The sequence below is a fragment of the Apium graveolens genome, chromosome 9, assembly GCF_009905375.1.
Source record: "Apium graveolens cultivar Ventura chromosome 9, ASM990537v1, whole genome shotgun sequence".
In the NCBI taxonomy this organism is placed as follows: domain Eukaryota; kingdom Viridiplantae; phylum Streptophyta; class Magnoliopsida; order Apiales; family Apiaceae; genus Apium; species Apium graveolens.
The window spans coordinates 992,257-1,064,345 of NC_133655.1; the positions used below are offsets into that span (position 1 = coordinate 992,257).

The 72,089-nt window shown below is 34.7% G+C and overlaps 2 non-coding genes across 2 annotated transcripts; both read left to right on the plus strand.

Annotated features, from left to right (window-relative positions):
- The first annotated feature begins 29,936 nt into the window (after positions 1-29,936).
- LOC141688412 (small nucleolar RNA R71) lies at positions 29,937-30,043 on the plus strand. Its single transcript, XR_012561856.1, has one exon. It is a non-coding gene; the product is annotated as a small nucleolar RNA R71 (small nucleolar RNA).
- Positions 30,044-41,838: 11,795 nt separating this feature from the next.
- Positions 41,839-41,945, plus strand: LOC141688378 (small nucleolar RNA R71). Its single transcript, XR_012561823.1, has one exon. It is a non-coding gene; the product is annotated as a small nucleolar RNA R71 (small nucleolar RNA).
- The last annotated feature ends 30,144 nt before the right edge of the window (positions 41,946-72,089 follow it).

Below are 72,089 nucleotides of genomic sequence, written 5' to 3' on the forward strand. Positions count from 1 at the left end.
ATGGAATTAGTGATTGATTTCACATGTGAAGTATGTTTGTTTACTTTTTTCATGTGGTTTTCACAGTGAGGAGTTCAGAAAGACATTTAAAAAGGAAAATCCTAATGTGAACGATGTGTCAGATGTAAGTTGATCTTAGCAATCTGTTATAGGATATGCTTTCTGTGTTATAATCTAGTTGTAATATCGGATATTATAATATTTAATAGGTGCATAAAGCTATAATGATAGCCATCTTCTTCAATTGAAGGTTGGGAAAGCCGGTGGAGAGAAGTGAAAGTCACTAAGTGCGCCTTTAAGTAATCAAGATTAATTTTTATTTTATGAATTTAAGTGCATATCTGCTTAGCTGAGTAGAATGATTAGACAATACAAATATGTATACTTTGATGAAAAAACTTACGAAACCTCTCTTCAAGTTTAAATTGGATGGATTTGAGTATGGCATATAGTTAGGAGGTTCCTAAAGCTATATTGATGAACGAACATAGAATTTATTGTTAATCTTTGAAAGGGTGCATTGGGAGGTGTACTTAGTCAGGGAAGCTGAGAGTAGATAATAATTAAACAATTAGAAATTGTGTTCAATAACTTTAAAAAAATAGTAAAGTACAACAAACTAATGTAAGAGAAACTTATGTATCAACCATCAAACAATAAAATCAGATGCATTATTTGGGCATTGAGGTTGGGAAAGTGACTTTCTAATCAGGATGGAATGGTATAAGAAAATTTTTTGTTATGTTCTTCTGGTAGCAAGCCGACTGGTGGAAGAAGCTTAAGTTTGATTCTGTCAAATCTTATATGACTATGTTTCTTGCAGGAAAAAGTACCATACGAAACGAAAGCCATAAGAAGGAAGGGAGAGTATCAAAAGCTTATAACTGCTTACAATAAGAAGCAGGTAAACCACTTTATCTATATATTAAACTCTGCTGATGTTTCATTCAAGTACTTTCGGTTGCTACTTGCTCATTATAATTTGAAACAGGAAAGCCGCTAATATTACACCATGCAAGGTGATTGGGATTCTTTTGTATATCTTTAAAAAGTTTTATCTTTTATAATTTACATATGATCTTGTTGTAGGATACATTTTGTGGACGGGTATGTTAATGCCCAATCGTGAAGGGAGTAAAATTTTTGACAGTCTGGATGTTGTAAAATTATCAAGGCCATTTCATGAATATTAAGAATATTAAGTGCAGTGCTGGTGAGTTAGGCAACCCCTGCCTGGTGTTGCCTATTACCTTATGCAATACCATTTAGGCTTTATGCAACTGTATAGTAGGGGTTGCCTATGTGCACTTATGGCGTAGTGCTCTGTAGTTAGTAATATCTACTGATGAACCAGTATCTTTATCTAACTTGGTTACAGTGGCCAAAGGAGTGGATGTTGTTGAACTATCTTGCATTCCAAATTTCTTCAGTAAATTTCTGGTGTACATGGATTGACTGATAAAAGTACCTTCTTCATTTTGCTTGACTTGAAATCCCAGAAAATAGCTGAGTTCTCCCATCATACTCATTTGATATCTTGACTGCATTAGCTTTGCAAACCTTTCACAGAGTTTGGCATTTGTAGAACCAAATATGATATCATCAACATATATTTGTACCAAAAGTAAGTCCTTTCCATGGTTGAGGTAGAAAAGTGTTTTATCAATTGTACCTCTGTGAAATCCACTTTTCAGAAGGAATTGAGCTAAAGTCTCATACCATGCTCTAGGAGCTTGTTGAAGGCCATAAAGTGCTTTGTCAAGCATGTAGACATGATTTGGAAATTTTGAATCTACAAAGCCTGGAGGTTGTTCAACATTGACCTCCTCTTCCAATTCTCCATTAAGAAAAGCACTTTTCACATCCATTTGAAAGACTTTAAACTTTTTGTGAGCAGCATAAGCCAAAAAGATCCTTATGGCTTCTAATCTGGCAACTGGTGCAAATGTTTTATCATAATTAATACCCTCCTGTTGAGAGTAGCCTTTAGCATCCAACCTTACTTTATTCCTTGTAATTATGTTATCACTGTCAGTTTTATTTCTGAACACCCATTTTATGCCAACAACTGATCTGTTCTATGGTCTTGGCACTAGGGTCCAAACTTTATTTCTTTCAAATTCATTTAATTCTTCCTGCATTGCTTGCACTCAGTCAGTATCTTGAAGAGCTTCTTCCACTTTCTTTGGTTCAGTCTGAGATAGAAAAGAATGATAGAGACATTCATTTGATGTTGCAGTTCTAGTTCTGGCACCTGCTTCAAGATCTCCAATAATTAAGTCAGGTGTATGTGATTTGGTCCACTACCTTGCAGATTGAAGTTGACTTCTACAACTGGATCCTCCCCCATGATCTATGTTATCTCCATCTGCATTTTCTGATGCTCCCTCTGTAGTTATGCTCTCTGAGACTTCAGAATTTGACTTGGATCCTTCAGGATTTGAAGTATCAGAGCTTCCGGAATTATCAGAATTTGGCTCATCAGTACTAGGTGAATCAGAGCTTCCTGATGCTTCTTAAGAGTCTTGAGATATGGTAGGATCTCTAGCTTGCTCCCCCTGGATAGGTGCATTTTTCTTTGGAGTTGTTACCATAGATTCAATGACATCAATACTTACAGGTTCTGAGTTTAAGTCACCAGAATTTACAGAATTAGAATTTAAGTCTTCATTTTCAAATCTTAGCTGATTGTGATCATTGAAATCTTCAAGTCCAGTAATCTTCTTATCATCAAAAGATACATTAATAGATTCCATGACAATCCTTGTTCTTAAATTGTAGACTCTGAAGGCTTTTGTGGAAAGTGAATATCCAATAAAAATTCTTTCATCAGCTTTTTGATCAAATTTTGACAGCTGTTCAGGATGAGTCTTAAGAACAAAACACTTACATCCAAATATATAAAAGTATTTCAGATTTGGTTTCTTTTTCTTCACCATCTCATATGGTGTTTTTCCATGCTTGTTTATGAGTGTTGCATTCTGTATAAAACAAGCAGTCTGCACAGCTTCAGCCCAAAAGTAGGTTGGCAGCTTTCCTTCATCAAGCATAGTTTGTGCAGCTTCAATGACAGTCTTGTTCTTTCTTTCTACAACTCCATTTTTCTGTGGAGTTCCAGGTGCAGAAAATTCCTGTTTGATTCCATGCTCTTTACAGAACTCTTCCATGACAGAATTCTTGAACTCAGTGCCATTATCACTTCTTATAATTTTAACAGAATCTTTGACCAACTTATCCAGCTGTCTGACATGATCAGTTAGAGTAAATGCAGTTTTATTCTTCTTGTGCAAGAAGTACACCCAAGTGTACCTTGTGAACTCATCCACTATAACCATAACATATTTCTTCTTTGCAATAGACATGACATTGACTGGACCAAATAGATCAATATGCAATAGGTGATAAGGCTCAAGAATTGATGACTCAGTTTTGCTCTTGAAAGAAGATTTTCTTTGTTTTGCCTTTTGACATGAATCACAAAGGCCATCAGGAGCAAATACTGATTTTTGCAATCCTCTCACAAGATCTTTCTTTACAAGCTTATTTATGTTGTTGAAGTTTAAATGAGAGAGTCTTTTGTGCCAATTCCGGCTTTCTTCAATTGATGTTCTACTCAACGGACACATTGCAAAACCATCAGAAGTTGTTGAAAGTCTGGCTTCATAAATGTTACCATGCCTGTAACCTTTCAGAACCATTTTTCCTATAGAATTACTTACAACTTCACAGTGTTCTTCAAAGAAATCCACATGATAACCTCTGTCACAGATTTGACTCACACTCAGCAGATTGTGTTTAAGTCCTGAGACAAGAGCTACTGTTACAGTGATGACATTCCCAAGATTAATAATGCCATATCCCAGAGTTTTTCCCATGTTTCCATCTCCATAAGAAACTCTTGGGCTAGATTTCTCCACAAAGTCTGAGAGCAGGGCTTTATTTCCAGTCATATTTCCTGAACATCCACTATCCAGTACTAGGATGTTTTTCCTGTTGCCCTGAAATCACAAAGACCACTAATGGTTAGTTTTAATGACCCAGACTTGCTTGGATCCTTTGGCCTTTTTAAGTTTGTTAGCATTTGCAGCGGATTTAATATTAGAGTTTATGCTAACATGCTGTTTATCAGAACTTATATCAGACTTTTTATCAGACTTTACACTAAAAGGAATTAAAGCAACTTTTTTGAAAGAAGTTTTTATTTGATAATAATCATAGTATAAACTATAATATTCCTTACAAGTATAAATGGAATGCCATAAACTTCCACAATGAAAACAAGGATTTTTTGGCTTAAACCTAACAGGCTGACTCTTAACTCCTCACTTAGGAGGTAAAGAGTTTATATTCTTTTTCTTCCTGTAAAAAGAAGCAAGATGGTTAAAGTTTCCACAGTTCTAACATTTCTTTCTAGGAGCATTAGGAACAGGCATATAATTATTACTTTTATTCACACCTTCCTTTCCATTCCAATTTTTCCTAGCTACCTTGACCTTGTTGACAATTCTTATTTCTTTCTGCTTATGCTTAAGCTGCTAATTTGTCATTAAGCCTATGTTGACTTCAGCTGGTTTATCATGTTCTAATTTTTCAGAAGTTGACTTCTCCTTAACTTCTGTCACAGATTCTTTCATCTTTTCTGAATCAGACTTTACAGTTTTAGCTACAAACTTAACAGGATTTACCTTTGGCTTAACAGTTTGTTTAACAATAATTGCATCAATTTGTTCAGTTCCTTTTTCACTTTTATCATCTCCATAACCTAAGCCCTCATTCCAGTTTCCACTACTTAACAAATTCTGAGTTGTTCTGCCAGAGTTAGTCCAAGTCCTGATAATCTCTTTTTCTTTTTCTAACTCAGTTTTGAGAGATTTATTCAATTTTAGCAATTTATCTCTAACATAAAATGCATCATCTCTCTCTTTATGAGTTTGATGGAACATAACTAACTCTTTTTCTAAATAATCATTCTTTTTTTTATAAGCAAGATTTTCATAAGTTAATCTTTCACATGTTAAAGTTTGATCTCTGTAGCTAATAAACATGGTTTTAAGATATAATCTCAATTCAGTAATATCATCAGTATGAAAAGCATAAGTTGTTTGAAGTACCTTCAATTCATCAGTTTCAGGGTTGCCATCAACATTTGCCATTAAAGCATAATACATCTTATCTTCAAAATCTGAAGAGTCTGTCCAGCTTTTCTTATTTGTGACAAGTGTCTTGCCTTTGTCACTCTTTCCTTTCTTGCAGTTAGGAGATATATCGCCTCTTTCACCATAATTGTAGCATTTGACTTGTGAGTTATCTCCTATGTCAGACTTTGCACTTTTGCCTTCATACTTTCTGAACCCTTTCTTATCAGTACTTCCACCTTTCTTGAAAAACTTCTTCTCCCTTCTAAATTTCCTGTAGGATATCTTTGTGATACCATTCACCATAAGAGCACACAATTTCATCGTCTCTTCATCAGCATCTATTTCAAGTAAACTTTCAGTTTCTGAATCATCATCATCAGAACTTGATGATTCTGAATCAGACTTTATGATGAGAGCCTTTCCTTTGCCTTTCTTTAAGGCAGCCACTTTGGGGGATTCCTCCTCAGCCTTAAGCACAACTGTCCTTGATTTTCTCCCATATCTCTTACTTTTTTGATCCATCTCAAGTTCATAAGTCTTGAGCATACCATAAATTTCATCAAGAGTAGTTCATCAAGAGCATAGTTGTCTCTTATAATAGTAGCCTTCAAATCCCAACTTTCAGGAAGAGCTAAAAGGAATTTTAGATTTGAATCTTCAAGATCATATTCCATGTCCACCAGTGACAGATCATTCAAGAGTTTGACAAACCTGTCATATAAGTCAGTTAATGACTCATCACTTTTTGAGTCAAAGTACTCATACTCTTGAGTGAGTATAGTCCCCATGTTCTTCTTGATTGCATCAGTTCCCTGACATCTTGTCTCCAAAGCATCCCATATCTCCTTTGCAGTCTTGCAATGAATTACACTGTTTGACATGACATTATTAATGGCACTATGTAGCAAATGCCTTACCTTTGCATCCTTGGCAATGGAAGAGATATCTTCAGCTGTATACTAACTTTTCTCCTTTGGTATGGTCTTTGCTGACTGATCTGCAACTACAACATAGAGCTTGGTTGGCTTATGCGGTCCTTCATTAATTCTGTCAAGGTATTTTGGATCTGTAGCTTCCAGAAACATAGCCATCTTCACTTTTCATATGGGGTACTTAGAAGCTCTCAGTATGGGAACCCTAATAGTCTCATATCGACTGTGGATTTGAGTCTTTTGATTTTCTTCAGTTTTGGCCGACTTGGTTGGATTTTCTGCTTCTTCAGACATGATTATTTTGGATCTTTACTGTATGTGTGTTAACAGATAGGCTCTGATACCACTTGTTAGGTCACACAACACTGTAGAAGGGGGTTGAATACAGTGTAAAATACAATCAAATCGATTTCGAACACAAGTAATAGTAAACATATATATTCAATATAATACATTCTGTTACAATGGAACTTTTCTCTCTCAGTGATGAACAAATATCACGAGAGCTGCTAGGTTACAATGTATGATCTTCTCGATAATGATAACACATATAGTGTAAATGTATGTCTGTGTTTATATAGTACACAGTTACAAGATAACTTCTAATTGATATGAAATATAATTATGTCTCCTAAAATATATCAATCAGATATCTTATACAAGTCATCAAGTCCTCTAACTCTTTCCATCATTCCATGCATATCTTCTTTTGTATTAGTCGCGATCTTCTTTCCTGTAAATCAGCTTCCTTCCTTAACTATTAGTCCTCTCGTACTTAAGTTCTCATATCCATCTTCTGATATTTATCTTCTGATAAAAAAAAGTTCTGATATCCTTAAGTTCTGACTTCCACTACGTACTGATTCCAGTAAGTACTGATATTTCCTGTTTGTTAAAATCTGAAAACTAAACATGAAACACATTAGACATGACATCTCAAATATATCTAACATAAATAGTATAAAGTTGCGCACTAAAGTTTTATATAATTGATTCTGAATTCATATGAAGCCCAAATGGGATATTGTTATTATTATTTTTAATAATAATTATTACTTTATGGGCTACATATAAATATATCATTTATATTTATTATTAATGATATTGGGTTAAATTAAGTGATCAAATAAGAAACCCAATTAGATTTTAATTTATTGTATGGACCTAATAAGTGGATACCTAATACCAGGCCCAATTAAATTTTAATAGGAGATTTAATTAGGTGGTATATAAAAAGGGTTATAGTCCCCAATATATCAAGTACACGTAACGGCTTATCTTCTATCCATCAGAGAGAGCTATTTGAGAAACCCTAAGGAGTACTTGGTTGAGGAAGACAATAATCAAGGACACTATATAGATTCAGATACCGTTACGATAATTAGATATGATGATTACGGTCCTTGTCTCTATTTTGGAGAATTATGTGTTTATAGAATTATTAAATTCTATCATTCAATTCTAAAGCTAGTGATTTTCCAAGACCTCTGCCTACTCCCGTTAGTAGCCCCATTTCCAACATAATCTTATACTCCCTACATCTCATATTATGTGTCACATTTGCTTTTATATAAGTCAAATTTACCAAATTTTGACTAACGATTAAACATTACTCGTATATTATTTCAAAAAACTAAAAATTATATATTAAAGTAGATTAAATCTACTTTTCGGTGATGTAATTTTTTTTATTTTGTTCAATTATAAATTATTAATAAATTTCAGTCAAATTTAAGTCAATTTGACCGACACAAATCCAAAGAAGACACATAATATGAGATGGAGGGAATATTATTTTTCAAACGCTTTCCTAGGAAGCTAATTTTTGAGTCAAGGAGGGAATGGAAGGCGCATTTTAAGATAATACTCATTTCACCCATTTTTTTACACTTTCCTTTTTTGGATATTCAATCCAATTGTTTATATTTCAATCTAATTTACCAAAAATAGTAAATGAGTCTCATCATTTTCCCACTTTCTTTTCCCTTTTCACATTACTCCATTATCTTCTTTTTATACAGGTTAAAAATCAATGGGTTCCTACTATTTCACTAACTTTTTTTTCACTATTATATATATATCTTAACTCCCGTATCTAAATCAAATATAGAAAATTAACCGGGATGCAGGGAGTAATATATTTTCGTGTCTAGTATAAAATGTTAGAGAAAAACGCAATTAAAACACTCAATTAAAACTTATACTATATTCTAACAAATTTTTTATGTTGTTCATATGACACTTGGTGCTAAAATTGTATTCCATTTAATTATCTTCTTGATGTGATACTTAGAGCTAAAATTGTATTTGTATTCCTTTGATCATCATATGTAGCTTATCTCTGACCATTAATATATATTGAAAAGAACGTACTAAAATTAACATAAAATTTTGGACGGTTTCTTGAGTTGTAAACGTTCAATTTTAGAAAGAGCAGGATTTTTATCAAAGAATCATATAATTAGATTTTATCATGAGGATTTTTTTTAAAACTTTTAAGGTATTAGGGAGATAAAGAGAGACGTACTTTTGTTTTTTGGAACTTATACGGCTTTGGGAAAATTAATTAAGTGCAGTGAAGTGAGGTAAGTGCTTTAAACCCTCTCTATTGGACCCGTATGTAACCCTCTCCAATTATTCTATCTCATATTTATTTTTTAAAATATGAAATGTGATTAATTTTTTCTAATACTTGATTGGGCAAGGTATGATTTAATCTCATTTAACAAAACATTTTTTTTTAAAATTATATTTAAGCAAACAATTGAAAAATATAAAGAATAATAGTTCAATCTCGTGATTATCCCTCAAAATAAATTTAAGATAAAATATTGAAAGTTTATTTATCATTCCTAAATTTTAATTTCCAAGCGAACATAGAATAGTATAATTAATTTAAAATATAATAATTAATGTATCTAAAATCTGGGATTAAAATACGGGTTACTACTTCTGAAATTGCAAACAGAATGTCAACAATCTATTCTATGAAGTCTTAAGCTTACAAGCAGAGCGGTGCATGAGATTCAAGGCTTTATATGTCCTTTACAAAGTTAAAAAAATATGCCCCAAGTACTAATAATAAAAAATAATAGTAAATATATGCAATACTAAAATTTAATTATTTCTAACATAAATAAAATTAATTATAAATTTTTTGTTGAATATGTAAATATTACTCTAATTTAAAATAAACTAATTATCTAAAAATTATATTATTTAAAAAATAATATAATTTACAAGTTGTTTAAGAAAATCTATTATTCCCCTTATATTTTATCATCAAAACTAGTAGTCTATAGTACTATCAAAAAAAAAATATTCCTATTTCCCATGTAATATTTTCCTAATTTTTTTTGTAACTTATTTAATATTTATAATTAAAATATTTTTTATAAATTTTGCCAGGAATAATAATTTATAATTATTTAATATTTACTATTTACTCCGTCCTTTTGATTTGTTATCAAAAAGATTGGGTAGGAAGATTAAGAAATATAAATAAAATAGTGAAAGAGAGAAAAAAAAAGTGGGTGAAGTGGTGATACAAATGTGCGGAAGAAATGCTAGTGAACTTGAAACGGAAAGGTTCACGCTTTTGCTGTTTTAGGCCTGACTTCCTAGTTTTTTAAAAGGAAGGAAGTAAGTGGTATGGAGGTAAAATACTTTTTTCCCATTTTTGGAGTGAAAGTTTTGGAATGAAAGTTTGTTAAATTTACATTTATTATCACTTGCTTTTGCTTCTTTTAAAAACTTGAGAGCACAATATAAATGCATGTGAAACTACTTTACTTAACCACTGCTTTACTTCCTAATTAAAACTCGGGAGTAAGAGCTTAATGAAAGTTAATTAATTGATATGTTACCATGAATCACACTACTTATTTGAAGGTGATTGTGAATGTTTTTTTAGATACTATCCATATATGGATAACCAGATGATGAACCAAATAGGCCAAAGCCACATATTGTTCAAGGCCAAGAAAGTGAAAAAAGCCTTTTAATCTAAAATCTCTCACATTAATCTACATTATATTAAAAGAAAGTATAAATTTTCATTAGAACTCTCTCACATTAATCTACATTATATTAAAAGAAAGTAGAGCTGACATCATTATAGCTTACATGTCAAACTCTCTAACAGCTTAAAATTAAGTGCGTAAAAATCTCATCAATTTGATAATGTTACCTTCTACTAATAATTTTTTCTTTATTTAATTTACTTTTATTCAAATATCTCTCTCTTTTCATTTATTACCTCCATTAATTCTCTCTCTTACCCATTTCGTATTTCTCATTCTTCCTCATTTTTATATTCATAAATTAATAATTTCCAATAATTCATTTTTCTTTACTAATTTATCATATTCAAAATTAATTTTATTTACACAAATATTTATTTTTATATTTTTATATTTTAAAAAAAATGGATAATCGATATTTGTTATTTGGATAATATTATTTTTTAAATTTCTATAATTATAATTTTATTCTCTTCTCATTATTATGTATAAAAATATTACATTAATATATATATTTAAATTAAATTATTTAAAAAAAACTTTTTAAAAAATAATTATAATGTAACCGAGCATTTGCCGGGAAATTAATCTAGTTAGCTAAAAAAGATCAATCACGCACAAGAAGAAAAAGTATTTCGGTGAAAAAGTTTCCTTTATCAAAAATCCAAATTAAACATTTATCACCAAGTGGATGAAAAAACGTAAAATCAAATTAGGTGGCATTAGTACAAAATCGACCTTTCACGTCGGTTAAATGTGTCATATATGTCGGCATTTTACCGACGTACAGAGAATATATTTAACTAGTTTTTACGTTGGCTAAAATTGCGACGTATATATACATCACTTTATAATCGACATAAAAGAGGAAAAATATGATGTAAATTGTTATAAATAACTGACATATAAAAGCCAAACAGTCGACTTATAAGTTCTAAATCCGACGTATATTGTTTGCATATTTACGTCGGTTTCTTTACAAATCGAGACATATGTGCATTTTTTATGTTGCTTTCATTTTTAAGAACCGTCGGATATTGTAAAAATAATTTGAAATTCCTGTTTATTCATACATTAAATCACAAATTTCTACTATTGCAAGCTAAAATATTAAATTGATGTAAAAGAACTCGTACTCCAAAATTCTCAACATAATGATTTAATAAATTAAAATAATAATTATCCTACACTTGAAAATCATCCACAATATTATAAAATCTTGATACAATATTTAACCATATCATACATTATATCATCCACTCATTTTATTTATTATTTTGTGTTCCGAACACACTCTAATTTTTGCTCTTCCTCCAATCCATTTAACACATTGGCCAGTCTCTTTATTCCAGTCAATACGTCATCCTGATCACATGGGGTCCACAAACCGATTTTTCCCTTCACACTCTCCATGTCCACAACGTAGAAAAAGTTATACACTACACAGATTAATGTAATGTAAAGCACAAGTTAATTAATACTGACAAAAATAAGATAAATAGGAGTATGTAAAAATTAGATTCATTCAGCAACAAATGCAATAACAATATTACCATAAATGATGAAAAAATGACCTGCCACTCTTCCAGGGAGAATCAATAGTAGCGGCTATTTGCGCTTGACTATTCCCCCTTGTTCCACTTACAAAAATAAATTGAACATGTTAAATCAACAAATCTGTATAGGAAATATGCAAGCTCAAAATAAATAAAAAATTGATCCAAGAAAAATAAAAGAATATCAACTTATTCGCAGTAGATTTGATTGCATTACTTATTTTAAATGTAATGTATTTACATTAATATATCATTTTTGGAATTAATAAATTATTAAACCATTGACCCAGGCTGGTAACATGTAGGATTCTAATAGCACACTTCCTAAGTCCATATTATTGTTGCATTCCAAACAGAGTAATTTGCTGAGACCTATGAGAAAAACTAACAAAAATTAATATCTAATGCAGACCAACCAGGCCTGACAAGAATTAATTTTTTCACCATATTAGAATAAAAGCAATCACAATTTTATCTCAAAAATATCCCAGATCTTGATACACAAGCGAACACCTTGAAAGCTAATTGCAATAATATGTTAGATTATGATTTAAGGTGCAATCCATTTGTTACATTTAAACATTTATTATTTAAGTATCTAGAGTAGGGTATCGTATGGTATTGGAGCAGTCATTTAGCTACATGGAGCATATCATCTTTATGGGATTATGTGCCCATCATGTGTCATCTTTGGCGAGTAACAGAATGACACGTATAGTAAGGAGACTTGTGGTTTTTTATACCTATTGACATGATAGGAGAGAATTATGTGTGACCTGTGGCTCATTTTACTTTCATCTTTTATTCCTCTTTCCACAAATTTATTTATAATGGAGTTTTGTTCTTCTTTCATTCTGCCCTGTTATTTTCATTTTATTTTACATTTCGATTAAGTAAACTGTTACAAGTGGTATTAAAGCATACGCTCCTCGACATCAGAATCATGGCGGATGGTACAGATTTCGATATTTATCCCGAAACCGGTATCGTTTTGGATCTGTTTTTATAAATAAACGTACTATTTTATATCCGGTGTGATCCAACGAGGTACCAATATTCCGTAAATATAAATAACCATTACCGTATTTTATTTTATACAGAAAATTATTTGCATCCAGTAATTATATAATTTTATAGAGAAAAACCCTAATTTCTTATAACCTTCTGAGAATCAAACTATAATTTTGAGGTGTTATTGAAATCTGCTCGGGAAGCTCTGGTAATCAAAACGAAGGATTTAAGGAGTACTATCAGATTCTTCAAGTTTCAGAACTACATAAATTAATGTTTATTTTCTATATTTTTATTTATTTTCAAATTATTTTGATTAAATTATGAATTTTTGTTCGGATGATTGTTTGGACGATTTGATGATTGATGTTGTAGAGCGTTTCTTCCTCGTGATTTTGATATATTATATGACTGATTTGGAGTTCAATAACATGTTCAAAATTGAGTTCAATTTTCGAATTTCAAAATTAGGGTTTATAACCTGTATGAATGTTTTTAATTGAAATGTGAGGCTTTTTGTTCTAGGGGTTATTAGATGTTTTTGTTGATTATATCGTGTTCCTTGTTGAATTTGCAATCGATTCATGTATATTACAACAACTGAATATTCTCGGTTTGCTCGAATCGAAGCAAACAAAGTTCTCCGGAACCGGCGAACTTCCCGGCCAACTCCGGGGTTATTAGAACGATTTGATTGTTGGGTTGTGTTCCTGATGATTAGGAGAAGTGATCTGGAGCTTTTGGAGGTGTGAGGATACCGGGAACGCCGTCTTCGGTGAGACAGGGCATTTTCCGGCGACGGGGTTGTAAAATTGCACTTTAGTCCTTGTATTTTTGAAAATGATGAAGTTTGGTTCCTGAACATCCCAGAAATTGCAAAAATAGGATTGTTGTTTATAAATTATTTAAAAATCATATTTTCTATTTATTTTAATTACAGAAATTCGTTTTTAATTATTAAAAATTTTAAAAATTATTATTTTAATTCCAAAAATTAGTTTTAATTCAAAAATAAATTTGAATTCATTTTAGTTAATAATTAATTAGTTAATTGGTTAATTAATTCTAAAATTAATTGCTTAATTGATTTAATTAATTATTAATTGATTTTAATTAAATATTTAATTAGATTTAATTATTTATTTTTGATTTAAAAATCTCGAAAAATAGTTTCGAGCTTTAAAATATTATTCTAAATTGTTTTCAAGGCTCGATTATTATTATAAAATTATTTTGAAGCCAGAATCGGCCAACCAAAACATGTTTTTTTGTTTCAAAAAAATGGTTCAATGACCCGTTTAAATTCCGAAAAATGTTTAAAAATCCATATTAAGTATCTGAAAAATCCTTTTAACATCAAACCTTCTTTGAAAAGTATTTTTAATCAAACATCTTACGTGTTATATGTTATATGTGCATTGATTAACATGTTAAATGCGTATGTGTACGTTATATGACTGTTTTGATCGTATCTTTCAATCTTTAAATCGGATTTGGGTAAAACGGAGGTAGATAGAAGCTAATACAAGGCAAGTGTTCTGAACTTTCTCGAGATATACTGTGAATAGTTGATAGTTCTGTTTTATATTACAAGTACTTATTGATCCTTTCCAGTTATTGATCCTTGAGCCGTAAACCTTATTCTTTCTGAACCATTGATTATTGAATACCCGAATACGAACCACATATATGCGATACTACTCCACAAATACATACAAACTAAATACTGAACACTGAACCAGAATTACTTACATACTCAAACCATTGTACCTTATACATTGAAAGACCAAATCCTTGTAACTCTAAAACTTTGACTCTTTTGTTATCCAATTCTTTCACAACCTGATAGCCATTCTTTGTAATTGCCATATTGTTTCCTTGTGAAGATTGAAACCATCTCATGATTGGAAATCCAATGTTGTTTATGAATCTGTTTATTGCTTTACATTGTTTATTCTGTTATTGTGATAGAATTGGATTGTTTTATAAAATTACGGACCAGATTCATGGTCAGACCAGATTGGTGGTCAAGTTAGGCCAATGTGTGCCTTAGATCCAGTAATTAGAGCAGAGCTGTGTGCCTTGATCGGGGTTAGTGCGTGACTGATCAGCAGCCTAAACTTGGTTTTTAAAATGAAAATCTAATATCCAATTCTAAATCATTATTCATTGTTCACTTGATACTTTACCTCATTTCACTTGATCATTATTTATTCTCAGTATTGTCAATGTGACTTGCTGAGCTAGTTAGCTCATTTGTGCGATTTCGTTTATACTCTTTTCCAGTTAAGAAGGAACCGGTTGGTAGCGAGGATCCCCAATCCAGTGCGAGAGCTAGGATTCCAAGTGTGTGTGTGTGGACCCCAAACTTCTGACCCGGGTTTGGAGGGCGCCACAGGTTTGGTATGAGAGCTATAGGTTATAAGTCACTAACACAAACCTAGATTGATGGGAATGGGTAGATTGTTAGGATTAGAAGTAAGCAAGTAGAAAGATAGAAAGTCGAGAGGTTGAGTGCAACAGTATAACAAATATTAGTATGATTCACGTTATTTTTCGAGATTCTTATTTTGTGATATAATTTCAGATAGCAGCGATGGCCAGCTCTTTCATCCCAGTACCAGCTGACCACTCTGAGCCCTCAGTTGGAGGACCATCTTCAGATTCACGTCATGTTGCTCCACCAGTGTTGGCTATTCTACCCCCAGCTGTGTTACAGCCTGTACCACTACAGGCCATTCCACCACCGGGCATGAGGCCACCTATCAGAGGACCCCCACCTGCTGATTCAGATTCTACTGGGCATTTAGTTACGGGCGCCCCATTCAAGTCTACATTGCATCCTGTTCCTTATTACATGTATGAGGCTCTTCTTCTGGAGCGTGATTCCCTGTTTGTACAGATTCGAGAGCTGCAACATATAATCAAGACAACATATGTTGATCGTAGTGTGAGAGAGCTTTGAGAGGAGATCCACGTAACACGCGGGATTCTTGAGGCCAGACTGTATATAGCTATATTAGCCGACCCTGATGCATTTATCGGATGGGCTAGGGAGGTGATGGAGGACCTCGAGAGGCTAGGCAGACCAGAGTTTCCTTGGAGTTAGAGACAGAGATACAAAGATGGAGATGTTGAGCAGAGTTGTTGTGGTTGTTTATTATGTACAGTAGTGTGTAGTAGTATCAGTAGACTTTTGGGTTGTATTTATAGACTAGATCTGCTAACTAGTGAGTAAGTTTGTTGTGCCCTTTTGCTTTTACTTCTGAAACGTTTTTACGCTTGTACTACCTAAAACTTTTGATATATATATATATATATATATATATATATATATCAGTACCTTTTCCTTTCTAGCATTGTCATTTATGTTACTGCACCTGTTTTACGTTACTTATTGCACCAGTTATACCTCTTGTGATACCATATACCCTAACCCCTTAACTGTTTACACTCTGTAAAGGACCATGCAATTTACTTAGTTCAACTGTTACAACTGCTTTCAAAAAGAGATATTTCTGTTTTATAGAACTTTTCTTTTATGCAAAGAATTTGATTTAAAGGCTAAATAAGTTGTTTGAGTCTTTACAGAAAATGCCTCCTAGAAGAAATAACCGTTCTAACACCCAGAATGAAGAAACCAACAACAAAAACCAAGATAATACCAACCAGAATGCAAACCCAGGACTTATAGACCCAACAGTAGCCCAGATTCTTCAGATCTTGGTTCAACAAATAGTTCACCTGACTCAACAGCAACAAAGACAGACCAACCCCCATGTAACTTTCAAAACTTTTCAGGCGGTGAATCCACTGGAATTCAAGGGTTCTTTAGATCCAATTGAACCGAATGTTTGGTTAAAGGAAATAGAGAAGTCATTTGCCTTAGTCAAGGTAAAGGAAGAACAGAAGGTTGAGTTTGCAAGTTATTATTTGAAGAATGAGGCCATCTACTGGTGGGAAACTGTAAAGACATTGGAAGGTACAGATGCTATTACTTGGGAAAGGTTCAAAGAATTGTTTTTAGAAAAATATTTTCCCCAGTTTGTTCAGGACCAGATGGAGTTGAAGTTTTTGGAGCCAAAGTAGGGAAGTATGTCGGTAGCTGATTATGAAAGTAAGTTTGAGGAATTGTCAAAATTTGTGCCATCATATGTGGATACTGACAGGAAGAAAGCTAAGAGATTTCATCAAGGTCTAAAGCCATGGATCAGAGGGAAGGTAGCCATATTTGAATTGGATACCTATGCAGGAGTTGTACAGAAGGCCATGATTGCAGAAACAGAGAGCGAGATGTCACAAAAGGGAAGGAATGTGAGAAAAGAAAGTTTGAAGGGAATGAAGGACGGTCAAAACCAGGGAAGTTTCCAGATTTTAAGAAGGACAAGTTTCAGCCAGGAAGGAATTCTAATTTCAGGAAGCAGAATGGAGGCGACGGAGGTCAAGGTAACCGTCCAGCCAATGTGAATCAGCCAAATCTGTTGAGGCTAACTTTTCCAGATTGTCAAGTATGTGGGAAGAAGCACAGAGGAGTTTGTAATAAGTTGAGTGTGGTTTGTTTCAAGTGTAATCAGAAAGGGCACTATTCGAGGGAGTGCCGTAACCAGCCAGCAAGCGAGCAAGTGAGCAAGGATCAGCATACCCAGAATCCAACAGTTAAGGTTCCAGCCATTGGGTTTACATGTTTTAAATGTGGGAAGCCAAGACATATAACAAGGGATTGCAAGACACCAACCCCAGTAAATAATGCATTGAGGATTATGGGATCTACTCCAACAGTGAATGAGACTCCAAGGGCTAGAGTTTTTGATATGTCTGTGAATGACGCTATTCAGGACACTGATGTCATGGCAGGTAAGCTTAATGTGGATTTTTTATGTGCCAAAGTGTTAATAGATTTAGGAGCAACTCGATCGTTTATTTCTCAAGATTTTGTTAGTAAGTTAAATTGTCCAGTTGAGTATTTAAATGAAATAATGACTGTGGAATTAACAAATCAAGAACGTGTATCTGTTAATCAAGTTTGTGGGAATTGTGAAATTGAGATTTCTGGTAATAAGTTATGTGTGGATTTGATACCATTTAAGCTAGGAGAGAGTTTGACGTTATCTTAGGAATGGATTTGTTATCTAAGCATGATTCCTAAATAGACTGTCATAATAAGAAGGTAATTGTAAAGACGCCAGATGAAATGATAGTAACGTTAAGGGCCATAAGCAAGCAATGAAGTTCTTAACGATGATCCAAGCTAAAAGTTTACTACGACAAGGATGCGAGCATTTCATTGCATATGTACTTGATAGAAGTTAGGAGCCATCAAAACTTGAAGATATTCCGATAGTCAATGAATTTCCAGATGTGTTTCCCGATGAGTTACCAGGACTTCCTCTAGACAGAGAAATTGAGTTTGCAATCGACTTAGCACCTGGAACGGAAGCAGTATCCAAGGCCCCGTACAGAATGACGCTCGTCGAAATGAAGGAATTAGCAAAGCAATTACAAGAGTTGTTAGAGAAAGGAGTAATCAGACCCAGTGTATCCCCGTGGGGTGCACCAGTATTATTTATCAAGAAGAAGGATGGGAGCATGCGACTGTGCATCGACTACAGAGAGCTCAACAAGCTTACAATCAAGAATAAGTATCTGTTATCTCGAATTGATGATTTGTTTGACCAGTTTAGAGGAGCCAAGTACTTTTCCAAGATTGATTTGAGATTGGGATATCACCAACTAAAGATTAAGCCAAAGGATATACCAAAGACATCTTTCAGAACAAGGTACGGACATTATGAATTTTTATTAATGTCTTTTGGATTAACCAATGCCCCGACAGCATTTATGGACCTGATGAACAAAATTTTCAAGGAATATCTGGAAAAGTTTGTTATTGTGTTTATAGATGATATTTTGAGTTATTCAAAGACAGAAGAGGATCATGCAGAACATTTGAGGATAGCTTTGGAGATTTTGAGGAAGAAAAAGTTATATGATAAATTCTCGAAGTGTGAGTTTTGGCTACAGGAAGTTCAGTTTTTAGGACATATAGTCAGTAATGAAGGGATCAAAGTGGATCCGCCAAATATTGAAGCTATTACAAATTGGGAAAGGCCGAAAACACCGACAGAAGTAAAAAGTTTCTTGGGATTAGCGGGATATTATCGGCGATTTGTTCAATATTTCTCAAGGATTGCAAAACCATTGACAAAGATTACACGGAAGCATGAAAAGTTTATATGGAATGATAAATGTGAAGAAAGCTTTCAGGAATTGAAGCAAAGATTAATTACATCACCAGTTTTGTCACTTTTAGATGACCAAGGGAATTTCGTAATCTATAGCGATGCTTCTCATAAAGGACTAGGATGTGTTCTGATGCAGCACGATAAAGTTATTGCATATGCGTCAAGGAAACTAAAACCACACGAACAAAAGTATCCTACTCATGATTTGGAGCTAGCAGCCATAGTATTCGCTTTCAATATTTGGAGACATTATTTATATGGAGAAAAATGTGAGATTTATACAGATCATAAAAGTTTGAAGTACATATTCACACAAAAAGAGCTTAACATGAGACAAAGAAGATGGTTAGAGTTGATTAAGGATTACGATTGCACAATTAACTACCATCCCGATAAAGCAAATGTTATGGCGGACATGTTAAGTTGAAAAGAAAAGTTGAATGTGTTATCAGTACCCGAGGAGATATACAAGGAATTTCAGAAATTGGAATTGGAGATCAGAGTTTGCAAGCCTGATGAAGTAAAAAGGTATAGTATGACTTTCCAGCCAGAGTTGTTAGAAAAGATAAGGAAGGGTCAAGAGGATATAATGGATCAGGACATCAATCATTTGGTAGGTGAAGAGTTATGCACACAAAAGGACGATCAAGGTATTCTTAGGTTTTCTTTTAGAATTTGGATTCCACCAGTAACAGAATTGAAGAATGAAATTTTACAGGAAGCTCATAATTCAAGGTATTCAATCCATCCAGGGAGTAAAAAGATGTACAGAGATTTAAAGGAAAATTATTGGTGGCCAGATATGAAGAGGGAGATTGTAGAATGGGTTATCAGATGTTATACATGTCAGAGAGTCAAGGCAGAGCACCAGAGACCAAGTGGATTATTGCAGCCATTAGAGATTCCAGAATAGAAGTGGGAGCACATTGCCATGGATTTCATAGTCGGATTACCAAGGACAAAAGCCAATCACGATGCCATTTGGGTTATAGTGGACAGACTTACCAAGTCAGCTCATTTTTTGCCTATAAATGAAAGATTTTCATTGGACAAGTTGGTCCATATGTACCTGAAAGAGATCATAGTTCGTCATGGGGTTACTGTGTCTATCGTATCCGATCGAGATCCGAGATTTAATTCAAGATTTTGGAAGAGTTTTTAAGAATGTTTGGGAACAAGACTGAATATGAGTACGACCTACCATCCACAGACGGGCGGCCAAAGTGAACGAACAGTCCAGACAATTGAAGACATGTTACGCATTTGTGCTATTGATTTCAAAAGAAGTTGGAATGAGCATTTACCCTTGGTAGAATTTGCTTACAACAATAGTTATCATGCCAGTATTGGGATGCCACGCAAATGTCGATCTCCAGTATATTGGGATGAAGTAGGAAAACGCAAGATACTTGGGCCTGAATTGGTGCAACAGACAAAGGAAGTTGTTGAAGTTATCCAGAAGAGATTAATAGCAGCACAAGACCGTCAGAGGAAGTATGCAGACCAATCAAGGAAAGATATGGAATTCGAAGAAGGAAATCTAGTAATGCTGAAAGTGTCGCCGTGGAAGGGATTAACAAGATTTGGGAAGAAAGGAAAACTGAGCCCTAGATATGTCGGACCTTTTGAGATTCTAAAGCGTATTGGAAAAGTAGCTTATGAGTTGGCGTTACCCCCGCACATGGAGCACATTCAAAATATTTTTCACGTATCGATGCTTAAGAAGTACAATCCAGACTCCAGGCATGTAATTGAGTACGAGCCAATAGAACTTCAAGCAGATTTGTCGTATGTGGAGAGTCCGATAGAGATTCTAGAAGAAAGAGAGAAAGTATTAATAAAATAAAATGGTAAAGTTAGTAAGAGTATTGTGGAGAAACCCAAAGGTTGAAGAGTCAACCTGGACATTAGAGAGTGATATGAGAGAAAAGTACCCTCATTTGTTTTCTTGGGAGATTCTGAGGACAAAATCCTTTTAAGGGGGAAGAATGTAATATCTGGGATATATCGTGTAATTATTTTGGTTAATAAATAAATATTATGCATGTTCAATATATATTCAGTGAATTATTTGTTAAGTGGTATATGTGTTTGGTTGATTAAAAATAATATAAATTGAGTATTTTAATTTTTATATGTCCAAAATAAAATATAGATAATTGTCATATCATTCTATTTATTTTTATGTTGATTTATGATTTTATAGAAAATTTATGGCTTTAATAAATTCTTTTTCCGAGTATTTTTAAATCATTTCATATAATCGGAAACCAGCCGACTTCACCGTTTTTACGTTTTTATAACCCGAAACTCTTCCGAGAACTCCTTCCTAACCTAATTGTAATATTCCGAGCATTTTCCATATTTTGAATTTTTCGATCCGGCGTACGGTTTGTCCTGTGCGGGTCCCGGCCCAATATTTTCAATACAAAATTTATTTCGGTAAATCAATACAACTCGTATTTTCTATAAATGGGATCTTTTTATTAAACTATTATAATTATCACCTCGTAATACGTGTAACCAGGCGCTGAGACCAAGACCGCAGTACAAATTATACAGATTTGGATAATTATCCCGAAACCGGTACCATTTTTTGGATCTGTTTTTATAAATAAACGTACTATTTTTTATCCGGTATGATCCAACGGGTACCAGTATTCCGTAAATATAAATAGCCCTTACCATATTTTATTTTGTACAGAAAACATTTGGAGCCAGTAATTATATAATTTTACAGAGAAAAACCTTAATTTCTTATAACCTTCTGAGAATCAAACTATAATTTCGAGGTGTAATTGAAATCTGCTCGGGAAGCTCTAGTAACCAAAACGAAGGATTTAAGGAGTACTATCAGATTTTTCAAGTTTTAGAACTGCAGAAATCAAGGTTTATTTTCTATATTTTTATTTATTTTTGAATTATTTTGATTAAAATTATGAATTTTTGTTCGGATGATTGTTTAGATGATTTGATGATTTCATGTTGTAGAGCTTTTCTTCCTGATGATTTTGATATATTATATGACTGATTTAGAGTTCAATAACATGTTTAAAATTTGGTTTACTTTTTGAATTTCAAAATTAGGGTTTACGACCCGTATGAATATTTTGAATTGAAATTTGGGGCTTTTTGTTTTAGGGGTTATTAGATATTTTTGTTGATTGTATCATGTTCCTTGTTGAATTTGCAATCGATTCATGTATATTACAACAAACGACGATTCCTGGTTTGCTCGAATCGAAGCAAACAAAGTTTGTCGGAACCAGCGAACTTCTCGGCCAACTTCGGGGTTATTAGAACGATTTGATTGTTGGGTTGTGTTCCTGGTGATTGTAAGAAGTGATCTGGAGCTTGTGGAGGTGTGAGGATCCCGGGAATGGCGTCTCCGGCGAGAAGGGGTGTTTTCTCGCGATGGGGTTGTAAAATTGCACTTTAGTCCCTGTACTTTTGAAAATGATGAAGTTTGGTCCCTGAACTTTCCAGAATTTGCAAAAATAGGATTGTTGTTTATAAATTATTTAAAAATCATATTTTCTATTTATTTTAATTACAGAAATCTGTTTTTAATTATTAAAAATTCTAAAAATTATTATTTTAATTCTAAAAATTATTTTTAATTCAAAAATAAATTTGAATTAATTAGTTAATTAATTTTAGTTATTAATTAATTAGTTAATTGGTCAATTAATTCAAAAATTAATTGATTAATTGATTTAATTAATTATTATTTGATTTTAATTAATTATTTAATTACATTTAATTATTTATTTTTGATTTAAAAATTATGAAAAATAGTTTCGAGGTTTAAAATATTATTCTAAATTGTTTTCAAAGCTTGATAATTATTATAAAATTATTTTGAAGCTAGAATCGGCCAACCAAACCCTGTTTATTGTTTCAAAAAGATGGTTCAACGGCCCGTTTAAATTCCGAAAAATATTTAAAAATCTATATTAAATATCTGAAAAATCCTTTTAACATCAAACCTTCTTTGAAAAGTTTTTTCAATCAAATTTCTTATGTGTTATGTGTTATATGTGTGCATTGATTAACGTGTTAAATGCGTATGTGTACGTTATATGACTGTTTTGATCGTATCTTTCAATCTTTAAATCGGATTTGGGTAAAATGAAGGGTAGATAGAAGCTTATATCGAGTAGAATCATATGAGTTGAGTATTGATAGATACTTATGCTATGTGTGCAGAAGAGACAAGGCGTAGGAAAGGGAAGCAAGTAGTCGAATAGTAAGAGGTTGTGATTGAAAGGTAGTAGAGTGTAGCAAGCTAATACAAGGCAAGTGTTCTGAACTTTCTCGAGATATACCGTGAATAGTTGATAGTTCTATTTATATTGCAAGTGCTTTGAAGCACTGAACCCTAAACCTTAATTCCAGTTATTGATCTTTGAGCCGTAAACCTTATTCTTTCTGAACCATTCGGAATACGAACCACATATATACGATACTACTGCAGAAATACGTATAAACTAAATATTGAACACTGAACCAGAATTACTTACGTACTCAAACCATTGTACCTTATACATTGAAAGACCAAATCCTTGTAACTCTGAAACTTTGACTCTTTTGTTATCCAATTCTTTCACCACCTGATAGCCATTCTTTGTAATTGCCATATTATTTCCTTATAAAGATTGAAACCATCTCATGATTGGAAATCCAATGTTGTTTATGAATTTGTTTATTGCTTTACATTGTTAATTCTGTTATTGTGATAGAATATTATTGTTTTATAAAATTGCGGACCAGATTCATGGTCAGACCAGATTGGTGGTCAAGTTAGGCCAATGTGTGCCTTGGATCCAATAATTAGAGTAGAGTTGTGTGCCTTGATCGGGGTTAGTGCGTGACTGATCAGCAGCCTAACCTTGGTTTTTAAAATGAAAATCTAATATCCAATTCTAAATCATTATTCATTGTTCATTTGATACCTTAACTCATTTCACTTGATCATTATTTATTCTCAATATTTTCAATGTGACTTGCTGAGCTAGTTAGCTCATTTGTGTGATTTCATTTATACCCTTTTCCAGTTAAGAAGGACCGGTTGGTAGAGAGGATCCCCAATCCAGTGCGAGAGCTAGGATTCCAGGTTGATCGGAATAAGCTATCTAACGGCTTTTGGAATAGTTTAAGTTTGTGTAGTTTGTAATAATATTTAATATTCAGGTGTAAGTTTAAATAGTTGGGATTTGGGTGTTTATAATATAAGTGTTTGTGTGTGGCTTGTGTGCATACTTTAACCTGTTGCGATCCGTGGTAGTTGGTAAGTAGGTCACTACATATTATTATTTTGAGAATGAATTGTGATTGTAATTTTGAGTCCTAATATAAATAAATAATCAATGTACAAATTTTATTTATGAGTTCGAAGTGAAATAGTAGTTATATATTATTATTCGAGATTGAAATTGTGATTGTAATGGTTGATTGATTGTTGGGTTGAACCGATGGTTGGGATTAGTGGTTGGTTTGACGTCGATTGTATTCGACGGTTAGTCCGATAAGCAAAGGAAGCGCTGTCCAATTTTCGGGAACGTACCCTGTAACATATCAGAATTACTAGTCGAATTTAAATAAATATATAGTTCTAAATAAATATTTTGTAAAATACAATGGATAATTTATTTCCTAAAATAATGAGTATATGTGTTTTCCGAAAATGAATATTGAATCGAGATTTGAGTATATGAATCATGTATGTTGCGTGTACTGTAGTAATGTATATAAGTACGAGTCGGGATTGTTATCGTTTGGGTAGGATTGGTACCGAGGATATGTCAAGCATAACTGGGTGTCTAACATATAGTATTTCGAACCTGTAGGTTCTAGTCGGGAAACCGAAAGTGGACGTTGGACTAAAGATAACCTAGTGGTCAGTCGACAAGCTCAGTAGAGTTTCAACAGAAAAACCTGAGTGTTGAAGTCGAATCCAATATGATCTAGTGGTTGGACGTTAAAGCCTGAGCGGCAGAGTCGGCTCAGAGTTGATCAGTAATAGTTGTAAAGCCCTGTAAATTAAAAAGGATATGATTGATAGCGAGGTTCCTCAGTTCAGAGTACGAGCTAGGATTCCAGAGTGAGTTAGATCGAGGTAGCAGGAGCTTTTATGGTAATTGAATTAGTAAGATTGTAAAAATAATTTCCTTATTAGTTGTAAATTGAATTACTTGGGATTTGGTACGTTGTAATAAAAGTTAAGGTTGTGGCTTGTTTTCATACTTTAACTTGTTGCAATCCGTGGTTATGCAAAGCAGGGTCATTTCAAATAATATTTCTTATACAGGTTTATATACTGTGTATGAGTTATGGACCCCAAACTTCTGACCCGGGTTTGGAGGGCGCCACAACTAGAAAGCTAAAGCTGCTCGTGAGCGGGCCAATGAACTCCAACCGACACACACAACTTCGTCACAATCGACGCATAGGGTATAGAACCCATAGTGCTCCCACGAAGAAACCTCAAAATACCCTGATAAATTACCAACCACAGATCCACATAATCTCCTTGAAGAATACCCCACAACAACCATGCACGCTCCACAGTCACATCATGCACGTGAGAAGATGGCATGATGTTAGCATAAATAAAAAAATTCCATTCACATGCAAACCTGTTCATACACGAGGCAGGGAAAGTGGCAGTACTAATTTGTGCCCCTCTTGAACTTCCAGTGAGTCTCAGGCACACACAATGTAACAACAATCAAATCTAAGTTAATATCATCCCCCGTCTTCACATTCTAATCCTCCTGCTCCGGCCTCCTCTCGGGCTGATCGATCACGCTCTGAATAGCCTCAACACAGTAGTATACCCTCAACCCCTTAACCACAGAGTACCCATTCTTCTCCGCCTTCGCATTCGCGTAAAACTCGCGAACCACACTCATGGACACAACAGCGGGTGCCTCACAAAAAGCCAACTTAACCTATCTCCATAATCATCTCCAACAACTTACCATCCCCTCCTAGAAGCGCGGGTGCGCCGTGCTACTAGAAAACCAGCGCGGTCGCCCCTGCATACCAGCGTGGGCGCGCCGTCCTATTGGAAAAACGTCACTAACCTTAGTAATGCTTCAATTACTATCCATTTACCTTAATGCTTGGCTCGTATCATTCTCAAAAATCTCCACCGATGTTGACAACAAGATGAAACAAATGGCCCCATGAAGTCAATTCCCCAAACAACGAAGACCTTAACCTCGAGAAGTACATTAAGAGGCATCTCATCCCTCTTGGACATATTACCAACATGCTAGCATCGATCACATTTCAAAAGGAACTGATGAGCATCCTTAAACAAAGTTGGCCAAAAGTATCATGCTTGAAGGATACGAGCTGCTGTCTTTTCTCCACCATAGTGGCCTCCATAATTAGTCTAATGGCATGTCTCACAAGACCCCCCCATTACTATACGGAATACATCTTCTGCTGATTTGGTCAACTCCTTGCCGAAATAGGAACTGAATCATCCCACTATGTACCACTTCACTTCATGCAACAACTTCTTCCTTTGAGCATAAGTCAAGTCTGGAGGCATAGCGTTGCTCACAAGGTAGTTCACAATGTCGGCGAACCACAGTTCTTCTACTTACGCCCCAAACAATTACTCATCGGGAAAATACTCATTTATAAAAGGCTTATCCTGTGAAGTTGCACTCGGATCCTCTAAATGAGAGAGATGATCAGCGACTTGATTCCCAGTCCCTTTTATATCCTTGATCTCTAATTCAAACTCCTGAAGTAAAAGAACCCATCAAATCAATCTAGACTTCGAATCCTTCTTCGAGACGAGATAGCGAATAACAACGTGATCAATGAAAATTGTCACATTCGTCCCAAGTAAATAAGATCAAAAATTCTCAAAACTATAGACAATAGCCAATAGTTCTTTCTCAGTAGTAGTGTAGTTTAGTTGAGCACCATCGAGGGTCATACTAGAATAGTAGACCATATGAAATATGTTGTTCTTCCTTTTTCTAAGAACTGCTCCAACTGCATAGTCACTTGCATCGCACATCATTTCAATTGGTTCAGTCTAATCAGGTGCAGTTATGACAAGTGCCGTAATGAAACTTTTCTTTAAGCTCTCAAAAGAAGCGAGGCACTCGTCATCAAACTTGAAAGGATCGTCTTTCTCTAGAAAATTGCACAATGACTTCGAAATTTTAGAGAAGTCCTTGATAAACCGCCTATAGAAACCCGTATAACCGAGAAAACTGCGAATTCCCTTAATAGAAATTGGTGGAGGAAGGTTTTCAGTAACCCCCACCTTGGCTTTGTCCATCTCAAGACCCAACCTAGAGACCTTGTGCCCAAGAATAATGCCTTGGCGAACCATAAAATGACATTTCTCCCAATTGAGAACCAGATTGGTCTCAACGCACCTTTTCAGTACTAAACCAAGATTGTTCAGGCATTGATCATAAGAAGTTCCAAAGACAGAGAAATCATCCATGAACACTTCTACATTATTTTCAATCATATCAGACAAGATAGCCACATGTATCTCTGAAATGTGGATGGTGCACCACATAGCCCAAAAGAAACTCTTCTGATGGCAAAAGTACCAAAAGGACATGTGAAGGTAGTCTTCTCTTGATCTTTTGGAGCAAAACAAATATAATTATAACCCAAATAGCCATCTAAAAGAAAGTAGTACTCATGCCCAGCCAATCTATCAAGCATCTGATCAATAAAAGGAAGATGTAAGTGATCTTTCCTTGTAGCTTTGTTTAGCGTCCTGTAATCCATGCAAACTCTCCACCCCGTGACTGTTCGAGTATGAATGAGCTCATTATTTGCATTCGCAACCATAGTGATACCTCATTTCTTCGGCACACACTGAATTGGGCTCACCCAAGAACTGTCAGAAATGGGATAGATGATCCCTGCATCTATCCACTTGAGAATTTCTTTCTTCACCACCTCTTTCATGATCGGATTTAGCCTTCTCTGTTGCTCAACAGTAGGCTTGCTTCCTTCCTCTAGCAGAATTTTTTCATACAATAAGAAGGGATGATCCCCTTGATCTCTACTATAGTCCATCCAATTGCTGATTTGAGCTCTCGAAGAATTCTCAAAATGTTTTGCTCATCACTACCTGAAAGGTCAGATGCAAAAATAACAGGCAAAGTAGATGTATCACCTAAAAATGCATACCTCAAATGTTCAGGTAAAGGCTTAAGCTCAAGTGTAGGAGCTTCCTCAATAGATGGCTTGAGGCACTTTGGAGAACTTTTCAGCTCTTCCAACGCAAGAGATTCAAAAGGCATTTCCAATCTTCACTTCCAAGGAGAAGCATTCAAATTATAACTGCTGGTCACTTTCATCATCTTAGCTATCTGAATCCCCCAATAAGGCTTTCTCTAAGGCATCTGATTTGAGCACATAATCCAATTATTAAGTAACCATAGATTCGACCAATTACACCTTAAAGCATTCCTCTTCATCAGTAGGGAATTTCATGACATTAAATTCATTGAAGGTGGCATCATGATCCTGAACTCGCATAGTGAGCTCACATTTCTGCACATCAATCAAGGTTCGGCCAGTAGCCAAAAAAGGTATTCCCAAGATTATGGGAATCTTCTTATCATCCTCGAAATCAAGAATAACAAAGTCAGCAGGAAAGATGAGTTTGTCCATTTTGACCAATATATCTTCCACAATGTCTCGTGGATATGTAATAGAGCAATTGGCCAACTATAAGGACATATATTTGGGATTTGGATCAGGTAACCCCAACTTCTTGAAGATAGACAAAGGCATCAGATTGATCCTAGCTCCCAAGTCACATAAACATTTGTCGAATGACACTTTTCCAATGGTGCAAGGAATAATGAAGCTTCCAAGATCCTTAAGTTTAGGAGGCAACTTTTTTTGGAGCACCACACTGCATTCCTCCGTGAGACCAACAGTCTCTAAGTCCTCGAGCTTCACTTTTCGAGAGAGAATACCTTTCATGAACTTCGCATAATTAGACATTTGTTCAAGAGCTTCAGCGAAAGGTATGTTAATATGAAGTTTCTTAAAAACATCCAAGAACTTAGCAAATTGCTTATCCAGCTTTTGATTCTGCAGCCACTTAGGGAAATGAGGTGGATGATAGACCTATTTTCCCCTGTATTACCCTCAGGAGGAGTGTTAACAACAACGGTCTTCCTTGGTTCCACTTCTGCTTCCTTTGGCACATCTTCTTCAGCCACAACTTCAGCACCTGGAACTTGAGAATTTTCGGGATTTGCAACCTTTCCATACCTCAATATAATTGGTTTAACCTTCTCCTTTGCCCGACAATTCAGTGTCACTAGGGAGTGTACCAGGTTATCCATTTAGTAAGGCATTGACAATCTTCCCAATTTCATTCCCCAAGGTTTTGATAGAAACTGCTTGGCACTTTCACATGAACCTCAACTCCTCCAATTCAGATTTTTTTATTAGTTGTGGTAGCTGCTGAAGTTGGAGCTGTTGCCTTGGTGCATATTGTTGTTCTTGAAAACCAGGAGGGTTATATTGCTTTGCTGTATATGGCTAATAAGGTTGTTGCACTGTATTCTGATTGTTGCTCCAGTTGAAGTTAGGATGATTGCGGTTGTTGAGATGATAAGTGGCTGGAGCTTGCTACTGCGACCTCTGAAAGTTGCTCACAAACTGAGTTGATTCACTAGAAATAACACACTGCTCAGTCTCATGCGCACCCTCACAAAGCTCACAAACACTAGAGATTTGATTAACTCCATCATTAGCCAAAGAATCCACTTTCATCGTCAAAGCTTGAAGTTGAGCAGTTATAGCAATAGCTGTATCTACTTCCAGAATTCATACTACTTTTCCTTGCGGCATTCTCTGCGTTGGATTCTGGTATTCATTAGGTGCTATTGGTTCAATCAACTCATAAGCTTCATTGTAGCTTTTGGCCCTTAAGGCTCCACCTGACGCTACATCGAGCATAGGTCTAGACTGTGCGCCTAAACCATTGTAGAAACAATTTATGATCATCCAATCAGGCATGCCATGGTGTGGGCACTTCCTAAGCATCTCCTTATAGCGATCCCAAGCCTCACACAAAGATTCTCCATATTTCTGCACAAACTAAGTAATAGCATTCCTGATTGCAGCCGTCTTTGTCATAGGGAAGAATTTAGTGAGATACTTTTGAGAAAGATCCTCCCATTTGGTGATAGAACCTGCTGATAGAGAATGTAACCAACACTTAGCCTTATCCCTCAGAGAGAATGGGAAAAGCCTCAGCTTAATAGCATCTTCAGACACCCCATTGAACTTGAAAGTGTCACAGATCTTGATGAAATCCCTGATGTGCGTGTTGGGATCTTCTATAGGAGAACCCCCAAACCGAACTGAATTTTGTATCATCTGAATCGTGTTAGACTTGATCTCAAAGGTGTTAGACGAGATGAATGCTGGGATGAATATCATTAATCTTAGGCTGAGAATAGTCCATCAAAGCCTTCATATTTTTTGCTTGATCTCCCATCTCAGCTAGTGCTTCTTCCTCAACTTTCTCGACTTCTTCAAAAACTTCCTGAGCTACTACAACTTCTTCCTCGGCTTGATCCAGTGTTCTCTTACGAGACCGAGAACGCGTATGCATACACGCTCGCTAGAGTCCCTGAAACATGACAAGAAAACAAGTAAGTAACAATACCCGAGTCAATGAACTTTAACGATCACTAGTGACAAACATATAAACTAAAAATTAACACCGAGTCCCAGGCAGCGGCGCCAAAAACTTGTTAGGAAGAAAACACGCGCTAATAATACATCCAAGTATACACATTCCCAAGTAATATAAAATTCTTTCTAGTTCATTCCCACAAAGACTCATTCGGTTAATTTAAGATTTATACGCTTATGCAACAATGATAAGGTTATTATTCAATGCTAAGACGAACAACAAATTTAGATTGTTTGTAACTAAGATATTAACTAACATGCAAATAACTAAAAACTTAAAGTTTGATTTACTATATGAGACAAACATGGGATTCTAACTTCATTCAAAATCTTTGTTTTTAACCTTAGCATGTAATAGTGATGATAACTAATCAGATAACACGAAACTGATAAATGCTAACTTTGGTTGCACGAATAACATACTACCAGACATCCAGAAAAAAGATAGAAGGTGAATAGATACCAAGTATATTGAGACCCTATATGTCTATAGAATTTGACAACATAAAGATTTAATGCGCAAGTTAGCTATCATTATTACATAGGGCAAGTAAGATGGTTAAAATTACCTAAAAATCATGCATAACAAATACATGAACCTATGCTAGCATGGCAAGTTCTAAACCTCTAAATTCACTCTTGCTTCATTAGAGATTAACACGCTATCTTATATGTTCGCGACGCACATAAGACGAATAAGCACAACCAATACTAGGATATCATAAAATCGCCACACACTAAGATATCAAAACAAGATTAACTATTAAAATCATAAATAAATCCGTTAGAACCCCACGATAACGATTAGTTCATAACCCAATCATTAACATGGGTTCTGATGAAAGCATGGTATAATAAAATAGGTCTTTTTAAAAATGAATAATAAACAAAGTACGTAATTCAGAGTATTAGGTTCAACATACAAGAAACGAGCATCCAAGATTACAACTTAAAACAAAGCATCACAAGAATAAACTAGATCTTCTTCGCTTTAGTTGAATTATGCTATAGGTCTTCTTGTCATCTTCTCCTTAAGCTCTGTTGAGAAAAACGTGTTTAATTTGTCTTTAAGTAGCAGTCCAATTAATCCAGAAGCCTAGAAAGTAGTTTTCTAATTGAAACAGAATTTTGAAATCCCGACACGATGCGAGCACGCGCTTCATCAACGCGGGCACGCTGTCCTTCTACTGTTCTGGCACGGGCGTGCTGACATTCTGGAAAAATATGATTTTCCTTCTTTTATTAGCCGGTTCTTGATGGCTTTCCACGAGCAATATTCATGACATTTTCCTAACACCATATTAGCATCAAAGAAATGCCAAATTACCTCGATCCCTTATAAATTCCTGAAATGCAAAACACTACAAAAACGCATCAAAAACAAAAATAACTTGAGTACAAAATATCAATTTGAAGCTTTACGAAGCATTATAAGTGGATATAAATGCCACTTAACACATGACCACCACATACCTTTACTTGAAGGTAGTCAACCGGTTAATCGAAGGGGATAAACGATTCCCTATGTTCAAAAAAATGAAATCGAAAGGCAGATCAAGGAGATGTTGGCATCAAGATTCATACAGTGCAACACCAATCCCTTTGCATCTCCAATCATACTAGTTAAGAAGAAGGATGTCTCCTGGAGAATGTGTGTGGATTATAGGAAATTGAACAACATCACAGTGAAGAATAAGTATCCAATTCCCATTATTGATGAACTGCTAGATGAACTCAAATGAGCTAAATGGTTTATCAAGTTAGATTTGAGGGATGGTTACCATCAAATTAGATTTGCTCAAGCTGATATTCCCAAAACCACATTCAGGACACACCAAGGGCTATACGAATTTAGGGTGATGCCCTTTGGCCTCACCAATGCACCAGCATCCTTTCAGGCATTAATGAATGAGGTATTCCATCAACAATTAAGGAAGCATCTGTTAGTATTATTTGATGCCATTTTGATATACAGTGGAAGTTTTGAGGAACATCTAGTACATCTGCAGGGTGTCTTACAAAAGATGAGAGGGAATCAACTGTATTTGAAGAAGAACAAATGTTCCTTTGGCCAAACCCAGTTGGAATACTTGGGACATATAATATCCCAAGAGGGAGTAGCAACTGATCCCAACAAGGTGAAAGCAATGAAAAACTGGCCATCTCCTAGAAATCTCAAACAGTTAAGAGGCTTCCTTGGTCTCATAGGGTACTATAGAAAGTTTGTCAGGAATTATGGGTTGATCAGCAAACCTTTAACCAATTTGCTGAAATTTGAGCATTCGAGCAACTTAAACAAGCCATGATGACCACCCTAGTGTTAGCTCTTCCTGATTATAACCTACACAAATGATAAGGGAGTGGGTGTTGTATTGATGCAGCATGGGAGACCCTAGGCCTACATGAGTAAAGGATTATCAAAGAAACATCAGGCTCTATCAACATACGAACAAGAATTACTGGCCATTGCAATGGCTACTAAAAAATGGCATGGTTATTTACAAGGAAACCATTTTGTTATTAAAACTGATCACCAAAGTTTAAAGTTCCTGTTAGAGCAAAGAATGCCCACATTGTTGCAGCAAAAATGGCTGGCCAAGTTACTGGGATTGGATTATGAAATTATTTAAAAAAAGGAAGGAAAATGTAGTGGCAGATGCACTCTCCAGACTTCCTGAGAACAAAGAGAATGGAGACTACAAGCCATCACAGCTGTACGTCAGGGTTGGTTGAGTGATGTTAAAGATAGCTATGACCAAGAAAGCACAACACAAGAGATCTTACAAGGAATTATAAGTGGAAATGATGTTTTTCAATCTTACAAGTTTAGTCAGGGAATTACTACAGTGGACAACAAGGTGCTGATTGGTAACAAAGGATAATTACGGATATAGGTGTTATAGGAGTTACATGATAGTCCAACAGGTGGTCATTATGGTCAAAAAGCGACTTATACGAGAGTATCACAATTTTTCTACTGGTTGGGAATCAAGAAAGATTTTATTCAGTATGTACAAAACTGTGATGTGTTTCAGAGAATCAAAGAAGGAAATCAACACCCTTTTGGCCTACTACAGTCCCCTACCAGTGCCAGAACAAATATTGGAGGTTATATCTCTTCATTTTATAGAAGGACTACCTAAGTCAAGAGATAAGGACTGTATCATGGCCGTGATTGACATATTTTCAAAGATGGGACACTTCATTGCTCTGTCTCATCCATTTTCTGCAACCACTGTAGCTCAACTGTTCTTGGGTACTTTCTATAAACTGCATGTAATGCCCTAAGACAATGGTCTCTGATTGAGATAAACTATTTACTAGTAATTTTTAAAAGGGGCTCTTCACCTCTCTAGCACTCAGTTGAACACGAGCACTTCATATCACCCTCAAACCGATGGGCAAACAAAGAGGTTGAACATGAGCGATGACCAGTTGTAGACCCAGACAGTAGTTGAAGTGGCTACCATTGGATGAATGGTGGTACAATTCGACTTACAATAGTGCAATAAAAAGGAGTCCATATGAAGCAGTTTATGGAGTACATCCCGGACATATGTGCCTTCCCGCTTCACATAGATCTTTAGTAGCCACGGTAGAAGACTTTCAAGTGAAACTTGAAGCCATGAACCAACTGTGAAACTTGAAACCATGAACCAACTGCTTAAAGAGGTTATCACGGTAGCTCAGAACAAATATAAGGTATATGCTGATAAACAGAGGACTGCAATTTCATTCCAGGTTGGTCAAATGGTATTCCTAAAGCCACAGTTGTACAAACAATTCTCGAAGCACCTTAAACTTGCACACAAGTACTTTGGGCCATTTGATCTAGCGGCAATTTACAGGGTCGAATATGGGTGAGGTAGTGGAGAAGATTGGTCAAGTAGCATAAAAACTCAAACTTCTCCCTGGTAGCAAGGTGCACCATGTATTTCATGTGAGCTTGTTTAAAAGGAAGGTAGGTTCTTAGTACTCTGTTAGCACCACACTATCCAAGGTAGGAGCAAAAGGACAATTCCTAGTCCACCCTGTCAGGACTTCAGAGAAGAATGATCAAGAGAGTTAATGTTGTTGTAATTCAGTGGTTGATACAATGGTCTCACTTTATTAAAGAAGATGCCAGTTGGGAAGATGCAGACCAAATTATCGAGCAGTACTCAGAGTTCAATCCTGTGGACTAGGATTGGTTGAAGGAGAGGGTGATGTAACAAAGTAGCTCTAATAGTAATTTGTTATATTTAAATATTTATTATTTAAGTATCTAGAGTACAGTGTCGTTTGGTATTGGAGAACAGTCGTTTTGCTACTGGGAGCAGAGCATCTTTATGGGATCCTATGCCCATCATGTGCCATCCTTGGCGAGTAATAGAGTGACACGTATAGTAAGGAGACTTGTGGCTTTTTATAGCTGTTTACAGAAGAAGTGAGAATTATGTGTGACTTGTGCCTCATTTTACTTTCATCTTATATTTCTCTTTTCACAAGTTTATTTATAATGGAGTTTTATTCTTCTTTCATTCTGTCTTGTTAATTTCATTTTTTTTACATTTCGATTAAGTAAACTGTTACAATAATTATATACATTTAGAGATAAAAGATTTATAGCTTCAGCAGCAGATGACACATCAGACCTGGCAACATGCTTTTCAAGAGTTCTCTAGTTTCAGTTCCTGTTTTCTTAGTTTTAGGCGAACCCAAAGATATCATGCATCCTCATTGAATGATGGAGCAGTGCTTATTTTCTCGGCATAACTTGAGAATTGTCATGGAACAGTAGTGAAAGCTGAACTCAGACTTTCAAGGTTAGCCTGCCCTGAAATTTCTTTTGCACCTTGACTTGTGAACTTATAAAATTAAGTGAACATACTGAGAGAATCCTATATTGGCGGTACAAAGTTTTTGTTTCTAGCTAATAATGACAAAAAATAAAATAAATAGATGGAGAAACAAAATTGGGAGAAGTCTTAAAAATTAACATGCATTTCACCTTTTCAACTTGAGGGCTTGTGGAGACCTATTTTGAAATCTCTTAATGTAAGAAATGCTGCTTTATCCAAAAATCTGAAATCATAGAATTGAAGACTCTTAAATATACATGCAATGTTTCTTCATTTGTTTAGCAGCACTTGCTTAAATTCATAATTGTGAATTCTCCTAGCATGTTTTGATGAAGTATCTTTTCCTCCATCATCTTCAAACAAGTTCTTTTATCCTGGTGCTAGTCCAACTCGCCACTTCTTTACAAAAACATAAAACACTAGGCAAAACCTGACAAGCGGCTTCCCACATGTTATATCTCGATGCACGCTGTTTTGGTTGTAACTTCTCTATTTGCTTACTCAAATAGCTGATTCTTTTTTCTCAAATAGTCTAACCATACAGATCTGCAGGAAATCTAAATTACGTAGATAGTCATGTAGTCCACATTTCAGGAAATCAATTCCAAGAGTATACTGTTTCTGCACAAAACAGTTTGAATCAGCCATATAAAAATAGATATATCTTAAAATCTACATGTCTGGTGCATAAAAAGTTTTACAGACATATTATGTACACATAAACCTAAAACTTTCGTTCTTTGACTATCAAGTAATTATGTCTTTAACCGTTCAAAATGATCGTTCAAAACTGAGCAGAGTTTCACGAGACCAGAATTACTTAGATAGCACTCCATATATACTATATAGTAGTATTCTATGCATATCTTGAACCTCAATGAAATCTTACAGGATCATAATTCAAATGGTGGGCCATAACTTTTGTTCACTGATGGTCAATAATTATATGTCTAAGGCTTTCAAAATATGCATCCAAAATAGGACAAAAATTCTGAAATTTGCAGACTTGTAATAATTTGTCAGGTTTTTTGGCCTTTGACTTTTACAATTTAATTCTAAAATTTCCTTTCTTTGGTAGATCAATAGATTACACTACAATAAATCTGGCCATTTACGACGGTTTTTTTGAACTGAAATCGTCGTAATTGATCCATTTAAGACAGAAAAAAATCGTCGTTTTTGGTCGAGTAGTAAGTTCGTTTTTTCGTCACAAGATAAAATTGCGTCGCAAGTTAGAAAGTAGGGACCCACATACTCAATAAAATAATAAATCTACTTACGAAGGAATATATCGTCGTAAGATTCCAAAATACGACGAAAAATAATATGGTAAGTTTTGTACTTACGACGGAAAAAACGTCGGATATTACTTTACGGGACCCACTTTTAATAAGATAAAACATAGTTTTACGACGGAAAAATGCGTCGTAAGTTAGAAATTTTCGACAGAAAAAACGTCGTATTTTAGAAGGTGGGGCCTACAATCTTGGAAAATGAAAATTAAAAAAATAATTAATATGAAAATGGCTACATTATGACGGAATATACGAAGAACAGCCGTCGTAAGTTTAGTTTATTAGAATAATTATGACGGAATGTATGAAGAACAACCGTCGTAAGTATCTTTTCCAGAATAAGCAAATACTGATTTTTCCAGTTTTCAGCATTTTCGGATTTCAAATTGGATCCTAAACCTGTACAATCACAAATACCGATTGTTAGGGCGAAAACACGCGCTAATATTCACGCAAGTATACGCCTTCGCAAGTAGTATAAGATATAAATCAGATTCGTTCCCACAGAGACTGGTTTAGGTTAAGTTCAATTTATGCACCTATGCAACAATGTATGGTTAGCATGTGATGGTGATGACACTAATCAGATAACACGAAACTGATAAACGCCAACTTTCGTTGCACGAGTACCATTCTACCAGACATCCACAAAAGAGATAGAAGCTGAATAGGCACCAATTATATTGAGACCCTATATGTCTATAGAATTTGACAACATAATAGTTTAAACACAAGTTATCCATCTTGATTATATAGGGCAAGTAAAACGGTTAGAGTTACCTACAAATCATGTATACACATACAAGACCTATGCTAGCATTGCAAGTTCTAAACCTCTATATTCACTGTCGCTTCAATAGAGATTAACACGCTATCATATATGTTAGCTACACACATAAGACGAATAAGCACAACCAATACTAGGATATCAATCAATCACCATACACCAAGATATCGAAACAATTAACTATTGAAATCCATAAGTAAATCCGCTAGAATCCCAAGACAACGATTAGCCCATAATCGAACTCATCGTCACCATGGGTTCCAATGAAAGCATGGTATAAATAAGGTCTTAATAAACTAAATGATAATCAAAGTACGAATAAACGAGATCTAGGTTCAATAAGACCGAAAACGAGCATCCAAAGTTACAACTAATTCAAAGAATCACAAGTTGAAAACAAGATCTTCTTTTTCGGAGTTGTTCTGTGATTCTAGGTCTTCTCCTTGGTATCCCAATCTTCCCGGATGATGAAAACCCTTTTTTTTAAGTATATATACGCCCCTAGTGGACCTGGACCCTTAAAATCGTCAAATTCCACTCAAAAAAGACTTTTTCAGCGAAATCAGCGAGCAGCCACGCCCTGAGCGGCCGCTCAGCGCTCAGCTCTGCTGAGCGGGCGCTCAGCTACTGACTGGAAAAATATTCTGATGAATCTTGTTTTGACCATAACTTGAGTTCTACTCGTCAGAATTAGGTGATTCAACTGGCCACGCGAAGCTATTGAGATTCTCTACAACTTGACAATGGCCTTGGCTTCCAATTCGGATCACTTTTCATCATATTTCTTCTAAAAGCTCTTTTCTTCATATAACTGACACCTGAAATGCATTAACACAAAAACTCATCAAAATACCAATAACTTGAGTCCAAAACACCAATTTAAGCTTGTAATAAAGCATTCCAAGTGGATATAAAATCCACTTATCACACCCCCAAATTTGAATCGATGCTTGTCCTCAAGCATAAACAGACTCAAAACTACAAAACAAACCTAATGCATGAATGCAACTACGTGAATGCACCTAAATGACAATGCAATCGATCCCCTCAGAATAACCATAACCAAATGAATAAGCCAATGCCTCTAAGAATGCAATAACTTGAAACAGAGTTTGAATAAATCCCACAAACCAACTCACAAACCAGAAACGTGCGTGTGTGGATGCTTAACAAATATACTCTCGATACTAGATCAATAACCCTAACTTATCTATCATTGAAACAATCAAAAGTTTATAAACAGAATAGACAATAAACGCATTATGACTTACAACACCTCCTTTCTACTAGAGTTATACAAGGATTCACACTATTATTGAACACATAGCAAAGATGCTTATTTGATCGTGCAATGAATGAGTTCCCAAAAGACTTATACAATAATACCCATGTAGCGAGCGTTAGGTTAGCGGATCCCAGACTATAAAAGCCTTAGGTCACTAGGCACAAAGTCCCCTAGAACATAATAACTCGAGTATTAAAGAGCTCACTCTTGATCAATTGTGCATAAACACATACTTTTTTTCTTTCTTTTTTTTTTCTTTTTTTTCCTTTTTTTTCAACAATTTCTGAATGAGTGCGTTTCGCTCCATCTCATTCAACCCTAGACTACTCATAAAAATATGAGCCGGCTACTAGCCATTTGACGCCTAGCCTTACAACAACTAGCAATGAAATCCAAGTTTTTCTCCAGATAAAAAGAATCAGTGTTTTTACGTCATTACGAGAAGATCACAAATTCTAAATATAACCAAGTGATTAAATCTCAACAACAAACAAGTATGATCATGATCTAGATCAAAAGCAACCCTATAAGACTTTGTGAAAATATTTGTTTCTGGCATGCAAATCAATTCATTAGGACTTAAACATCCCTCTATTCGTCATCACCACACTGAAATCAACATCAACTTATCAAATATCATAGTTCATCTTAAGGGATCATGCTAAATATGCATGAAAATGCAACTATATGAAATTACATAAAAACAAACAAATATGTCCTAAATGAACAATCATACAAAAATATGAATGAACTACAACTAAACATGCAATATGAATCTATATGGATCTATATGGATATACACTACTAATCCTTACATTATCACCCCCAAACTTAAAATTTTCAATGTCCTCATTGAAGGTAATAATAAGGATTTCAGGCATACCTAGTCGTCGGAAAGATCACCCTCTTCGGGTGGAGGATCAGGTGGCCAATCAACCTCGCCACCAGTGTCTCGAACAACAGTACCGAAATCATGTGTCAAATCTGTAGCAAAATGATGGTGAATGTCGTGCATAGCCTCCATACGCCTAGTTACTCGCATGTACTGCTCATCACCAACACCAGTCCTATCAACTATGTGCTGCACATGAGAAGAACCCTCTATAGGCACTGGAGGATCCCTTCGGCTACCCTCTACATCATCAAAGATATATCCCAACCCCTTGTCAGGGGGTGCACCTAAGAATGAATAACTCAAGTGATTTGGTAGTGGGTTGAGCTCAAGTGTGGGAGCATCTTCAATAGACGGCTCGAGACGCTCCTGAGAAATTTTCAGCTCTGCTAACCCAAGAGAATCGAATGGCACATCCAACTTCCTCTTCCACAGAGGTGCATTCAAAACCTGAATTTGCTCTACTTTAAAGCACTCCTCTTTAGCTGTGGGTAATTTTATTTCCTTGAACACGTTGAAAGTGACCTTCTGATCATTAACCTTCATCGTAAGCTCTCCTTTTTGCACATCGATCATAGTTCGGCCTGTAGCCAAGAATGGTCTTCCCAAGATAATGGGAATCTTCTTATCTTCCTCGAAATCAAGAATTACAAAGTCAGCAGGGAAGAAGAGTTTATCCACCTTGACCAAGACATCCTCCACTATACCTCGTGGATAAGCGATGGAACGGTCAGCTAGTTGCAATGACATGTATGTTGGTTTCGGCTCAGACAGACCAAGCTTCTTGAAGATAGATAAGGGCATCAGATTGATGCTAGCTCCTAAATCACATAAACACTTGTCGAACGATAAGTTTCCGATGGTGCAAGGAATAGTGAAGCTTCCAGGATCTTTAAGCTTCGGAGGCAACTTCTGTTGTAGCACAGCACTGCATTCCTCCGTTAGAGCAACGGTCTCTAAGTCATCGAGCTTCACTTTCCGAGAGAGAATACCTTTCATAAACCTCGTATAGCTAGGCATCTGTTCAAGAGCTTCAGCGAAAGGTATGTTGATATGAAGTTTCTTGAACACCTCTAGAAACTTCTCAAACTGCTTATCCAGCTTTTTCTTCTGCAGCCTCTTAGGAAAAGGAGGTGGAGGATAAATCTGTTTTTCCCCTGTATTACTCTCAGGAGGAGTGTGTTCCACAGTAGTCTTCCTTGGTTCCACCTCTACTTCCTTCTGCACATCTTCTTCAACCAAAACTTTAGATTCTGGAACTTGAGACTTTTCAGGCTCTTCGTCTTGCTGAACTTGGGGGCTTGCGACCTTTCCAGACCTTAAGGTGATGGCGTTCACTTGTTCTTCAACTTCCCTATTGCCTGGATTTGTTTCTGTATCACTAGGAAGCGTTCCTGGTGGTCGATTCAATAAGGCATTAGCAATTTTCCCTATTTGGTTCTCCAGATTCTGGATAGAAACAGCCTGGTTTTGGCATATAAGAGCCTGGTTTTTGCACATAAGCCTCAACTCCTCCAATTCAGATTTTTCATTCGAAGATAGACCTGCATCATTAGTTTGTTGTTGAAGTTGGAGTTGTTGTCTTGGTGTAAATTGTTGCTGAAAACCAGGAGAGTTAAATAGCTTATTTACAAACTGCTGGAACGGCTGTTGCATTGCATTCTGATTGTTGCTCCAGCTGAAGTTAGGATGATTCCAGTTGTCAGGATAATAAGTGGCAGGAACTGGCTGCTGCGATCTCTGAAAGTTGCTCACAAACTGAGCTGAGTCACTAGATATAGCGCATTGTTCCGTCGCATGCGAACCTGCACACAGCTCACAAACACTAATTATCTGCCTAACACCATAGTTAGCCAGAGAATCGATCTTCATAGACAACGCCTTTAGTTGAGCAGTGATAGCCGTAGCTGTATCCACTTCAAGAACTCCTGCTACCTTGCCATGTGGATATCTCTGGGTTGGATACTGATATTCATTAGCAGCCATCAGTTCAATTAGATCATAAGCTTCCTTATAGCTCTTTGCCTATAATGCTCCGCCTGATGCTGCATCGAGCATGGGTCTGGACTGTGCTCCCAACCCATTGTAAAAACAAGTGATGATCATCCAATCAGGAATTCCATGATGAGGACACTTCCTAAGCATCTCCTTGTAGCACTCCCAAGCTTCACTTAGCGATTCTCCCGTTTGCTGCGCAAATTGAGTAATAGCGTTTCTGATTGCAGCTGTCTTCGCCATAGGGAAGAATTTAGTAAGGAATTTCTGAGCAAGATCCTCCCAAGTAGTAATCGAACCAGCTGGTAGAGAGTGTAACCAGCTCTTAGCCTTGTCCTTCAGAGAGAATGGGAACAGTCTCAGCTTCACAGCATCTTCAGAAACACCGTTAAACTTGAAGGTGTCGCATATTTCAATGAAATCCCTAATGTGTGTATTGGGATCTTCCGTTGGAGAACCCCCAAACTGGACTGAAGTCTATACCCATTGAATTATGCCAGGCTTGATCTCAAAGGTATTAGCTGTGATAGCTGGCCGGACAATGCTAGATTGAATGTCATTGATCTTGGGTTGAGAAAAATCCATCAAGGCTTTCGTTCGTGCTGCTGGATCTCCCATTGTAATGAGTACCTGAAACACAAACAAATAAACCGTGAAAGTAAAAGAATCTGAGTCAGTGAACTTTAACGACCACTGATGACAAGCACATAAACTAAAAATTAACACCGAGTCCCCGGCAGCGGCGCCAAAAACTTGTTAGGGCGAAAACACGCGCTAATATTCACGCAAGTATACGCGTTCACAAGTAGTATAAGATATAAATCAGATTCGTTCCCACGGAGACTGGTTTAGGTTAAGTTCAATTTATGCACCTATGCAACAATGTATGGTTATCGCTCAATGCTAAGACAAATAAGAAATTGGGTTTTTATTAAACTAAGAGATTATACTAAATAACATTAACTAAGAGAATTGAAGTTGAATTACTATATATGACAAACATGAGATCCTAACTTCATTAAATACTTCATTCAATAGCCTTATTATTTTTAACCTTAGCATGTGATGGTGATGACACTAATCAGATAACACGAAACTGATAAACGCCAACTTTCGTTGCACGAGTACCATTCTACCAGACATCCACAAAAGAGATAGAAGCTGAATAGGCACCAATTATATTGAGACCCTATATGTCTATAGAATTTGACAACATAATGGTTTAAACACAAGTTATCTATCTTGATTACATAGGGCAAGTAAAACGGTTAGAGTTACCTACAAATCATGCATACACATACAAGACCTATGCTAGCATGGCAAGTTCTAAACCTCTATATTCACTATCGCTTCAATAGAGATTATCACGCTATCTTATATGTTAGCTACGCACATAAGACGAATAAGCACAACCAATACTAGGATATCAATCAATCACCACACACCAAGATATTGAAACAATTAACTATTGAAATCCATAAGTAAATCCGAGAATCCCATGACAACGATTAGCCCATAATCGAACTCATCGTCACCATGGGTTCCAATGAAAGCATGGTATAAATAAGGTCTTAATAAACTAAATAATAATCAAAGTACGAATAAACGAGATCTAGGTTGAACAAGAACGAAAACGAGCATCCAAAGTTACAACTAATTCAAAGAATCACAAGTTAAAAAAAAGATCTTTTTTTTCGGAGTTGTTCTGTGCTTCTAGGTCTTTTCCTTGGTATCCCAATCTTCCCGGATGATGAAAACCCTTTTTTTAAGTATATATACGCCCCTAGTGGACCTGAACCCTTAAAATCGTCAAATTCCACTCAAAAAAGGCTTTTTCAGCGAAATCAGCGACCAGCCGCGCTCTGAGCGGCCGCTCAGCTCTCCTGAGCGGGCGCTCAGCTTCTGACTGGAAAAATATTCTGATGAATCTTGTTTTGACCATAACTTGAGTTCTACTCGTCAGAATTAGGCGATTCAACTGCCCACGCGAAGCTATTGAGATTCTCTACAACTTGACAATGGCCTTGGCTTCCAATTCGGATCACTTTTCATCATATTTCCTTTAAAAGCTCTTTTTTTCATATAACTGACACCTGAAATGCATTAACACAAAAACTCATCAAAATACCAATAACTTGAGTCCAAAACACCAATTTAAGCTTGTAATAAAGCATTCCAAGTGGATATAAAATCCACTTATCACCGATCTACATACAACTGTAGCTTAATCCGAAACCAAAATCAAATAACAAGCAATCATCCACGCAATTGAATAAATCTAAATTTAGAAACATCTATGAATTTTCTTCCGTAATCACAAATTAACAAGATTTTTACATTATTATTTTTTGATAAATGAGGTCTAGCCTCGTAAAATATAATAAGAGAAAGAATATACAAAGAGAAATATAAGAATTCTCATCTCTAAGAACAAGCCTCTAAGAGACAAAAAACTAGCACAAAAAGAAAATAGATATACAACCAAGAATAGAACCAAAAGAGAGGCCCCAAAACATTACCAAAACCAACTAAAAAATCAATCAAAAAATGCCTGGAACTCCAAGTGTCAAGCAAAGAAGACCTCGAAATAAGTCTAAGGAAATCAGAAAAAGACGGGAGCTCCACCCACAAAATCCCAGTTCGAGAGAACCAAAGCCATATCCAAAAACAAAGCAACATCCAGGAGCATATGCTGCATAAAAATCCCGCAGAAAAATTTCAAACTATCAACCACACCTCAAAAAAACTACAACTCGAAGCTCTACAATTTTCCCAAAGCAATTTGTACTCAAGAAAAACAAGCCATCCCGCACAGACCAAGTCACGCGAAGAGACTCGATGCCAACTCTCTCCTGACAAAATCTGCAGGTCCAGAAATAAAATCCCCATATTGTGCTTACTGAAAAAACCAGTGAAACTCCAGGGCCTCCCAATCTGAAGAACCAGATCCGCATAAGTCTTCATAAACCCACAGAGATTACAGCACCACACCTTAGACACCAAGCAATCCCATCTCGAAAACCAGCTGCTCACAAACTCCTGGAAACACAGTAAACAGAACCCAGCTTGAGAGCTCCAAAAACTGCTACCTCCAACTCCTGCACCCGACTTAAAATTACCCTTAACCCCCAATCTCTTCGAACACTCAAAGAAACCCCCCCTCCTACGCAAAAAACTAGCCAAGTCAATGCTAAAAAAAACCAGCTCCTTCAAGAAAATATAATAATGACTCTAACGTAAGGTACCTCACTAATTGACAAGAAAATATAATGTATGTACAGTTGTTGGATAAGCAAGAATAAAATATAAAATGCTTCTGCTTAAGGACACAACATATGCACAATAAAAGATGACAAATCCCAGTTTTTCCCCAAAAAGGAGAAACATGAAACTACGGAATGACTAAAACATACCATGTAATCCTTCAACCAGGGTGCGATTTGCTCAGCTTCCATATTTCCTTTGCGATATTTCTGATTATCACTAGTCTGTACAAGAATGACGCGAACCTGATATTCGCTCAGCCCAAAATACTGTTTTTTCAAAACCAAAAGGAAAACCAGCATGTCACATTATATTTAGTCAAAAATTAAGTACAATGGGGATAATAATGGGGTGGGGGAAGTACAAGGTTGATAAAATGGATAAAGAGATAGACCTAGAAAATGCCTTTACTGGCCTCAAGATCACCCTAGAGAACATCAACATCATTATATGTATATTACACTATACATTACTCTTAGTGTATGTGACAGATTCCTTGCATTGTTGGCATATATATATGAAAAGGTTAGTATACTACTGCATCTAAATTTTGTTCCAAGATACGAAGACAATGTCTACAGATTAAAACTTTAGGTTTTCTTACTGTAAAAAGTGGAAAATGGATGTACCTTGACATCAGGGCTGTCAAAGAATTTGACATGGAACGTATGGTTACTTGGATCTCGGTTGAAAAGAGTTACAGTAGGTACACTACTTCCTGAAATAAACTTCTCCATAGCTTCAACATGAAAATCCTGCAAGCTCAAAAGAAATGGATATATTTAAACATGGGATTAAACTGCTTTCTCAAGTCCTTGAATTGAACCCCAAATCAGAATATCAGTATAATTAAAGGATTATTGTAATACCCGAGAATCAACAAAGAGTTCGTTAAATGGCTTGAGCAACCTAAGTGTTGGTTTGGTGACTGAGGATTCACCCTTGGGGATGAGTTTGTATTACAATAGTCCAATTTAAAACAAAAAGGCTCAAAATAGTTAGCATTACAATGATACCAGATAACAAGGATAAATCATATCAAAATAAAGACATCAACTACTTACAAGGGTGATCTTTTTTTCATCAATAATCTTAGATATATTAGTATTTGTTTCTTCACTATCAAGCTAAGAGTGACAACGGAATTCATCTTGAACAATATTTAGTACACTATTCACTGGATTTTCATTACTTTGACAATTTATGTGACCGTGAGATGAGCTCTCAGACTGAACACCTCTTGACAGACCTGAAAAATAATTCCATGCCGATATTTTGCAAATGGGTGAACAATTTAGATGGAGTCATGTGAAATATTTCTAATACAGAGATGTTTCTTCAGAGTCTTGTCCTTCTCTGCCTCCTTGAGATCTCACAGCAAAAAACAGTTGAAAAAAAGAACATCTCAAAATGGTGTTCAAGCAGTCAAGTTCATCTCATTCATAAGCCAGTAAAACAATACAGATTTAACCCTAATATCCAGCTATACAACTATCCAACACAACTATAATCACCAATTGAACAAAACAATTATCACTGAAACAAACAGAATATCGAAAAAGAGAATATACAACTGAAATCGATAAGACAACTGAAATCGATAAGAAAACAAAAACTACTCACCCAAATACCCAAAATAGTCGATTATACAACTAAACTCAATTACATAACTAAGAAATACCCAATATTATACAAAATTCATGTTAGTAAAACTATTACCAAAAGTATTGCTGATGCTGAGTGTGGCTTCATTTGATTTACTTTTTGGCTTCATTTTCTATCTCAGAACTTAGAGATATGTTGATTGGGAATAAAACGCTAATATTGTGTGGCTCCTGCGGCGCAGCTAGTATAGTTTTAAGAAAATAAAAATCTGGAAACACTTTTCATAACATAATATTATTGAATATAAATTTTGATTTTCAAAATATTTTTCAATGATCCAACCATATGGATGTCAATATATATATATATATATATATATATATATATTAGTGATATAACCAAAATTTCATAACAAAATAATTTTATTTGGTTTGACATTTTAACAGTCAAGCATCAGTTTGACTAGTACAACTAACTAGTGTTGAATCTTAAATTAATGTTTCGATTATATTAAAAATATTTTTCAAAGATCCAACCGTATGGATGTAAATAGATATATATATTAGTGATATAACCAAAATTTCATATCAAAATAATTTTATTTGGTTTGACATTTTAACAGACAAACATCTGTTTGACTAGTACAGCTAACTAGTATTAAATCCTGAATTATTGTTACGATTATTTTTAAAATATTTTTCAATGATCCAACCGTATGGATGTCAATAGATATATATTAGTGATATAACCAAAATTTCATATCAAAATAATTTTATTTGGTTTGACATTTCAACAGTCAAGCATCAGTTTGAGAGCTAACTAGTGTTGAATAATGAATTGGTGTTTTGATTATATTAAAAAAAATTCAACAATCCAACCGTATGGATGTAAATAGATATATATATATCAGTGATATAACCAAAATTTCATATCAAAATAATTTTATTTGGTTTGACATTTTAACAGTCAAACATCAGTTTGACTAGTACAACTAACTAGTGTTGAATCCTGAATTTCTGTTTCGATTATTTTAAAAATATTTTCCAACGATCCAACAGTATGGATGTCAATAGATATATATATTAGTGATATAACCAAAATTTCATATCAAAATAATTTTATTTGGTTTGACATTTTAACAGTCAAGCATCAGTTTGACTAGTACAGCTAACTAGTGTTGAATCTTGAATTAGTGTTTCGATTATATTAAATATATTTTTCAACGATCCAACCATATGGATGTCAATATATATATATATATATCAGTGATATAACCAAAATTTCATATCAAAATAATTTTGCTTGGTTTGACATTTTAACAGTCAAACATCAGTTTGACTAGTACAGCTAACTAGTGTTGAATCCTGAATTACTGTTACGGTTTTTTTCAAAATATTTTTCAACGATCCAACCAAATGGATGTCAATAGATATATATATTAGTGATATAACCAAAATTTCATATCAAAATAATTTTATTTGGTTTGACATTTTAACAGTCATGCATTAGTTTGACTAGTACAGCTAACTAGTGTTGAATCTTGAATTAGTGTTTCGATTATATTAAAAATATTTTTCAACGATCCAACTGTATGGATGTCAATAGATATATATTAGTGATATAACCAAAATTTCATATCAAAATAATTTTATTTGGTTTGACATTTTAACAGTCAAGCATCAGTTTGACTACTACAGCTAACTAGTGTTGAATCTTGAATTAGTATTTCGATTATATTTAAAATATTTTTCAACGATCCAACCATATGGATGTCAATATATATATATATATCAATGATATAACCAAAATTTCATATCAAAATAAATTTGCTTGGTTTGACATTTTAACAGTCAAACATCAGTTTGACTAGTACAGCTAACTAGTGTTGAATCCTGAATTAGTGTTACGATTTTTTTCAAAATATTTTTCAACGATCTAACCATATGGATGTCAATAGATATATATATTAGTGATATAATGAAAATTTCATATCAAAATAATTTTATTTGGTTCGACATTTTAACAGTCAAGCATCAGTTTGACTAGTACAACTAACTAGTGTTGAATCTTGAATTAGTGTTTCGATTATATTAAAAATATTTTTCAACGATTCAACCATATGGATGTCAATAGATATATATATCAGTGATATAACCAAAATTTCATATCAAAATAATTTTATTTGGTTTGACACTTTAAGAGTCAAGCATCAGTTCGACTAGTACAACTAACTAGTGTTAAATCCTGAATTAGTGTTACGATTATTTTAAAAATAGTTTTCAACGATCCAATTGTATGGATGTCAATAGATATATATATTAGTGATATAACCAAAATTTCATATTAAAATAATTTTATTTGGTTTGACATTTTAACAGTCAAGCATCAGTTTGACTAGTACACCTAACTAGTGTTGAATCTTGAATTGGTGTTTCGATTATTTTAAAAATATTTTTCAACGATCCAACCGTATGGATGTCAATAGATATATATATCAGTGCTATAACCAAAATTTCATATCAAAATAATTTTATTTGGTTTGATATTTTAACAGTCAAACATTAGTTTGACTAGTACATCTAACTAGTGTTGAATCCTGAATTAGTGTTACGATTATTTTAAAAATATTTTTCAATGATCCAACCGTATGGATGTCAATATATATATATATATTAGTGATATAACCAAAATTTCATATCAAAATAAGTTTATTGGGTTTGACATTTTAACAGTCAAGCATTAGTTTGACTAGTACAGTTAACTATTGTTGAATCTTGAATTGGTGTTTCGATTATTTTAAAAATATTTTTCAACGATCCAACCGTATGGATGTCAATATATATATATATATATATATATATATATATTAGTGATATAACCAAAATTTTATATCATAATAAATTTATTTGGTTTGTCATTTTAACAGTCAAGCGTCAGTTTGACTAGTACACCTAACTAGTGTTTAGTTCTGAAGATCTGTTTCGATTATTTAAAAAATATTTTTTATCGATACAACCGTATGGATGACAATATATATATATATATATTAGTGATATAATCAATGTTTCATATTAAATTATTTTATCAAAATATTTATTTTTTCTTAAATTCTTGAAATATCAACCAAACAAATAAGTGTTGACATTAATATGGTTGGATAATGAAATAATATTTTTTAAAAATTGAAATTATCAAAAATCATGTGCTAGTTTACGACGGAATTCGTCATAAATTATTATCTGCAGAAAATTTGAGAAAAGCCAAATTTACCGTCAAAATTTTGGGGAAAAGGTTAAATTTCCCTCTTTGATAACTTACGACGAATTTTAATTTCTGTCGTAAATTGGATGTTCCAAAATTTTATGTCACAAATATTTCGTCGTAAGATTAGATAAGTATTTTTTTATTTAATTTCAAGTTAAAATTTTAATAAAAAAATTAAACTTACTACGAAATGTTCAAATCGTCGCAAATTCAAATGAATTTCATTTTCCCGCCAAAATTTTTTGGAAAAAATTTAAATTTCCCTCTTTGATAACTTACGGCGAATTTTAATTTTCGTCGTAAATTTGACGATCCAATTTTTTCCGTCGCAAATATTTCGTTGTAAATTTAAATAAAATATTTTTTATCCAATTTCAATTTAAAATTTTAATAAAAATAATTAACTTACGACGAAATATTTAAATCATCGCAACTTCAAATAATTTTTATTTTTTTAATCGTGTCGTGCATAATTTTATTAATAAAATACTAAACTTACGACGATTTTGGTTTTCGTCGTAAATAATTACGACGTTTTACTTTTTCTGTCGTAAGTTGGGCTCGCATTTTTTTCCGTCGTAAGTTTGCCGTCGTAATTGGCCTATTTTGTTGTAGTGTTAGAGGGATTTTGAATAAACTTAGGGGGCGTTTGGTACGAGATATTCAAAGGGAAATAATTAGACTCATTCCCTTGGTTGATGTTTGTTTAGTAAAAATAATCATTCTCTTTCCTATTTTAGTGGTAGGTTTATGCCAAATTCCTTAAACTCCATTCTCCACCTCCCACTAGTTATTTGAACTCCCTTTCCCCCTTTTGATTTTCTTATTTCAATTATAATTTAAATCTTGGACCCAAAAAAATAGATCAATATGCAAAATTAATTTAAAATTTTAAAAATTATTTATAATTTAGTTTTTACAAATTAAAAATAAGTTTAATATAAATTTATATGTTAATTTATTAAAAAATTAATGGTTCTATTAAATAATTAAATAAGTTGGTTTATTATAATGCTAATATATTATATTGTTGTAATATAAATATATTTGACTATATTGAGATTGCTTAATATTAAAAAAATCAAAAATAAATATAATCATGTAAATTTTCATTCCGTTTCCGGATTTGAACCAAACACGTACAACAATTCTGGGTCATTGCTTTCCTTTCTCCTCGTTTCTCTTTCTCAATTCCATTCCGTTTCCCTCACATGAACCAAACGCCCCCTTAATCCTTTAGTAATCTCCAGTTTTCATTTTTAAGCTATCCGAAATATGTCTCTAAAACAGGGTAGCTTCACTGAAATAGAAAATAGTTTTCTGACCACATCTTATATTCTCACCAATAACGAATACTTTGATTTTCACGGAGAGCCATTCTACAGACGGGAACCTACAATTTCTATCCTTTAGTTAATAACTAATTAGGTCTCGACCACATTCAAAATCTTTAGCCAAAGCCATCATATGTCAACTAAGTTTGTAATTATAAGTTGGTACTAATATAATTAAGTTGCAATTGATCAGAACTTCAAATAAAAGTGATTAAAAACATTGAGGTTTAAAGCTTGTCTTAGCCCCTGAACGACTTTTTCGATGAAACCCTTTGCAGGCATATTGTCTTCACCTACATTTGTACCCCCGGGACCCAAATTGGATATCTGTAAAAAAAGGCATCAAATTCCTTGAATTCTTCAGCTTCTCATCAGATATATCGGGAAACAAATTCCTCAACACACATTTTACGCACTTCCCCACAACTTTAACCTTATAAATCATCCCGATCTGGTTCACAAATTGCTACCATAAATAGGGAAATTAGTAGTATACTAGTATTTTTGTATCCCGAAATGGTTATGCCAGAAGGAGTGGACACGCTCAATTAAGTTGAAAATCATTAAGGTTGAACTGTATACTGGATGAATCCAAGTTGTGCTCAGCATCAGGCTATTTATAAAGTACCAAGTACAATACCTAAGGCCTCTCAAAAGTCATGTAGCTTCCTGTAATTTAAATCTTTTATGAGCAGGAGCAGAATATAGATTAGTAAATTAAGATATTGAATGACAGATTACAACCTTACACGGTTATGTCTCCAGTATTTTCCAATTTCTGGTAACTGAATGGTGAATATCGAAGACAAACAATGAAATAAGCTGCAGTTGAAGTCATTAATATTGCTCTAGCCAGGCTGATGCATGAATTAGGAACATAAATTAAAATATCAGGATTTGAAGATACTAGAGCAAGGAAATCAATTCCACTCTCGTAGAAAACATGAAAGGTACACACTACAGGATAATTAATCTAGAGCATATAACATGAACAAAGGAAATATCCGGTTCGAGGATTTGTCAATTGTTGGTGAGACTGCGTAACTGTATCAACAGTTACATGATAACTCAACATGAGAACAACACTAGAACAAGACATGCTAATAATACTATGACTACACAAGAAATCAGAAGAAATGAAGACAAGGAAGATATAAAGAATCAAGATTAGAAGAAAACTTGAAGTCTATTTACGAGTCACTGAAGTAAGTTCATTAATATGTTCATGCCTCAGTGAAGAATAAATGTTAAAGACTTTCAGGGTTTCAGAAATGTTGAAGATTCAGTGTATAAGTGCTACAAGAAGATTTCAGTGTATTAGCATTGGTTGAAGATAGACAATATTTGAAGCATAAGAATTTGAATAATTGAAGACAGGGTATAGACATAGGCTAAAGAAAACAGCTGTAGTATTGAAGTGATACTCACTGAAAGGAGTTCATTTATATGTTCAAGAGTCAGTGAAGAACAGTCAATGAAGTATTCAAAATTCATAACACCATTTATGAGCTATTTCAACACCAAAAAAGTGTAGTATAAGACCCCAAATATGTTACAATATAAGCTTTTGCAACACTTTTGCTTTGCATTTGCTGCCGTTGCAATAGACCCCTATAGCAACATTTTTTGGAGTTACTGCAACATTTTCAAAGTATTACAATAATCATTTTGTTGCAACATTTTTCTCTATTTTAGTAACACATTTATGATGTTGGAATAAAACCTGTGCAACATTTTTTGTAACATTTATTGAAGTAAAGTGTTGCATGGTAAATTTATTGCAACATTTAGCTGCAATATTTTTTTGCCTATTGTAATGCTTTTCAATTTTTAGCAATATTTATCTACAACACATGATTTCCTATTGTAATATTTTCACATTATATTAGCAACACATATGTGCAACACTTTTTATTAGTCCGGACTTTACTATTATGTTTTATTTTTTTTTGTACTATCTCAACATTATACCAAAAAAGCATTCACATTCCAAATTTGCTTGATATCGAATCCAAAAAAAAAATGTTAATACATCCCAAACAAAATCGGCTTATAAAACTACATCACCTTACATTTAGTACTTAAGTCTAATTTCCAAATAAATAATGATAAAAAATAATAACTTGTGTTGTTCGCTGCAACAAGTCCGAGCAAGAAACTCCCATGAAATGAATTCTCCGATTGAGGAGCAGACATGGCATACTTGTCAGCTGTCAAGTGTTACTTTCTTGAGAAATGAGCTCTACAGCTATAGTTAGACGCTTGCGTTGCTCAGTTGATATACCACTTACACCTGGAAAACCAACTAAAGAATCTTTTATATCATTCAGTTTAACAGTCTCCTGGACATCCCTCACAAAATCCTAAAAAATACATGAATAAAATTTAAAATGAATTATATTTCAACAAAAAATTAAACATTTAACCTAAACTTGACTTTAATACATACAAAGAAGGAAGGTCTAAGACACTGGTGATAGGACTAAACACTCTCTTTTCCTTCTCCTTTGGTACCAAATTAAGTTCAGTGTTTAGTACATGCTTATTGCCTCCAACAGTTGCTGCGATTGGCTCCTCATAGCTGAACGAGTTATCATCATAAATGTCCCACCATTTTTGCACTAGCATCTTCACATCTTCCCTCTGCATGCGTTCATCCTTTCCCGTGTATCTCCATGGTTTCGAACCCTATAATTGGTAAAAAAGAAACAGAGCTTAGTAATTCCACAGTTTGAAATCTAGATTGAGAAATGACACACAGTTCGTTTCTTACATTTTCCCAAAAATGAATAACTTTCACTTTGTCAAGCTCTATGTGTTCCAGATGAGTCCACAACATTGGAACTAAAAGATTGTATATAGGAGGAATTGGGTCGAATATGCTCTTGAAGTACAAGTTCAACAAGTCCTTCAAAATATCATGTTGTGCAAGTACAATATTTTAAGTTAAACTTAACGGCATCAAGTTCATATCTAATTAATACCCCAATAGTTTAACCATGTCCAGTATATTATCTACCTGCTCAACAAACGAAGAAGGTGGGGTGACTTTGATAGTGTTGATTAGATCATCATAAGTAGCTTGACTGGGTTCGAAAATGAACATTCCAACATTAAAATATGATGATGGAGCCTATCCCATCTCCGCTGGCCATTTTACCCTATCGGGGCATTGTTGGCAGTAACCAATCTTGTACTGAGGGGAATGATGCCATTCACAGAAACAGTCCAAAACCCATACAAATGGCCATTTGGTAAGTCAAATAGTTCGTCAACATTGTCGTACACTTGAATATCCCCATCAAAGTATACCATCTTGTTGTACTCCTCAAGCTGCACTAGTAATGTAAATTGCATTAATACAAGTGTTCATCTAAAGTAAGAGTGCTAAGTACATTAATATAAGTGTTAAACGTTTACCTCGAAAATACGAAGCTTGGAGTAGTTAATGGCAAAATGCTCATGAGCCCAGCCTACTTTTGATTTGTCCATTTCCGGGGCTTGAACCCAATCAATATCTTTAAGAATGCATCCATTCTGCACCATCAGAAGGCGGTGCTCTTGGGGAATATCAGTCATTTTAAAACCGCCATTCTCAGAGACTGTAAATGAGCCCGTTAAGGATAAGATCTCAAATCAACCCTGCAAATTCATAGAACCTTATTCCATTTTGTCAATAAATTGTTGACAAAGTTAATGTGAAAACATGCACGCATTAGCTTAAAAATCTGTACAGTATGCCAGAAAAGAGAAAATCAGTTATCAGGGGGAAATAATAATATTATATTTTAGAAAATAGAGAGAGATCAAAGGCTATAAATATAGAGATGTCTCCCCTAGTCAGAATTTAGAGTAGAAACGATTCTTCTATACTAATTTGTAGCTCCACAAGTTCATCACTTCATATTAGTAGCAACACTAGTATACATGAACACTTTTTCTCTTTGTATCTGTAATCTCATTCAGTAAATTCAGTACATACTGAATTTACTGAAAAAAAGATTAAAATATAGATGAGCAAGAGATATCATAGAATCTCTTTCAATAGAAGTGTTGTAGGCTTGTTGTAGCTCTTCTCTCTGATGATATATAATAAAAGTACTTTGATATTGAGCCCTACGGAGTAAAAATATATATTATATCTATTGTATTAATATTTCGTATCTACTTCATGCCTTGGAGTTATAAAGTATGGTAAGACAAATAAATCTCTATGTGTAATATCTAAAGTTTACAGCACTGAAAAGAACCTGTTATCTTTGGCAACACCGTCAGTTCTCCAAAGTCTACTCAATGCTGTAAGTGATAAAGCACACTTCAACGCTTCAACCTAATTTCAAATCAACAAAATCAAATCTCAATCCCGTGTGTTAGATATATTTCAGATGTCATGTCTAATATGTTTCATGTTTAGTTTTCAGATCTTAACAAACAGAAAATATCAGGACTTACTGGAATCAGTACTTAGTGGAAGTCAGAACTTCATATCAGAACTTAAGGTCATATCAGAACTTAAGTACGAGAGGACTTACAATTAAGGAAGGAAGCTGATTTAAAGTAAAAGATCGAGACTAAAACAAAAGAAGATATGCATTGAAAGAATTAGAAGACTGGAAGACTTCTGATTGATATATTTTAGAAGACAAAATTATATTCCATATCAATTAGAAGTTATCTTGTAACTGTGTAGTATATAAACACAGACATAGGTTTACACTATAAGTATTATCATTGTCAAGATACATTATTCATTGTAACCTAGCAGCTCTTAGTGATATTTTTTCATCACTGAGAGAGAACGGTTCCATTATAACAAAGTTTATTATATTGAATATATCTGTTTACTGTTACTTGTGTTCAAGATCGATTTGATTATAATAATAATGTATTCAACCCCCTTCTACAGTGTTATGTGACCTAACAATTGGTATCAGAGCTTATCTGTTAACACACATACAGTAAAGATCCAAACAATCATGTCTGAAGAAGCAGAAACTCCAGCCAAGCCCACCAAAACTGAAGAAACTAAAACCACTCAAATCCACAGTCGATATAAGATATTATGGTTCCCATACTGAGAGCTTCTGAGTATCCCATATGGAAAGTGAAGATGGCTATGTTTGTGGAAGCTACAGATCCAGAATACCTTGATAGGATTAATGAAGGACCATATAAGCCAACCAAGCTCTCTATTGTAGTTGCAGATCAACCAGCAAAGACCATACCAAAGGAGAAAGGTGAGTACACAGCTGAAGATATCTCATCTATTGCCAAGGATGCAAGAGTAAGATATTTGCTGCATAGTGCCATTGATAATGTCATGTCAAATAGGTTAATTAATTGCAAGACTGCAAAGGAGATATGGGATGCTTTGGAGACAAGATGCCAGGTAATTGATGCAATAAAAAAGAATAGCAAGAGTATGAGCACTTTGACTCAAAAGCTGGTGAGTCATTAACTGAATTATATGATAGGTTTATCAAACTCTTGAATGATCTGTCACTAGTGGACAAGGAATATGATCTTGAAAATTCAAATCAGAAACTCCTTTTAGCTCTTCCTGAAAATTAGGATTTGAAGTTTACTAACATAAGAGACAACTATGCTCTTGATGAAATTTATGGTATGCTCAAGACTTATGAACTTGAGATAAGGAGCAAGAGACATGGGAGAAAGTCAAGGATAGTTTCTCTTAAGGCTGAGGAGAAATCTCCTAAAGTTGCTATCTCAAAGAAGGGCAAAGAAAAGGCTCTCATCATAAATTCTAATTCAGAGTCATCATATTCTGATGATAATTATTCAGAAACTGAAAGCTTACCTGAAATGGATGTTGATGCAGAAATGATGAAATTATGTGCTCTTATGGTGAAGGGTATCACAAAGATAGCCAACAGGAAATTCAGAAAGGGAAAGAAGTTTTACAGGAAAGGTGTAAGTGCTGATAAGAAAGGGTTCAGAAAGTCTGAAGGTAAAAGTGCAAAGTGTGACAGAGGAGACAACTGAAATGTCAAATGCTACAATTGTGGTGAAAGAGGCCACATATCTCATGACTACAAGAAAGGAAAGAGTGACAAAGGCAAGGCACTTGTCACAAAGAATAATAGATGGACAGACTCTTTAGATTCTGAAGATGAGGTGAATTATGCCTTGATGGCAAATGCTGATGGCAGCCCTAAAACTACTGAATTGAAGGTACCTCAAACAACTTATGTTTTTTATAATGATGATATTACTGAGTTGAGATTATATCTTAAAAGCATGTTTTTTAACATGTGAAAGATTAACTTCTGAAAATCTTGCTTATAAGAAAAGGAATGATTATTTAGAAAAAGAGTTAGTTATGTTCCATCAAACTCAGAAAGATAGAGATGATGCTTCTTATGTTAGAGATGAAATGCTAAAATTGAATGAATCTCTAAAAATTGAGTTAGAAAAAGAAAGAGAGATTATCAGGACTTGGACTAACTCTGGAAGAACAACTCAAAATTTATTAAGTAGTGGAAACTGGAAAGAGGGCTTAGGTTATGGAGATGATAAAAATGAAAAAGGAACTGAACAAATTGAGCCAATTGTTGTTAAACAGACTGCTAAGCCAAAGGTGAATCCTGTTAAGTTTGTAACTAAAATTGTAAAGTCTGATTCTGAAAAGATGAAAGAGTCTGTAGCAGAAGTTAAGGAAAAGTCAACTTCTGACAAATTAGAACAGGATAAATCAGCTGAAGTTAACATAGGCTTGATGACAAAGAAGCAGCTTAAGCATAAGCTGAAAGAAATTAGTAATGTCAACAAGGTAAAGGCAGCTAGGAAAAATAGGAATGGTAACCATCTTGAAAGCAATAATTATATGCATGTTCCTAATGCTTCTAGAAAGAAATGTTATAACTGTGGAAACTCTAACCATCTTGCTACTTTTTGCAGGAAGAATCAGAATATAAACTCTTTACCTCCTAGATCAGGAGTTAAAAGTCAGTCTGTTAGGTTTAAGCCATAAAATCCTTGTTTGGTATTCCATTTATACTTGTAAGGAATATCATAGTTTGTATTATGATTATTATCAAATAAAACCTTCTTTGAAGAAAGTTACTTTAATTCCTTCTAGTGTGAAGTCTGATGCAAAGTCTGATATAAGTTCTGATAAACAGCATGTTAGCATAAACTCTGATATTAAATCCGCTGCAAATGCTAACAAACTTAAAAAGGCCAAAGGATCCAAGCAAGTCTGGGTCCTTAAAAGTAATCATTAGTGGTCTTTGTGATTGCAGGGCAACAGGGAAAACATCCTAGTACTAGACAGTGGATGTTTAGGACATATGACTGGAAATAAAGCCCTGCTATCAGAATTTGTGGAGAAAGCTGGCCCAGAAGTTTCTTATGGAGATGGCAACATGGGAAAAACTCTGAGATATGACAATATCAATCTTGGGAATGTCATCATTGAAACAGTAGCTCTTGTCTCAGGACTTAAACACAATCTGTTGAGTGTGAGTCAAATCTGTGACAGAGGTTATCATGTGGATTTCTTTGAAGAACACTGTAAAGTTGTAAGCAATTATACATGCAAAGTGGTTCTGAAAGGTTTCAAGCATGGTAACATTTATGAAGCCAGACTTTCAACAAGTTCTGATAGTTCTGCAATCTGTCTGTTGAGTAGAGCATCAATTGAAGAAAGCTGGAATTGGCATAAAAGACTCTCTCATTTAAATTTCAACAACATAAATGAGCTTGTAAAGAAAGATCTTGTGAGAGAATTTCCAAAATCAGTATTTTCCCCTGATGGCCTTTGTGATTCATGTCAAAAGGCAAAATAAAGAAAATCTTCATTCAAGAGCAAAACTGAATCTTCAATTCTTGAGCCTTATCACCTACTGCATGTTGATCTATTTGGTCCAGTCAATGTCATGTATATTGCAAAGAAAAATATGCTATGGTTATAGTGGATGAGTTCATAAGATACACTTGGGTGTATTTCTTGTACAAGAAGAATGAAACTGCATCTACTCTAACTGATCATGTCAGACAGCTGGATAAGTTGGTCAAAGATTCTGTTAAAATTATAAGAGGTGATAATGGCACTGAGTTCAAGAATTCAATTATGGAAGAGTTCTGCAAAGAGCATGGAATCAAACTGGAACTTTCTGTACCTGGAACTCTACAACAAAATGGAGTTGTAGAAAGAAAGAACAGAACTCTCATTGAAGCTGCACGAACTATGCTTGATGAAGCAAGACTACCAACCTACTTTTGGGCTGAAGCTGTGCAGACTGCTTGTTTTACACAGAATGCTACACTCATAAACAAGCATGGAAAAACATCATATGAGATGGTGAAGTAAAAGAAGCCAAATCTGAAATACTTTCATGTATTTGGATGTAAGTGTTTAGTTCTTAAGACTCATCCTGAACAGCTGTCAAAATTTGATTTAAAAGCTGATGAAGGAATTTTTGTTGGATATCCACTTTCCACAAAAGCCTTCAGAGTCTACATTTAAGAACAAGGGTCGTCATGGAATCTATCAATGTATCTTTTGATGATAAGAAGATTACTAGACTGGAAGATTTCAATGATCACGATCAGCTGAGATTTGAAAATAAAGACTTAAATTCTGATTCTGTATATTCTGATGACTTATACTCTGATCCTGTAAGTTCTGATGTCATTGAAACTGTGTTAACAACTTCAAAGGAAAATGCACCTGTCCAGGGGGAGCAAGCTGAAGATCCTACCATAACTCAAGACTCTCAAGAAGCATCGGAACCTGTCTCTGGATCTTCAAGTTCTGATTCATCAAATTCTGATGAGCCAAATTCTGAAAATTTGGGAAACTCTGATACTTCAAGTCCTGAAGGATCCAACTCAAATTCTGAAGTCTTAGAGAGTATAGCTACAGGGGGAGCATTAGAAAATGTTGATGGAGATAGCATGGATCATGGGGGAGGATCCAGTTCTAGAAATCAACTTCCATCTGCAAGGAAGTGGACCAAATCACATACACCTGACTTAATTATTGGAGATCCTGAAGCAGGTGTCAGAACTAGAACTGCAACATTAAATGAATGTCTCTATCATTCTTTTCTATCTCAGACTGAACCAAAAAAAGTGGAAGAAGCTCTTCAAGATGCTGATTGGGTGCAAGCAATGCAGGAAGAGTTAAAAGAATTTGAAAGAAACAAAGTCTGGACCCTAATGTGGCGCCCTCCAAACCCGGGTCAAAAGTTTGGGATCCACAACTCATACACAAAATATAAACCTGTATATGAAATATTATTTGCAATGACCCTGCTTTACATAACCACGGATCGCAACAGGTTAAAGTATGAAAACAAGCCACAACCTTAACTTTTATTACAACGTACCAAATCCCCAACTAATTTAATTTACAACAGATAATGAAATTATTCTTACAATCTTATTATCTCACTACCATATGAAGCTTCTTCTAGCTCGATCCAACTCGAACTGGAATCCTAGCTCGTACTTTGGACTGAAGAATTTCACTATCGTTCATATCCTTCTTAACTGTAAAATATATAAAAAGATTCGCAAGAGTGAGCTAACTAGCTCAACAAGTCATAATAGCAATAACTGAGGTTAAACAATGATCAAACGAGATGATTCAAAGGAATCATGTTTCTTTTTAACTAATCATTAGAATTGGATATTCATTTTAAATTTTAAAAACCAAGGTTAGGCTGCTGATTAGTCACGCACTAACCCCGAGAAAGCACACAACACTACTCTAATTACTGGATCCAAGGCACACATTGGCCTAACTTGACCATTGTATGGTCTGACCACGAATCTGGTCCACATATATAAAAACTATCCAATCCTAAAGCAGTTCAATATGATAAACAATATAATTCGCTAACACAAGATCTTAATCAATAATGATTAAACAATTGAATAAAATGTAAGGAAACTCATGAATATCACAAGGGTATATCAGGGTATATAAAAGAAACAACTTTTAATCTGTGAAAGAATCAGGTATAAGACAAATAGTGATTTTTCGAGGTATAGTTCTTTGATGTTATAAAGAATGGCTGGAGTATAAAAGCATCTGTGTTTTCAAACAATTTTCTTCCAGTGTTTGGTGTTTGGTAGTTATACATTTGGGGAGTAGTATCATATTGGTGTGATTTGGTATCTTGAGGATCAACAAAGGATGGTTTACAAAGAATAAGGCTTACAGCTCAAGATCAAGAAAAATCAAGGTTCAAGGGTAAATGGTCTAAAGCACTTGCAATATAAAACAGGAGTTATTTTGCATAATAACGACATGTTATAAAATAGTTTGAAAATATTTGCGATGTATTTTGGAGAAAAGTTCAGAAATACTTGCCTTACAAGGCTTTACAACTATTACTGATCAATTCTGGGCCAGCCCTGCCGCTTAGGCTTTTACGTCCAACCACTGTATTACTATGGATTCGACCTCAACACTTAAGTTCTTTGATTGGGACCTTACTGATCTTTTCGACTCACCACCAACTATCTTTTGTCCAATTCCTATTTCTCGGGCATTCCGATTAGAACCTACAAGGTTGAAACATCCTAACTTAGACATTCGATTATGCTTGACATATCATTGTTATCAATCTACCCGAACGTTAACAAAATCCGACTCGTAACATACTTCATATAATAATACACGTATCACTTAAGGTTCACGTTTCTCGAAAATCGGTTCAGTGTTCATTTTCAGAAAATACCCATACTCTTTATTTTACGAAATCAGAGTTATCGATTTAGAAAAATATTTCATCACATCGTACAATTAAGTTTCGTATAAAACACACACATATATATATAGCCTCTCGACGTCCCATTATTCATCGGATACGTTTCCGTATTTGCGTAATTCAGTTTTCCGAAAATCGGACAGCGTTTCCTATGTTTATTGGACTACCCGTCGAATACAATCGACGTCAAACCAACGACATTCCAGTTCACAACAACCACAACCCAAAAATCCAACCACCAATTCAAACCAACAATCAATCCAATCATAATTCATTCACTAACTTACGTACATGACTTTAGTATAAAAAAAATCAAATTCTCGTTTCAAAAATAATTTTACGAATTGATTTATTTATTATATAAAACTTAGGACTCAGAATAAATTCATCACCGTCCACCGTCGACTCGCCAAAGCTCATCGTCGACGGCGGTAAAATTCGCGGGTTCCTGATTAAATTCGGGTTTCCAACGCAAATTCCACCGATTAGCAACAAAATTTTCCCCGTACGAAAAATTTATATCACAGATATTAATCAAATATTTTCCTGCGGAAATATTAAATTTCGAATTAGAATTGTTTTGAACCACAGCAACACAGTAAGCGAATCAGTCACAGGAACTCACACGCGCATCAACGCGCCACTAACCACATACACACACAAACACAACGTAACACACACACATGAATTCACACACAACACACAATAATTATACATACGGGGTATGTATATATATATATATACACCAAAGGCTGGACATGGATACAGTAAAAGGGGAAAATAGAAGCAAGACGACGACGGTACTGGAAGAACAGGCGGCAGAGTCGCCGGAAATCTCGAAGCAGCGGCGAAACTCGCACAGAGATTAGGGAAAGAACAAAAAAGAAAGAAGAGGGGAGGAATATATGTCGATTAGAGAGCGAAATCGAAGAGATGCTGCTAGTAGAGAGAGAGACCGGAAAGGATATGAAGCCGCCGGTGGTAAAAAAAAAAGGGGTTTGTGCGTCTGTGTTTTTATTATCTAAAAAAATGCAGCTATGCCACGTATCAAACGAATTAACGAGAAACCCACACGTGTCCTGCTGCAACGCTTTGCCCCGAAAATTTTAAAATTAGCGAATCGAGGTGTACGAAAAAAATATCAGAAAATTACGAAAATAATATCAAAATGTTATAAATATCCCGAAGTTAATAAAAACGTAAATTTCATAATTTTAAAATAATTTCTAAAACACACTTTATACCCGCTTTTAACAAATAAACGAAACAACGCGCGGGTAAAATTAATCCCGAAAATTTCCAAAATAATTTTAAAATTCTCAAAATATTCCAAACTTAAATAAATATGAGTTTCATAATTTTTGAAGAATTCTAGAATTTAAATATGGATTTTACAAATAAAAACATTCAGAAAATCATTTAAAGATAAATAATTAATAAAATATTGATTTCTCAATTTTATAAAATCCTAAAAATAATTATTGTAATTATAAAATTATAAAAACAATTTTAAAAATATTCCCAATATTTATGCAAATAAATTTGCACTAAATCCATTTTTGAAAGTGAAAACAATTCAATACGATCCCATAATTAATTGCGCGGACAACCCGGTACACCATAAATTACATATGGATAATAATCAAACAACACATAGCGGTCAACACCAACATAAATATTTTATTTATTTGATAATTTTCATAATTATATAATTAAATAATTCAAAAGTACACGAGTCGTTATATCCTTCCCCCCTTAAAAGGATTCTGTCCTCAGCCTCTGATCTAACTAAACAAGTGAGGATATTTGCCAAGCATATCTAACTCTAGTTTCCAAGTAGACTCTTCTACTCAAGGATTTCAAACGTATTTACTATAGATATACACTCATTTTCAATGACTTGCCTTTAACGATCAAGAATTTAGATCGATCACTATATACAAAACAAACTTGGACCAGAGCCCATTGGCTCCTGATCCATCATTTGATTCGAATCAGATACTTATCTTCTTAACTTTGACACACAGACTACATTATATGCATATACTATTGTAACGGTAATATCAACTCATAAACAACTCTATCTATATTTATCAATACCTCAAATGGTTCACTAATTTAGGACTTAACATGTCCCTTCTTCTCAAACTCATCCATTCTCTTTCGAGGTGAAACTTATACTAACACTACTGGTCCTATTTCTATACTCATATGTTCTCTCGATACCATTTCGCCTTCTTTCTTTGTCTACTCCGAGCTGCTACAATCAATATCACTACACTCCTGGTGTGCCGGTTTAACTTAGAATTTGACAACTTTCTTTCTCCCACTTTATCTTAATAGCAATGGGGACCTATACCCGCGTCCACATGAAGCTTGGTAAAATGGCATTACAAAGATGACATCGCTGATAAATGATCATTCCAGTGTTTCCTTAAAACTCAACTTCTCAACATATCTTACATTTCCTGCATTACTTCCGTACTTTAACTCTCCGTTGAAGGATGATAGGCGGTGCTCATTTTTAACTTGTTTCCAAATATTTAAACATCTCTTACTCTTTCCCATATGTTAAGGCTGAAAAGTAATCTCATAAATTCACGTATTATCACCTTTAAGTATTTGAAATTCAGATTCCACTATTTTCAATTCGTTTATTAACTCCTCGGTGGTCTTATTTACATCCAATCCCATCTGTCGGCATAAGGCATTTGTTATCATACGACTTTACTTAGGTTATTAATGGATTAATTCAGAATCTTTTGTTAATCTTAGTCAAAATTTTATTCTTGAAAACTCAACATATAATTGCTTTTCTTCTGATCTTTGGAGAAAAATCCTTGGGCATTCCACGCAGACTCTCTTATTCCTTGAGTAGCTGAGGATGTTATCGATAAATACAGTTTGCTCATCTAAGTACTCCTTATACACCATGATCCTGAATTTCTTATAATCATTTGATACACTTGTTATTTCACATAATATCATTCGAGCTTGCAATGTCCTTAACTTACTTTAATCATAACCTCTGATATGTTTTCAGGTCTGATCTTAAGTTAATCCCCAAGATATAACATATTTCTTAAGTTAGGTCTCGTAAGTAGGCAATTCTTTATAGGGTCTCATTTCTTCTTATTCGTTGTTTTGTAAAACTCCCAATAATCAGTACATATTCTTATAATTTCATTCCTTTTTCTCCCTTAACATCACTGGTACACTTTACGATTCGCTTCTGGTAAACCACTTCCTGGGTCTGCCTTATCTATTAGGCCTTCAATATTCCTCCTTGATTTTTTGACATGTCCACACTTCCTAATCCATCTTGAAATTTCCTTCTTATACCTTGTTATCACTATTTTTCTTTATATTTTTGTATGTCTTGGCATTTCTGCAGTACACTCCATACTTTCTATTGTGAATTCCTTGTGGGATCTCATTTCTTAATCCTTCTACTCATAGCATCCAAGTGCCGGAAGAAAACCTAGGGATATCATGATTGTTTTTCCTGGGCACATAAATTTCCTCTTACTAACTACTAACATCGTGATCCATTATCTTCTACTGACATCTTATCTTTTCCTTCACAATCTCAATTGAAAGGTCATACTATCCATCCTTGCTCCTTTTGGATTATGAACTTTAATTTCCAATTTCAATTTCTAAAATTCCATAGATAACTCTTCTGGTGCAGTCTCTATGTTCGTCCTCTCTCCTTTTTACTTATGAGTAGGATACTTCTGCTCATGAGGTTTCTGTTGTCTGGGTGCATATACAATAACCTTATTGTGCTGCATCAACACACATCCTAATCCCTTATGAGAAGCATCACTATAAACTATCAAACCTCTTTAGTACTTTCGAGATGATAAAGCAAGTGCTGTAATCATTTTCTTCTTTAATTCCGCAAAACTTTCTTTATCCTTCTCTATTTTATATAAATTTCTTGCTTTTCCTGGTTAGTTCCGTCGAAGGTATTGTAACTTCCAAGAAATCTTGCACAAGTTTTCAATAATAACCGGTCCATGGTAAAACTCCTTACTTGTATTAGTACATTTTGGCCCTTCTTTATTCATAGTAACCTTAATTTCTACCGGATCTCCTTTGGTCTCCTTCTCACTAATTATTTATGCTTTCTACCATCAAAACTTTCACCTTGTAAACTTTACAAACCACTTCTTTCTTCTCCGACTCCCCAATTGTCCTTAAATGCTTCGCGTGGTCCTCCGTTGACTATAAGTAACGTAATTACAACTCATCCAGATATTCCTTAAAGATTCTATCCATAGGTTCAATCTCCAATTGGTAACATCTAAATCTTAAATCAATTTTAGAAAATACTTTGTTTCTTCTGTTTGATCCACAAATCAGTAGTTCAAGGTAACGGATACTTACTCTTGATAGTAAACTTGTTGAGTTTTCTTTAGTCGATGCATAATCTCATACTTCCATTTTCTTATTAATAATTAGTACCGGTGCACCTCATGGAATCTACTGGGTTTAATCGCTTCTTTTTCTAGCATCTCTTGCATCTGCTTTGCTAATTTCCCCATTTTAACTGGTGCCATTTTGTGGAAGGCCTTGGTCACTGGCTTCGTTTCAGATGCTAAGTCAATCGCGAGCTTCATTTCCCGATCTGGAGAAAATTTTGGTAATTCGTCTAGAACTATATCTTGAAACTATAAAATCTTCAAATTCTGTTTACTCCTGACTTCTATTCATAATCACCATAGTACTTACTTTTTTTTGTCACCATAACCTCTTAGCTTATGTCATTGTTAACAAATTCTTTATCTTTTTTTTTCTTTTTTTTTAACCTCACCACCTTCTCATTTAACGTACTCAGAACTATCTTTTCATCACGGCGATCTATCTGGGCATTAGCTTAAATAGTTAATTCATTCCTTAGAATAATGTTAAATCCTCTTATCTCAAATGATATCAATTCTTCGCAACTTATTACCAGAAATATCGATTCCGCCATTGGTACTTACTTATTCAATAACTGCACGTTCTTAACTGGCTAATCCTTTAGTCATAAACTTATTGATTCGGCAGGATAATTCATCTTATCAAATAAACCTTGAGAGATATACGATCAAATTGCTCCCACATCGTTCAATACTTTAACGTATAAGGTATCCACAATAATCTTCCACGTTATCACATCCATATTCTAAATAACATATTTCTCAGGAAAATCACATATTCTCGTTCTCGAAGACATATACTAATTAGAGTAGATTCCCTTGATTTTTAATGCATCCCTGACTGTTTAGTGATTTGCAATTCTCGCCATATTCCCTTGTTTGCTTTCCATGCGTGAGAAGTAGATGGAACTTTGCCCGCTTGGTCCATAATTTGTTGATTTTTGTTTAAAAAAACTTTTACAAAGAACGAAAGTACAACGAAGCATCTAGAAGGATTCACAATTCAATAAAATTTAGAGTTGAAAAGAAAGAAGAACAAGGATTTGAATATGAATGAGACAACCACATTGGTACTTAAGATGGCCAGTCTTTCATATCGTATGGCATACAGCACATGATTAGGTGGCGTCCCACCCGACTCTTCGTCATTCCGACAAAGTGTCTCATCATAACACTGTTTGTCCCAATCAGAAAGCAAAACTTGAGGGGAACAATTAAATTTGAAAGGAATGCAAAATCCTCTATTTTGATATTACCAGAAAGAATTTATTAAGAAAAGGAGTTCATACATTTTTAGGAATTAAAAAGGAATATAAGCTGTAATGTTGAGGACAAGGTTGATACCATTGGTCACTTGTATCCACATTTCACTTGTATTCATCTTTCGAGTTTGATCGATCATATCCCAACTGTGTCATATAACAACTTTAGAAGTATACTAAAATGCCTTCACAACTAAGCATTATCGTAGATTCTTACCTGTTAAGTCTTGCATTTGTAACGTCGCACCTACACGTATAATACTTTAACAATTCGATCATAATGGCGTTATTATCAGATAACCTTGAGTTTCCTCTTTTTAATTTGGTATAACCATGAATCATTCAACATAGCGATCTTTTTATTAGTAATATTCTTCTTTTAGAAAAGTCTGGAAATCTTCCCAATCTTCTTCGGTCATGCTCAGGCTTCCGTTAAGTCAATGAATTGTTTGAACTCTGATAATCCCAGCAATTGGATGAATAGTTACTCCGTACACTGGTTCTGTTGTTAATCTTATCAGATAATACTTACACCTGGCTTGTTAGGAATAATTAACTTCTTCATAATCGCAGGTTATCTCATTCTCCGAATTAACAATACTGAGTCTGAAACAGCATCCTTCCAGGTAATCCGGGTCTTTTAACAAACAAGAAACTCAAGTAGTAACTTGACAACCCAGATTTAAAACTTATTTTATTCAAAAAGGCTTTTAGAATTTTTGTGAGGAATTTTTTTTTTCTTTTTTTGGAAAACTTGTTAAAAATTTTGAAAATTTTGAAAATCACACCTCCGGTTGTCCTTACTGCATGAGTTGGTTGTTGTCCTACTTATGACCAAATACCAAGTTAAAGAAAAGATCCTCTAAGGTCCATTCACTTCCATTTATCTCCTCTCCTTTATTGGGTCTATTACTTTCCGTAATCAATGAAAACTTCCGCTGTCGTTGCACGTTATCTTATTCGTAGCTTCACATTAAGGCTCCCGTACGGGTAGTACTCCTGTTAACCACTTTGCAATTATTAAGTGGAACAGACTATCCAATAGTCAAAAAGTCAGCTAATGTCACATCATCTTGTTAAAATATATATCCCATCATTACAACACCATTTTCTAATTTCTAGAAATCTTCAGATCCCTAATCTCCTCTAACTCTCTCTCTTCAACACTTACCTACTCCATTCCACAAGCTAGTCATGAGTGGCCTAATTACTAATAGCTTCTTGTAACCTGGTAGCCATCCTCCGGAACACTTGAATCTTCTTTCTAAACTCCTTATCACCTTAATTTGTATCTCAATACTCGCCATTTACTGCAACTATCGTGTCCCTTCTTCGCAAATACTGTTGTTTCATTGGAAAGGTTTTTTAAACTGAGGATATAGAATATGGTGTATAGTAAACAGAAAAGATACATTCATAGTTGAATGTTCAAAAGAACAAGAATAAGCAAATGAAGGTTCTTGAATAGGTAGTCTAATATCAAGAGATGATAAAATAGCGTTGAATAACTTGGAGAGGCGCAACTGTCATAACAGAAGGTAATACCATTAATACTAATGGAAGAACAAGGCGCAAATCAAATCTGGGAGAAAATGATGATCCTTAAACAGAAAGCTCCAAACGATCAGTTGATGCAGGGAAATCAGGAGCTTCCATTGCCGTTACCTGGATATCACGTCGCTAGTTAAGAATCCCGAATCGCAACACGAACCGTGCCGGAGACCTACTATATAGTCGCACTCAACCTCACGATGACTTATCTTTCTATTTCCTATTCCTAATCCTAACCCTCTACCCAATCCTGACAATCTAGGCTTATTTCAGTGACTTATAACCTGTAGCTCTGATACCAACCTGTGGTGCCCTCCAAACCCGGGTCAGAAGTTTGGGATCCACAACTCATACACAAAATATAAACCTGTATATGAAATATTATTTGTAATGACCCTGCTTTACATAACCACGGATCGCAACAGGTTAAAGTATGAAAACAAGCCACAACCTTAACTTTTATTACAACGTACCAAATCCCCAACTAATTTAATTTACAACTGATAATGAAATTATTTTTACAATCTTATTATCTCACTACCATATGAAGCTTCTTCTAGCTCGATCCAACTCGAACTGGAATCCTAGCTCGCACTTTGGACTGAAGAATTTCACTATCGTTCATATCCTTCTTAACTGTAAAATATATAAAAAGATTCGCAAGAGTGAGCTAACTAGCTCAACAAGTCATAATAGCAATAACTGAGGTTAAACAATGATCAAACGAGATGATTCAAAGGAATCAAGTTTCTTTTTAACTAATCATTAGAATTGGATATTCATTTTAAGTTTTAAAAACCAAGGTTAGGCTGCTGATCAGTCACGCACTAACCTCGAGCAAGCACACATCACTGCTCTAATTACTGGATCCAAGGCACACATTGGCCTAACTTGACCATTGTATGGTCTGACCACGAATCTGGTCCACATATATAAAAACTATCCAATCCTAAAGCAGTTCAATATGATAAACAATATAATTCGCTAACACAAGATCATAATCAATAATGATTAAACAATTGAATAAAATGTAAGGAAACTCATGAATATCACAAGGGTATATCAGGGTATGTAAAAGAAACAGCTTTTAATCTGTGAAAGAATCAGGTATAAGACAAATAGTGATTTTTCGAGGTATAGTTCTTTGATGTTATAAAGAATGGCTGGAGTATAAAAGTTTCTGTGTTTTCAAACAATTTTCTTCCAGTGTTTGGTGTTTGGTAGTTATACATTTGGGGAGTAGTATCATATTGGTGTGATTTGGTATCTTGAGGATCAACAAAGGATGGTTTACAAAGAATAAGGCTTATAGATCAAGATCAAGAAAAATCAAGGTTCAAGGGTAAATGGTCTAAAGCACTTGCAATATAAAATAGGAGTTATTTTGCATAATAATGATATGTTATAAAACAGTTCGAAAATATTTGCGATGTATTTTGGAGAAAAGTTCAGAAATACTTGCCTTACAAGGCTTTACAACTATTACTGATCAATTCTGGGCCAACCCTGCCGCTTAGGCTTTTACGTCCAACCACTGTATTACTCTGGATTCGACCTTAACACTTAAGTTCTTTGATTGGGACCTTACTGATCTTTTCGACTCACCACCAACTATCTTTTGTCCAATTCCTATTTCTCGGGCATTCCGATTAGAACCTACAAGGTTGAAACATCCTAACCTAGACATTCGATTATGCTTGACATATCCTTGTTATCAATCTACCCGAACTTTAACAAAATCCGACTCGTAACATACTTCATATAATAATACACGTATCACTTAAGGTTCACGTTTCTCGAAAATCGGTTCAGTTTTCATTTTCAGAAAATACCCATACTCTTTATTTTACGAAATCAGAGTTATCGATTTAGAAAAATATTTCATCACATCGTACAATTAAGTTTCGTATAAAACACACACATATATATATAGCCTCTCGACGTCCCATTATTCATCGGATACATTTCCGTATTTGCGTAATTCAGTTTTCCGAAAATCGGACAGCGTTTCCTTTGTTTATTAGACTACCCGTCGAATACAATCGATGTCAAACCAACGACTTTCAAGTTCACAACAACCACAACCCAAAAATCCAACCACCAATTCAAACCAACAATCAATCCAATCATAATTCATTCACTAACTTACGTACTTGACTTTAGTATAAAAAAAATCAAATTCTCGTTTCAAAAATAATTTTACGAATTGATTTATTTATTATATAAAACTTAGGACTCAGAATAAATTCATCACCGTCCACCGTCGACTCGCCAAAGCTCATCGTCGACGGCGGTAAAATTCGCGGGTTCCTGATTAAATTCGGGTTTCCAACGCAAATTCCACCGATTAGCAACAAAATTTTCCCCGTACGAAAAATTTATATCACGGATATTAATCAAATATTTTCCTGCGGAAATATTAAATTTCGAATTAGAATTGGTTTGAACCACATCAACACAGTAAGCGAATCAGTCACAGGAACTCACACGCGCATCAACGCGTCACTAACCACATACACACACAAACACAACGTAACACACACACATGAATTCACACACAACACACAATAATTATACATACGGGGTATGTATATATATATATACACCAAAGGCTGGACATGGATACAGTAAAAGGGGAAAATAGAAGCAAGACGACGACGGTACTGGAAGAACAGGCGGCAGAGTCGTCGGAAATCTCGAAGCAGCGGCGAAACTCGCACAGAGATTAGGGAAAGAACGAAAAAGAAAGAAGAGGGGAGGAACATATGTCGATTAGAGAGGGAAATCGAAGAGATGCGGCTAGTAGAGATAGAGAGACCGGAAAGGATATGAAGCCGCCGGTGGTAAAAAAAAAGGGGTTTGTGCGTCTGTGTTTTTATTATCTAAAAAAACGCAGCTATGCCACGTATCAAACGAATTAACG